This window comes from Cynocephalus volans, chromosome 1, assembly GCF_027409185.1.
Source record: "Cynocephalus volans isolate mCynVol1 chromosome 1, mCynVol1.pri, whole genome shotgun sequence".
Lineage (NCBI taxonomy): Eukaryota > Metazoa > Chordata > Mammalia > Dermoptera > Cynocephalidae > Cynocephalus > Cynocephalus volans.
The window spans coordinates 70,905,472-70,977,560 of record NC_084460.1 but is presented as its reverse complement, the minus strand read 5'-3'; the positions used below and the strand labels follow the sequence as shown (position 1 = coordinate 70,977,560).

General features: G+C 38.5%; 1 pseudogene; it reads right to left on the bottom strand.

Moving 5' to 3' along the window:
- Nucleotides 1–24,495: 24,495 nt before the first annotated feature.
- Nucleotides 24,496–50,107, bottom strand: LOC134380373 (ATP synthase subunit a-like; annotated as a pseudogene).
- Between the last annotated feature and the right edge of the window lie 21,982 nt (nt 50,108–72,089).

The following is a 72,089-nucleotide window of genomic DNA, read 5'->3' as shown; positions in this document are numbered from 1 at the left end:
ATTTTAACGATTACATGGATGCCACCATGAGAAGATGAAAGAAAACATATCTCCCTCATATCTTATCAGTTAGGACACCATTCTGACAACAAAGCACCATGGAGGACATTTGGCAGGAACCACATTTTGTTTATCGTTCCCTCCCCTGACCTCCTCATAGCATTCTTTCTCGTTTCTGTACCACGTTGGCCTCCCTCAGTCCCGTGTCTCTCCATAGATCCTTTCCACACACTGTTCCCTCTGTTGAGAGCCCCCTGTTCTATTTTCCTACCTAACTCTAATTCACCTTTCATATCTCAGCTCCAGTCCCTTCCTCAGAGAAGTCTTTGCTAACTTCCCTTCCTCAAATACCCCTATTACAATTTCTCATAGCCCATACAACTGTCCTTTAAAAGTTCCTAAAATAGATTCTATATTATATGAGTTGACATTTAGGAGAAGTGCACATGTGGAATTTGGCACAATTGTTAGTGCACTGAACTTTTCATTGGACGTATTTGTATGTGTCCGATTTTTGTTTCTCTAACTGTGGGTGCTTTACCAAAAGGTTGAGGCAAAGGCTGTCTCTGTCACAGTTATAGTGAAGGTCTTATTTCCAATGTGCAAACTTCAGATAAATAATCTCCTCCTGTCTCTTGAGCCTGAGATAACTGCCTAGAATTGTCATCTTTTCATTTTCTATTCCTAAGAGACTGAAGTTTCCCAGGTAGCAGAGAGGTTTCGCCCAGGACATCATATTTATGGGTATTCAAGTTCTCTGTACTGTCTTTGTTCACAATTGAGAATATCAGTGATACCTGTGAGCTTCTGGCCTTCACCCAATCAACCCATTTCTGAGATTTCCATGTGTCCCCCTTGCTTTCAGCCTGGTGTGCTGTTTTATTAACCTTAGCAGTCAGGATGCATCTTCAGAGACATGACTGAAGATGTTTATTTACGTCAAATATAAGGTCTGTAAAGGACAGAGACAACATCTTTTCAGTATCCCCAATGAGCCTAAACAGCTCATTGAGGGACCTAAATGAATATTTAATAAATAAATGAATCATAAAACAAAAAATAGCAGTTTTTCCTTGGAAAATCATTGTATGATGACATCATGACAGGGCCAGTGAGCACTGCTAGACATATAACATGATAATAATGCCAAAGTATACTGTATTAGCTTATTAGATTACAAAGCACTTTCCTCTATTGCTTTATTTGAATTTCTTGATAAACATGTGAGGTGACTCAGTAGCTATTACCAACTCTATTTTACAGAGGAGTGTACTGAACTCCAGGTCACACAAAGTTGGGACCCAAACTCAATTCCTATGGCAACATCCTATCCACTACTACAGGGTGGCTTTGGGGTATGGCCTAAGAGCCTACATGTTCTTAACCTACTTCAAATGTAAAAGCCCTGCTGCCTCATATAAAATATATCTTGCATACTAGTTTTCTAGGGCTGCCTTAACAAAGTACCACAAACTGGGTGGTTTAAAACAGCAGAAATCTATTGTCTCATGGTATGGAGAACAGAAGTCTAAGATCAAGGAGTTAGCAGGGCTGATTCCTTCTAAGAGCTGTGAGGAAAGATCTGTGCCAGCCCTCTCCCCTAGCATTTGGTAGTTGCTGACAATTTTTGGTGTTTCTTGTCCTGTAGAAGCATCAACCTGATCTCTGCCCTCTGCCTTCACTGTCACATAGTGTTCCCCATGGGTGTTTCTGTCTTCACATGGCCATCTTATAAAGACACCAGTCATTTGGATTAGGAACCCACCCTACCCCAGGATGGCCTTATTTTAACTATCTACATTTTCAATAGCCCTATTTCCAAAGAAGGTCACATTTTGAGGTACTGGGGGTTAGGGAATTTTTAGGGGGGATACAATTCAACTGATAATACATAGTTTAGTTGGATTTCAAGCTTGATTTCTGGAGGATAAGCATCAAAGTGTCAGGGAGCAGAAGTCAGCACACCTGCCCTCAGGAGCCAGCCCTGCCAGCTGCTTGTTCTTGTGAGCATCCCTCAACTTTTGAAACAAGGGATGAAAAGCATGCAGGACAGCCGGCAAGACCTCCCACCCAGTCAGGAACAAAAGAGTGACGTGAGTGTTACATGCTCTGATGCTGAAATGACATTGATTTTTTTTAGATATGATACCACTAGAAAAATACAGGTTAAAAAACAAAACAGAAAAACAACAAAAAATCGACCCACAGACACAAAAAGATCATCTATAATATGAATTTTCTTTCTCTTACTGTCCTCTGTGGATTTTTTAAGCTCCGTTCCTCTACTTTTCAAATGTACTCCTGAATGTCTGTGCCTATAGTTTTCTGGAATGATTGTGGATTTTGGACTGTAATGTTTCTGCAATGTACAGTTGTCCCTTGGTATACTTGGGGGATTGGTTCCAGGATCCCCTGCCTATGACATAATCTGCGTATGCTTAAGTCCCACAGTGAGCCAGGAATGGGAGTTATCCCCGAGATGCAAGGATAGTTCAACATACATAAGTCAATAAATGCAATACACCACATTAACAAAATCAAGGACAAAACCCACACATTATCTCAACTGGTGCAGAAAAAGCATTTGACAAAATTCAATATTGCTTCAAGATAAAGACTCTCAACAAATTAGGTATAGAAGGAAAGTACCTCAACACAACAAAAGCCATATATGACGAATCCATCGCCAATAACATCCTGAATGGGGAAAAGCTGAAAGCTTTTCCCTTAAGAACAGGAATAAGATAAGGATGCCCACTCTCACTGCTCCCATTCAATGTAGTGTTGGAAGCACTAGCCAGAGCAATCAGGCTAGAGAAAGAAATAAAGGGTATCCAAACTGGAAGAGATGAAGTGAAACTGCCCCTGTTTGCAGATGACATGATCGTGTGTATAGAAAAATCTAAAGACTCAACCAAAAAACTCTTAGAGCTGATGAATAATTTCAGTAATGTTGCAGGGTACAAAATCAACACCTCAAAATTAGTAGCATTTCATACTCCAATAATGAACTAGCAGAAAAGCAAATCAAGAAAGCAAGCACATTCACAATAGTCACTGAAAAAATAAAATACCTAGGAATCAATTTAACCAAGGAGGTGAAAGATCTAGAGATCACCTAGAACACGAACTACAAATGACTGCTGAAAGAAATTAAAGAGGATACAAAACATGGAAAGACATTCCATGCTCCTGGATTGGAAGAATTAACATTGTGAAAATGTTCATATTACCCAAAGTGATCTACAGATTCAATGCAATCTCCATCAAAATAGCAATGTCATTCCTCACAGAAATAGAAAAAAAAATAATCATAACATTTATATGGAACACCAAAAGACCCCAAATAGCCAAAGCAATCCGGGCTGTGTGTGTGTGTGTGTCTGTGTGTGTGTGTGTGGAAAAACAAAAAGCTGGAGACATAACACCACCTGACTTCAAACTAAACTATAAAGCTTTTGTACCAAAACAGCATGATACTGACATAAAAACAGACACTCAGACCAATGGAACAGAATAGAGAACCCAGAAATCAACCCATGTACTTATAGCCAATTGATCTTTGGCAAAGGCAACAAGAACATGCACTGGGGAAAAGACTGCCTCTTCAATAAATGGTTCTGGGAAAATTGGCCATCCATATGCAGAAGAATGAAACTGGACCTGTACCTCTCACCATATAAAAAATCAATTCAAAATTGATTAAAGACTTAAATATAAGGCCTGAAACCATAACATTACTAAAGGAAAACATAGGGGAAACACTCCAGAGAGTGGAACTGGGCACAGACTTTATGAATAAGGCCTGAAAAGCACAAGCAATAAAAGAAAAAAATAAACAAATGAGATTATATCAAACTAAAAAGCTTCTGCACAGCAAAGGAAACAATCAACAGAGTGGAAAGACACCTATGGAATGGAAGAAAATATTTGCAAACTGTACATCTGAGAAGGGATTAATATCCAGAATATACAAAGAGCTCAAACAACTATACAGTAAAAAAACAAATGATCCAATTAAAAAATGGGCAAAGGAGATGAATAGACATTTTTCAAAGGAAGACATACAAATGGCCAACAGGTACATGAAAAAACGCTCAACATCAGTAATCATCAGGGAAATGCAAATCAAAACCACATCGAGATGTCATATCACCCCAGATAGACTGGCCATTATCATAAAGACAGAGAATAGCAAATGCCAGCAAGGATGTGGAGAAAGGTGAACTCTCCTACACTGTTGGTGGGACTGTAAATTAGTGCAGCCATTATGGAAAACAGTATGGAGGTTCCTTAAACAACTACAGTTAGAACTTCCATATGATCCAGCAATCCTACTACTGAGTATATACCCATAGGAATGGAAATCGCCATGTCAAAGGGATACCTGCATTCCCATGTTCATTGCAGCTCTATTTACAATAGCCAAGATATGGGACCAACATAAATGTCCATTGACAGATGACTGGAGAAGGAAATTATGGTATTTGTACACAATGGAATACCACTCAGCCATAAAAAAGAATGAAATTCTGCCATTTACAGCAACACAGATGAGCTTGGAGAAAATTATGTTAAGTGAAGTAAGTTAGACACAGAAAGAGAAATACTTCATGTCCTCACTCATAAGTGGGTACTAAGATGGAAAGAAAGAAAGAAGGAAAGGAAATCCACTATAATACTTTGAGCTTTCAAAGGAGAACAAATTTATTGTTAGTAGAAGTGTGGAAGGAGGGGAGCGGTTAGGGAGAAATTGGATAAGGAGCACAAAGAATAATTATGATTTGTAATAATGAATATGCTAATAATATTGATTCAAATATTATATATTGTACACAAATAATGATAGCTGACACTGTGCCCCCAAAATATGTATAGTCAATTATGCATCAGTGAAAAAAAACCCCAAAATACCCAAACTGGGAACATGCAAAGTCAGCCCTCTGTAGATGTGGGTTCCACATCCTGGAAATAATGTCTTTTCTATCTGTAGTTGGTTGAAAAATATCCATATGTAAGTGGACCCAAGCAATTCAAACCTGTGTTGTTCAAGGGTCAACTGTATTTGTAACCTTGGATCATAAGTCATATTTGTTGGTTAACTGTCCATGAAATAAATACCCATTACCTGTTTTCTTTTTAAACCATGCTCAGTGGAGGAAATACTTTCTTTAGGGGAGAGAAGAATTAGACAGAAAGGCACAGAGAAAATACATTAAACAATACTGCTTTGATCTACTTGGTGGCAGGTGAAATGAGCAGCTTGTGTCAACCCCAGAAAATCACACCAGGAACCTGGCAGACATGCTTAAGCATTCTGCACACTCCGTCCTCCCTCCTTCCCTTCCGCCTGGGGCAGAGAAGATTATAGATTGGAGAATGTTCCGTGCTTACGATTAGGTGAATTACTTGCTGGCTCATCTCTAACTTTAATTACTTTCTCTTCCTCCACTTTGCAATTAGCTGATGTTGCTACAAATTTTTGTCACATACTTAATCTTTATATAGTATTTTTGGCCAGAGTGCAGTTCAAGCCTATGATCTACTCCAATATCTCTATCCAGAGGTGAGGCTGTCTGGGTGGTAGTCTCTAACAAGATAGTATGCACTTGCAATGGCTGGCTTATATTGGACGAGAGAGGGTGAGTCTTATTTTCGGTGCTTTGAGCCCCTCCCATGCCTAGCAGGTGCACAGTGCCCTTGTGACTGCACTTTACTCTTACCCTTCCCTACTGCTTCTAATTTATATAGGATTTGTTTCACACCAGGAACTTTGTAAACAGTAGGTCTCTTAATCCTCTGTAGACACACAGATAAGATTCTACCTGGTTAATAGAAAATGTAACTGAGTCTCTAAAAGTTTACACAATTTAGCAAATTAGAGGAAGAACCGTAATTTTAATCCTGGATTGTCTTGTTCCCAAACTTTGTTCTCCACTGCTTCTTGTGGCCTGTTAATGTTGCACCGCCTACAGCACTGCAGTGTTCAGTTTTGTGGGAGCATTTGACATTGAAAGGAAGGAGGAAATACATGCTTCATAAGGGAAATATGATAAACCAGGGCCATGAGCTGGGAATTCACAAGCTCCCCTTGGAGAAGTGTCAAAATGTTTTGTATACTGACTAGTGAAAGAGGAAGTAGTCTATTGGAACCCAAGTTTAAATTTAGGAAATTTGGAAGGGGTAGACGAGGTCCATTAAGTATATACCCATATTGAGTATTGTGAAATTTGAAAGATGTGCTCAGTTGAGGGATTTAAATATGTTGTTTCAGGTGTGAGAAAGACACCCAAGTGTCCTTCAGATGCTGGGATGTGCATATTTAGTGACGAATCAGAGCAAAATATGTAGAATTAAGAGTTACTCATACACAGGTGGTAATTAAAGTCAGAAGTGAACTACTTAAAAAAGTCTCTACCAAAATCCATATATCCATTTCCAGAGGTACGGACCACACACCACTGAAACTCAGAATGATTAAGGAACTTGCTCAAATTCCAGCTCTGTTTGATTCCACATTCCAAAGTCTTTCCATGAGCTTCTATCCCACAAGAACAGGTATGCGGCACAGCCGGGCTGGAGGCTCTCAGGGTGAAGGGTGGATGCTTACCTAGTATTGTCCAGTGTGAGCCCTGGATAAGTAGGACCCTCTGGTCCAAGTAGTAGTATGTAAAAATACACTGGGGGAGGGGATATTTTTAACCATGTTTCTTAGTATGGATGAACCTGCACTCTATGATGAACACTGTCTACTATTTCCATTACCTGATTACGTAGAGTAAATTATAAGGGCCACGTAGTAGATGCTGGCAACCCTCTCCAGTTATGAGTATTTTTGAAACTACAGAAAAGAATCAAGAACAGTACAATGAGTACCCATATATCCACCACCAGACTTTTCTGATTCTCAACATTTCGCCATATTTGTTTCATCTCTATAATTTTTACTAAATGGTAAATTCTAGGCATCATAGTACTTCATCTCTAAGTACTTTTAGCATGATTTCCAAAAAATAAGAACATCAGTTATCACAGAACCATTGTCATACTTACTAAATGATCGGTAATTCCCTTATACACTGATCTAAGCAGGTGCTAAACTGGACAGCCTTCACATTGCATCTGTCTGGACCCTTCCTGTGCCACTGTGTTTTGATCTGGTCTTTCTGAGATATCAGGTTCTTCCTTTTGTGTCCTTGTAACCAAATCTGTCTTCTCAGGACTGCAGGGTTGTTAAATGATGAGTCTTTGTAAATTCATTCCTCTGGAAATCAGTGTAGCTATATGTTGTTACAACTCTTTTCTAGGCAAATGGGGAGGTGACTAATCACTGCAAGCCTCAACTAGCGGAGTTCCATAAAGTATGAGACCAGCAACCCTTTGTGAAGAGATGAACAAATTCACATTTCTTATTAGGCCATTTTCAAGGGTTAAGCTGGCACTTTGATTTAATGCTCCATAGTCGCCCTCTTGAACTTCATCAGTTCCTTGACTTTGCATTTTGTCAGTGAACTATCATAGAGCAATAGAGAATGCACTGGGGGTTGGTGCCTTGAGGGGAGCAATGTCCTCTCTCTCTTTATCTCCCTGACTCCAGGTGGGTTCTCAGCCGTGCACTCTCCTGGGGCCCACCACCGCCCTCCAGCCTGGGGCCCTAGGCATCAGCAGGGAGAGGTCACTGTCAGGTGCACCATCCTCATGTGGAATCATGGGGTGGTGCTCCAGGTATGCCTGGACACCTGTGAGGGTCTGCACTCACCCCACAAAGATCCCTGTGCCCCCAGGAATGTGGCGTTACCCAGCAAATAAAAAACACAGGACAGGTAGAGAGAGAGACTGCAGAAAAACGAAAAAAAAATGTTTTTTTCCTGCTTTTTGAACAAGAGACCCTACCTTCCATTTTGCACTGGACTCTCTTCTGGATGTGAATATATACCCGTCTGAGTCGCTGGAGCTGCTATAACAAAATACCAGATGGGTAATTTATAAACAGTAGAAATTTATTTCTTGTGATTCTGGCGGCTGTGAAATCCAAGAGCAATGTGCCAGCAGATTCTGTGTCTGGTGAAGGCCTTCTTGCTACATTCTCACACTGCAGATATGGGAGAAAGAAGACCAAGGGCTGTGTCTTTACATGGCAGAAGAGAGGAAGGGCCAGGCAGCTCTCTGAAACCTCTTTAAGAGGGTGTTAATGCCATTTAGGAAGGCAGGGTCCTCACGACTTAATCATTTTCCTAAGGCCCCCAGCTATTAATACCTTAAGTTTTAAGTTCCAACTTATGAATTTTGGAGGGACACATACATTCAAACAATAGAAATACCTGAAATGCAGTAGAGGAAAGAAAGAAGGGTCCAACCAAGCCTGGGAGGTACAGGAGCATTGGATTAAGCCTGGTAATGAGATAACAGGACTTGGCTGAGATGAAGTTGAAATCAGAATATGTCCCTGGTGTCTCCAGAGTCAATTTGGGAGTCAACTTGACTGCAGAATCCGAGTCAGGGGCAGTAGGCAGCTGGCTCAGAAGCCTGTGTTCATGCATCTGGGGTGCAGAGTTCCAAATGGTAGAGGCAGAGAATAGGTGTAAAGAGCTCAGAGGTGATTTAGGAAGCAGAACAGAATGAGAATTCCAGTGCATTCACTGTTTTTGACAGAAAACGATTCTGTTATTCTTCCATAATTGTGTTATGGGTACATTCTCCATTGAGAAGGGCAGCTTTTTCTTTTCAGAACTTGCAGGAAACACAAGGAAGGGAAAAGCTGAGGTGAAAAGAGGCACCTCACACAGGAGGGAGCTTCTCCACTGTGTGCAGCATCCTTTATTTCAGCCCTGATGTGATGAAAGATTTTGAGGAATCAGGGAGGGAGAAGAGGTTTCTTTCTTAGAACTCTTCTTGCAAACCTTCCTCAGCAGGAGCATTTCCTTAAGAGGCATAAGAATATGGTGAAAAACTAATCAATGTTCCTATAAAAATTTAAATGTATTTATTTTTTTCAATGCTTTTATGACTTTTATTAAAATATTGTTGGTTCTTCACTTAAATGTTTTGTTATCTTGATTTAAGGAAACTTTTCCTCAATCTATTTATTCTCTATAGAAATTTGGTAAAATATACTTTTATCAACAATGGTAAAAATATTATTTCTTCATGTATGGAATAACAAAATAATACTATATTTAATCAGACAATATGTGATATACATGTTGAAAATACAAAATAATCTACAAATGAATTATAAAACTAATAGGAAATTTTGTTAGAATTGCCCAAAATAATCAATGTAAAATATGTTGTATTAGGGTCTAAAAACACACATTTTACAATAGACAGGAAAAACAGCATTAAAAACACCAAGCTCTCAGTGATTTATTTACTAAAATATGTGCAAGAACTTTACAGAAAAAAATATAAAACTTTTCTTATAAAACTTTTTGTAAATCTGTTTTTTATTGAATCATAATTGATTAAACATGTTTGTGGGGGACACAGTTGATTATCAATACTTGCGTACAATATGTGGTGATCAAATCAGGATAATTATCATATTCAAAACATACTCATTCTTTGTGTCCATTAACCAGTTTTTCGTTACCCCTACCCACCCTCCCTTTTTACCTCTAGTAACCACAGTTCTGTTCTGTCCTGAAAGTTCAACTTATTATTGTGATCGTTATTTCTTTCTTTCTTTCTTAGCTCCTACTTATGAATGAGGACATGCGGTATCTTGTTTTCTGTGCCTGACTTATTTCACTTAACATAATTTTCTCTAAGTTCATCCTTGTTGCTACAAATGACAGTATTTCATTGTATTTTATGGCAGAGTAGTATTCCATTCTGTATATATACCACATTTCCTTATCCAGTCATCCATGGATGGACATTCAGGTTTGTTCCAACTCTTGGCTACTGTAAATAGAGCTGTGATGTTGAACATTTTTTCATGTACCTAGTGGCCATTTGTATATATTCCTTTAAGAAATGTCCATTCAGCTCCTTCTCACATATTTTAATTGGATTGTTTGTTTTTTCCCTAAGTTGTTTGAGTTCCTTTTATATTCTGAATATTAACCCCTTTTCAAATGCGTAGTTTGCAAATATTTTCTCCTATTCAATAGGTTATCTTTTCACTCTGTTGACTGTTTCCTTTGTTGTGCAGATTTTTAGTTTGATATAATCCATTTGTTTATTTTTTCTATCCTTGCCTATGCTTTTGAGGTATATATCCATAAAGTCTTTGCCCAGTCCTACTTTCTGAAGTAGGACTTATGTTTTCTTGTAGGAATTTTATAGTTTCATATCTTATGTTTGTCTTTAATCTGTTTTGAGTTGGCTTTGGTATACAGCAAAAGGTACAATTTAGTATATAGCAAGAGGTCTAATTTCATTCTTCTGCATGTGGATATCCAGTTTTCACAGCACCATTTATTGAACAGATTTTTCATTCCCCAGTGTATTTTCTTGGTACCATTATTGAAGATTCATTCCCTGTAAGTAAGTGAATTGATTTCTGGCTTCTCTATTCTGTTCCATTGGTCTATGTGTTTATTTTTAAACCAATACCATGTTGTTTTGGTTACTATAGCTTTGTATTATATTTTGAAGTTAGGTAGTGTAATGCCTCCAACTTTATTTATTTATTTATTTTTGCTCAGGATTGCTTTGGCTATTTGGAGTCTTTTGTTGTTCCATTTGTGTATTAGTCTGTTTTGTGTTGTTATAACAGAAATACCTGAGACCGGGTAATTTATAAAGGAAAGAGGTTTACTTGGCTTACGATTCTGGGAGAGCTGCATCTGGCACAGGCCTCAGGTGGCTTCTACTCATGGCAGAAAGTGGCAGGCAGCCAGGGGGTACAAGCAGATCACATGGTGACAGGAAGCGAGAGAGAGAGAGAGAGAGAGAGAGAGAGGCAAGAGAGAGAGAGAGAGGAGGTGCCAGGGTCCTATAAACAATAAGCTCTCGCAGGAACTAATAGAGCGAGAACTCACTCATTACTCCCCCCTGCAGGGAGAGCATTAATCCATTCATAAGGGATCCACCCCCATGACTCAATCAGTTTCCAACACTGCCACATTGAGGATCAAATTTCCACGTGAGTTTTGGAGGGGACAACACATCCAAACTCCATCAATATGAATGTTGGGATTGTTCTTTCTATTTCTGTGAAGAATATCATTGGTATTTTGATGGGGATTTCATTGCATTCATAGATTGCTTTGGGTAGTGTGGACATTTTCACAATGTTAATTCTACCAATCCAAGAACATGGAATGATTTTCCATCTTCTTGTGTCCTCTTTAATTTCTTTCAGCAGTGATTAGTAGTTCTCATTATAGAGATATTTCACTTCTCTGGTTAGATTTATTCCTAGATATTTTATTTTTTGATAACTATTGTAAATGGGCTTGCTTTCTTGATTTCTGTTTCTGCTAGTTCATTGTTGGACTATACAAAAGCTACTGATTTTTGCATGTTGATTTTGTATCCTACAAATTTACTGAGTTTGTTTACCAGCTCTAAGAGTTTTTTGGTAGAGTCTTCAGGTTTTTCTCTATATAGGATTATGTCATCTACAAAGAGGGACAATTTTTCATCTTTTCCAATTTGGATACCCTTTCTTTCTTTTGCCTGATATCTCTGGCTAGTACTTCCAATACTATGTTAAGTAGGAGTGGTGAGAGTGGGCATTTTTATTTTGTTTCTATTCTTAAGGGGAAAGCTTTCAGCTTTCTTTTGTTCAGGATGATATGTATATATATATATATTTTTATTGGTTGTGAATATTCATGAGATACAAAGCTGATTGTCATCCCTTGTGCCTGTGATGTGGGGGACAGATTCATACTGGCTATAAACCCTTAACCACAAATTGCATTGGTACCCCATGTGCCCCACCCAATTATCCCCAACCTTACTCCCCCTCCCCTCTTCCCCCCCACTCCACTTTGTAGCCCATAGAATGTTCTCTCCTTCTGCAAATCAAATGCACTACTGTGGTCTTTCTTTCCTTCCTCCTTTCTCTTTTAACTCCCACGTATGAGTGAGTACACGCAGTACTTATCCCTCTGAGCTATGCTTATTTCACTCGACATAAGTTTCTCCAGGCTCATCCATGTGGTTGCAAATGGGAGTATTTCATTGTTTTTTTTTGGCAGTGGGTTTGTCATATAGGGCTTTTATTTTGTTGAGATACTTTCCTTCTATACCTAATTTGTTGAGAGTCTTTATCTTGAAGGGATGTTGAATTTTGTCACATGCTTTTTTTCTGCATCTATTGAGATTATCATATGATTTTTGTCCTTGATTTTGCTGATGTAGTGTATCATTTTTACTGACTTGCATATATTGAGCCATTCTGTATATGAATCCCACTTAATCATGGTGTATAATTCTTTGATGTGTTGCTGTATTCTGTTCACTAATATTTTGTTGAAGATTTTTGCATCTTTATTCATCAAGGATATTGGTCTGTAGTTTTCTTTTTTTTTTTTTTTTTGTATCTTTGGTTTTGGTATCAGGGTGATGATGATGGCCTCGTAGAATAGTTTGGGAGAATGGCCTGTTTCCTTTTTTTTTGGAATAGTTTGATGAGGATTGGTATTCATTCTTCTCTAAAGGTTTGATAGAACTCAGCAGTGAAGTCATCCAGTCCTGGGCTTTTCTTTGTTGGGAGACTGCTGATTAGTGCCTCAATCTGATTACTTGTTATTGGTCTGTTCAAGTTTTCTATGTTTTATTGGTTCATTCTTGGTTGTTTTTATGTGTCCAGAAATTTATCCATTCTCTCCAGATTTTCAAATTTATTTGCATTTACTTTTTTATAATAGCCTCTAATGAGTCTTTGCATTTCTGTGATATTAGTTGTAATATATCCTTTTACATTTCTGAATTTTAATATTTAGCTATACTCTCCTCTTATATTAGTCTAGCTAATGTTTGTCTTTTTTGTTAATCTTCTCAAAAACCAACTTTTTATTTTGTTGATCTTAGTATCATTTTTTTGGGTCTCTGTATCAGTCTGTTTCTGTTGCTTAAAACAAAATACACAGAATTGGTTATTTTATAAGAAAATGACGTTTATTGCTTACAGTTTTGGAAGCTAGGAAGTCCAAAGTCCAAGGAACAAATCTGGTGGTGGTGACAGTGACCCAGTGGTCTCATATGGCAGGAAATGGTGGAGCAGAGCAGAGAGCAGAGAGAGCCTAACCTCCTCATTCACTCTACTTTTAAAGCTCTCAGAATCTATGCCCATGACCACCATTTTTAATCCATTCACTAGGTATAGTCCTCAGAATCTAATTACCTCTTTAAGTTTTCACCTTACAATTACCATAATAGGATTTCGCACCCTCTTAACAGTCACGGGGGATTATGTTTTGGGGGGACATTCAACCCAATGTAGTCTCTATTTCATTTATTTCTGCTCTGATCTTAATTATTTCTTTCCATCTACTAATTTGGGGATTGGATTGTTCTTGTTTTTCTAGTTCTTTGAGGTATAACATTAGGTTATTTATTTGAAGACTTTTTATTCTTTCAATGTAACCATTTATTGCAGTAAATTTCCCTGTTAGTACTGCTTTTGCAGTATCCCATAGGTTTTAGTATGATGTGTCTTTGTTTTCATTAGTTTCAAGAAGTTTTTTGATTTCCTGTTTAATTTCTACTTGACCCACAGGTCATTTAGGAGCATGTTGTTTAATTTTCATGTATTTGTATAGTTTCAAAAATTTCACTTGTTATAGATTTCTGGTTTTAATTCACTGTGATCTGAAAAAAAATACTTGAAATGATTTCAGTTTTTTAAAATTTGTTGAGTCTTGATTTGTTACCTAACATGCAGTCTGTCCTGGAGAATGTTTCATGTGCTGATGAGAAGAATGCATATTCTGTAGTTGTTGGATGAATTTGGAGATCTTCCATGTCCAGTTGGTCTAAAGTGTAGTTTATATCCTATGTTTCTTTGTTAATGTGTTGTCTAGATGATCTTTCTAGTGTTGAGAGGGAGATGTTGAGATACCCAAGTATTACTGTATTGGGTTCTATCCCTCCCTTTAGGTCTAATAGTGTTTGCTTTATATTTCTGGATGTTCCAGTGTTGGGTGCCTATATATTTATGATCATTATATCCTCTTGCTGGATAGATCCCTTTGTCATCATATAATGACATTCTTTGTCTCTTTTTTATAGTTTTTGGTATAAAATCTATTTTATCCCTTATGAGAATTGCTGCTCTTGCTCATTTTTGTTTTGATTTGCATGGTATATCTTTTTCTATCCCTTTTCTATTAGTTTGTGTGTGTCTTTACAGGTGAGGTGAATTTCTTGTAGGTAGCAGAGAGTTTGGTCTTGTTTTTAATCCATTTCTTCCAGTCTATAATTTTTGAGGGGGGGATTCATTCCATTTACATTTAGGGTTGTTATTGAAAGTTATTGTCTTACTCCTGGCATTTTATTGATTTCTGTATGGTTGTTTTAAATATCTTTTGTTCCTTTCTTTCCCTTTTATTGTTTCCCTTAAGTGTTTGTTGGTTTTCTGAGGTTGTAAGATATTGTTTCTTTGTCTTTTTTGGTTGTGTATCTGCTCTACCAGTGGATTATGTTCTATATCATGTATTCATGGTGGTTATTATCATTTTCTGGATTCCAGATGTAGGACTGCCTTGAGAATTTCTTGTAGGGGTGGTGGAAAACTCCAACAGTTTGTGTTTGTTTTGGACAAACATTACATTTCCTTCATTTCTGAAGGATAACCTTGCTGGGTGTAGTTTTCTTGGCTGGAAGTATTTTTCTTTTATTACTTTGAATATATCATCTCATTCTCTTCTGGCCTCTAAGATTTCTGCTGAGAAATCTGCTATTAGTCTGATGGGAACTCCCTTGTAGGTTACTTGATTTTTTCATTTTTTCGTTGTTGTTTTTAGGATTCTCTCTTTGTCTTTGACTTTTGACAGTTTGATTATAATGTATCTCAGAGAGTACCTATTTGAATTGAGTACATTGGGGATCTCTGAGCTCCAGAACACTGCCACTGTTATCAGCTTTCTCCCTGCACAGCAGTCCATCCAGCTCCCTGCTGACACCCAGCCCAGGTGCCACCATCTCTACCTTACTTGGTTCCAGTTGTTTTTGCATTTTACCAGGCAGGAGGAAAGAGGAAATAAAGAGAAGCAAAGACCCAGGAGAAACCTCTACCTGCAGGAAAGAGGAAAGAGAAATCCCACCCAGGGTCATTCATTCAAGCTTAAGAATTTTAATACACCCCAGTGGGACACTAGTTGGGGTTCCAGCAAGTCATATCAGGTCTGTCACCCACTGCAGCCAAGGAGTGACAGGGCACCCAGGTACTCCTTCTAAGAACTCTAGTTTTCCCTGCATCCTTGACAAACCAAAACAGTGTCATTCACTTCAGCAAGGAACCACTGAGTCCCCCAGTGCCTAAGCCGTGGAGGCACTTACAGACATCTTTGATGTTGAATACGGTTGAAGTAACCACACAGAGACTACACTACTGCACCTACCAGGAACCAAAATTGAAATACCCTATCCAATTGTTAATATAGAACACATCTACAGGAGGAATTCTCTCTCCTTAAATGCCACAGCTGAGTAATGGAAGAAGCAACTGTTCCACCAGATGACCAGATATAACCTAGGTGGACAAAAAAGAAAAAAGAAAAAAGAAAGAAAAAAGAATTTAAAAAAATGAAGTAAATCTACAAGAGCTATCACACAACCTTAAACACACAAATATCCAAATTATGGGTGTTCTGGAAGGGAAGGAGAAAAAAAATAGTCATGGAAAACCTATTCAACAGGATAATAGTGGAAAACCTCCCAGCTGTTGGGAGAGGTATAGAAATTTAAATTTAAATTTGCCTAAATTTCCAAACATTGAGAAGTAGTCAGGTACTTATTCCCAGGGATTCTTTGGTTTTTCATGCTCCTTAAATAGGACTTTCAGATAGAGAAAGCATACAGTCTTTCAAGAAATACAGCAGAGGGAAAATAAATATATCATTGGAAAGATCTGCCTTTGCACTGCTTATATGTAGGAATGTGTAGATTGTGTAAGCCTGGTGCCAAACTAAATTATTAAATAGGGGTTTATGGCATCTGTAATTTCCTTTCTGCCCTTTGCTCTTCATCTTAAGTTTAGGATGTTACTGCTTGAAGCATGTATATTCTATGCTCCATTTTCTCAACACTGATCAATTAGGGCTAACTAATAAATTAAATGTACTGCTTTTTAATTTATACCTCCCTTTAAAAATGTTGGATTTGTTGAATATAAAAGGCTATGTAGTGTTCTTCTCGCCTAGATACAAATAAAAAGTTACAATACATATCAACCTGTGTAAACATACATTAGTGGTGGTATGAAGAGGTGTTGTCTGCTCTTCAGAATTTGAATCCAAGCTTAGCCAGAAAAAGTAGTTTATGCACTCTCTTTCATGATTAATAATTAATGATTATGTGCTCCCATTTATTGAAAAGTGCCATGTTTTAAATACGATATTGCTGTGGACTGGATACTCCCCCAACCTCATTGAGGCTTAATCCTCATCATAACTGTTGAGGGTGGGAAATCCTATTATGGTAATTGAAAGGTGGGGCCTTGAAGAGGTGATTGGATTGTAGGACTGTGCAGTAGTGAATAGATTAAAAACGGTGGTCATGGGTGTGGTTCTGATGGCTTCAAAAGGACAGTGGCAGGAGGAACTGTCTCTCTCTGCTCTCTCTGCTTCTACCATCTTGCAATGTGAGACCCCTGGGTCACTGTTGCCACCACCAGATGTGTTCCTTGGACTTTGAACTTCCAAGCCTCAGAAACTGTAAGCAATAAATTTTGTTTTCTTATAAATTATCCAGTTCCAAGTATTTTGATATAAGCAACAGAAATTGGCTAATACATATGTTAAGCACTCTAGAGACATTATCCCATCATTTATTTTCACAAATCCCCCCAACGAGGAAGCAATTTTATCACAATTTTACAAATGTGGAACTGAGATTTAAGAAGAGTTTACTAAGTTACCCAAGTGAGAAGTTTCCTGTTTTAGGTTAACTCAACAATAGAAAAAATCCAGTAGTTTTAGCAAGTACTCAGTAGTTTTTGTCCATATTACACATTCTGTCTTTGTAACATGAAAGGGGAAGTAGCATTTACTGAGCACCCCATATGTATCAGGCACTATGAGACTTTCTATAATGTCTCATCTTAATTGTCACAGCCATCTTTGGAGATAGTATTAATATGCCTGCTTTATAGATGGAGAAACTGAGGTTTAGAGTAGCAAAGTAATTTGTCTAACCTAAAGCAGCTAGTCAGGTGTGATGCCAGGAGTTGAACGAAGGTGGGGGAGGAAGGTGAGGCTGAAGTAGAAGAGAGAGGGATAAATCAATCATGGCAATCTCATAGGGGTTGAGGGGTGGTGAGTTCTTGATGGAGGTAACAGGGAGCATCTGTCCCCTTTTCTCCTTCTATTACAATTTCTTTCCAGTCTCACCTCCTAGAGAGATGAAGTACTCAATTTCAAACATATTAGAGGTTATGTTCTCCTGGTGAGGTATAAAAGCTTATTAATTCTCCCTTTCTCAATTCTTCCCCTGCTGGGACCCTACTCTGAAGACAAAGCTGACTCAACCACTGAACTCTTATAGATGCTTCCTAACCTCACATGGAGTGAGCATGAACACAGTGGTCAAAAGATGCTGTAGAACACACTGGGTCATCTACTAGTCTGTGCAGTATCTGTCTCAGATGGGCACACAGAAGTCCCCGACCTCTTACTTTCTGTTTCCTCCTTCCCTCATTCTCCAGCTCCTCTTTTCTCTCCAGGGTACTGGCTTCTTCTTGCCCCTTGTGGCCATGGATACAGAATTCTGTTTTCCTTGAATCTTCACATTCATTAGATCTTTAACCCCTCTCAAGTTTGTATTAATCCCCTGTGTCTTAGTCAGCTCAGGTTGCTATAACAAAATACCACAGACTGGGAGGCTTAACAACAAATATTTATTTTCTTACAGTTCTGAAGTACGAGATCAAGGCACAAGCAGGTTTGGTTCTTGGAAAGAACTCACTTCCTGGCTTGTAGACAGCTGCCTTCTCACTGTATCCTTACATGGTGACAGACTGTTTGAACTCTGGTTTCTCTTCTTCTTATAAGGAGAAAATTCCATAACAGGGCTCTTCATTCAGACCTCATTAAACCTAATTACCTCCCAAAGGCCCCATCTCCAAAAATGATCACATTGGAGTTTAGGCTTCAACGTTTGAATTTTGTCAGCACACAAATATTCAGTTTATAACACCCTCTCATTGTACCTGAGACATACAGTTACACCAAGTGGTCTTCTTCCTTATGGGGGTAAATGTAGACAAGGCCAAAGTAGGTGAAGGAGAGAGACCCTTGCCCTCAAAATCTCAGATATTAAAGGAGGACATGAAACAAACCTCAAAAATTTGGGTTAGAGTCTATCTACCAAGAATTGCTACCAAGAAACTCAAAAGTTACCTGAAAATTAGAAAACTGAATGTTAGAAAATGATTTGTTGTTGTAGTGAATTGAATTATGTACCCCCAAAACTCATTGAAGCTTGAATTGTGTCCCCCAAGTTTTACATATTAGAAACTTAGCCCCCACTGTGACTGTTAAGAGGGCGGGAAATTCTATAATGGTAATTGAAAAGTGGAGCCCTGAAGAGGTGATTGGGTTGTAGGACTGTGCAGTGGTGAATGGATTAAAAATGGTGGCCAGGGGCGTGGTTCTGAGGGCTTTAAAAGAAGAGTAGAGTCTGTCTCTTTCTCTCTGCTCTCTCTGCTTCCACCATCTTGCAGTGTGAGACCCCTGGGTCACTGTCACCACCACCAGATGGACTTTGGACTTCCTAGCCTCAGAAACTGTAAGCAATAAATTCCATTTTCTTTATAAATTACCCAGTTCCAAGTATTTTGTTATAGGCAACAAAAATGGACTAATACAGTTGTGAATTTTTACATGAAGTTTGCCTGAGCTGTGATATAACCAGTTAAATTCTTGTCTTTGGGCTGCTTGTCCCAGTGGATGGCTCTTGCACTGAATTTCTGTTTTATAATGTTTGATTATACGGCCATAAATATCTCTCTGTAAAACATTTTGAATGACCCCTTGCTAAGGAAATGTCTTTTTAAGCTAGTGAATCACATCTTTAGATGACATTTCCTTCTGTTGCCTCTCTTCATTTTCATGTAAAATATTCCAGATGACATTAAGTGTACCCTGCAGTTGTCATGGGAAAAACCGAGCAAAGTGCTTAACAATATCTGCATATTCAGGAAAAATCATTTGCCAAGTATTAACACACAAGAGTGAGTAAATCACAGGGGAAGAGGAAAAGGTTACATTCCACTTTTATGAAGCAACAGCTGCTGTGGCTGAAAAAGAAAAATCAATACCGTAAAACACTTTGATTTCTAAGGTGTAACAAAGCAGAAATTTTCCAATTAAAGTTTTCTGGCAGTGCCCCAGTAATCATTTTTACATAGATGTATTTGATTGCTTCTTTTTTTTGACATAAAATTTCCAGCATGGTTCATCCATGGTTGTGTAAGACTCAGTGTGAGGTTGTGGAAAGAGTGTGAAAGTGGAAATGTTAGATTTGTGGCCTGGCTCTCTGCACCAGGTTAGGATTTGTATTCCATTGATCAAAACTGCAGAGTCTTATACTAAGTAAAGGTTTATTTCTCTCTCACATAAAAATCCAGAGGCAGACAGTCTGGGAGAGTCTGTTGGCCTCACGGATGTTGGCTTTTTCTAGCCAAAGTATGTTATGCCCAGAACTTGTGGTCAGTGTCCCGTGGGGTAACCAGGGCACAGCTGTTCCCTATAACATTTGAGGCAGCAGGATGCAGGGAAATGAAGAAGGAAAAAGGGCATGGAGTAGGTGTCCTTTTTACAAAGCTATTTTATTTGACACATAATGCCTGTACAGAAAATGCACAATATGAAATGTACAGCTTAATAAATTATCATAGAGAACATGCTCAGAGAATAACCACAGCAGTCAAGAAGTAGAGACGGCAAGCCCCTCAGGTGCTTTTAAATTACCCCTTCTTTGCCACCTCTCCATCAGCACCCTTTCCTCCTCCTCAAAGGTAGCTACTGTTCTGGTTTCTTCACCTATTTTTGAATTTTATATAAATTGAGTCATACAGTATTTATTCTTGAATCTATCTTTTTTTTCTCTTAAAAACATATTTGTGAGATTTATCATGTCATATGGAGCTGTAATTAATGCAGTTTCATTGTGTATATAATTTATGCTTTTATTCTACTGTTGGTGATTTGGGTTGTTTCTAACTTGGGACTATTAGGACTAGTGCTGCTGTCCCTAGTGCACCCGAGTAAGTATTTCTGTTGAGTATGTGCGTGTTCAGAGTGGTTGTGCAAACTGACCATCGATAGTGCATGAGAGTTCCCAATGTCCCACATACCTGTCAGCACATGCTATTATCTTTTCATTTAGTCATTCTCATGAGTGTATAATGGGACCTTTTTGTGTCTCTTGTTTTCATTTCACTGATTACTAATGAAGTTGAACACTTTTTCATATATTTACAGCCCTTTGTATTATTCTCAGTTGTGAGGTGCCTGTTTATTAATTCTCTTGCCCATTTTTGTTGGGTATCTGTCTTTTTCCTCTTGATTTTTAGGAGTTCCTAATATATTCTGGATACTATTCTACTGTTAATTAAATGTGTTGCAAACAGTTTTCTTCACTCTATGGTTGCCTTTTCATTTTTATAATAGTTTTTAAAAATTTCATGAACAGAAATCTTAATTTTAACGGGGTCTAATTTAGAAATTTTCTATTTTGTGCTTTTGTGTCTTGTTTAATCTTTCTCTACCACAAGATCAGGCAGATGGTAATCTCTGTTATATTCTAGAATCTTTATTGTTTTGCATTTCACATTTAGATTTACAACCCACTGCTATGGTTTGAATATCCCCTCTAAAACTCATGTTAAAACTTAATCCCCAATGTGGCTCTACCCTCATGAATGTATTAATTTATTTATGGATTAATGAATTAGTAGGGTAATGGATTAATGGGTTATCATGGGAATGAACTGGTGGGTGACTTTATTAGAATAAGGGAGACCTGAGCTAGTGCTCCCAGTCTTCTTGCCATGCAATGCCCTGCACCACTGTGGGAATCTGCAGAGTCCCACCAGCAAGAAGGCCCTCACCAGCTGTGGTCTCTCAATCTGGGACTTCCCAGCCTCCAAAACTTTAATAAACAAATTTTGTGGTTTTTTTAAAGATAAATTACCCAGTTTCAGGTATACTGTTAGGGCAACAGAAAACAGACTAAGACACTTACATAAAGTAATTTTTTTGAATGGTGTGAGGTAGAGATGAAGTTTTGTTTTTCTACTTAGATATACATTTGACTGAGAACTATTTATTGAAAGATCTTTCTCCCTCCTGCTCTATGATAACACTCTCTTCTACCTCACGTCCTGATGTATGGATGGGTTTGTTTCTGAAATCTGTGTTCTACTCCCTTTGTTCATCTTCCTGCACCTGTGGCAGACCACACTACCTCAGTTCCTATAGCTTTATATCAGATCGTTATATATGGTAGAACCACCCTGATGTATTTTTCAAGAGTGTCTTGCTTAATCTTGGTCTTGTTCTTTTCTATATAAAACTTAGAATCAGCTTGTCAATTTCCATAGAAAAATCTATTGGGATTTTGATTGAAATAACATTAAATATATTAGATAATTTGGGTAGAACTTTCATCTTTATCATATTGTTTTATTTTTCAAGAATATCTATTTTTGTTTTAAAAACTCTCTCAATAATGTCTTAAAGTTTCCTGTGTAGTAGTCTTCTGGATTGTTGAGTGTATTTCTTCCTAGATGTTTGATATTTTTAAGCTATTATAAAAAGTGTCTTTTAAAAATTGTATTTTCCAAATTTTTGCTGCTAATGCATAAAAATGGAATTGATTTTGGCATATTAACCTTGTATCTAGCAACTTTGTTAATCTTGTCACTAATTTTTAATAATTTATATATAGATTTATTGTGATTTATTTCTTACACAATCATATTGCCTGCAAAAATGACAATTTTATTTATTCCTTTCTGATTTTATTATATTTTTATTTCTTTTTCTTGCTTTATGGTGCTGGCTAGAACTTCCAACACAATGTTGAATTGAATGGTGGTAGGAGGTAACTTTTCTCTTTTAGAAGCCCAGAGGGAAAGCTTTCATTATTTCACTACTGAGTATGAAGTTTGTCATAAGTTTTTTGTAGAAGTCCTTTATCAAACAAGAAAAATTTCTTCTATTCCTGTGGAAATAAAGAAAGACCAACCAAGTGAGAAAAGCAAAGACTATTTATTTAGAGCTTGCTATATAGCGAGGGAGTCAGCCACCATCACTTGAGTTTTGGCAGAGACTCACAGGAAGGCACAAGAATGGGAAAGCTTTATACTGGAACAGAGGGGCAGCTTTAGGAGTGCCTGATTGGAGGCAGTTGGCACGGGGAAGCTATAGACTGGGACTAGAAACAGGACATCCTATGTAATTGGTTAGGGGTACATATTTGACTTTCTTTGGTTGTTCCTAAGTTATATGTAGGGACAGATATTGGGGAAGCTGTCAGTTATTAACCAAGTCCTAGCCATTTTGGCCCAATTGTTACTGAGGTTACTGTTTGGCTTCCTGGATTGTTATTGTGGGTTTTGTGTATGGCCTGTCCATTGTCCACTTGTGGTTCAGTCTCTCACCTAGTTTTATGAGTTGTTGTTATTCAAAACTCATAAATGGGTATTTAATTTTATCATTTGTTTGCATATATTAAGCTCTGTATTAGTTTTTCTTTTATTATGTTAGTGAATTAAGTGATTGATTTTCAAATGTTGATTCAATCTATTAAGTTAAAAAAATTTTTTTTGTGTTATTGTAACATAGTTGATTGTACATATCTATGGGGTACTGAGTTGAATATCAATACTTGTGTGCAATATGTGATGTGTAAATCAGGATAATTAGTATATTCAACAATATACAATGTAATCATTCTTCGTGGCCCTTTACCACTTCCTCCCTTACCCCACCTCCCCCTTTCCTACCTCTGGTAACCCTAGTTCTGTTCTCTACTTTTTAAAGTTCAACATATTGTTGTGATTGTTGTATCGTTCTCTCTGAAAATAAACCCAATTTGGTCTTGACAAATTTTGCCTTTATGCATTGCTGGATTCAACATGCAAATACCTTGTTTAGGATTAGCTATACTCTTCAGTGAGACAGAATTGTAATTTTTCTGTCTGTAATATCTTTGTAATGCTGTGAAATTGCCAGGTTTGGGGTAGCAAGATTAAAATGTTTTTATATAATGAGTTGGACAATATTCCCAATTTTTCTATTCTCTGAAAAATTTATATAAGATATAGATTTATTTATTATTATTAAATGTCTGATAAAATTTGCTGGTGAACTCACCTGAGCCTGAGTTTTAATTCTTGATTAAGTTTGTTTAATAGATATGAAATAATCATATTTCCTATTTTTCTTGTGTCAGTTTTGATAAGTTTTTAAAAAACGTTTTATTTTGAAATAACAGATTTGCTATAAGTTTCAAAAAATGTACAAGGAGGCCCTGTATAACCTTCATCCTGCTTCCCCCAACAGTAACATCTTACATTACTATAGTACAATATAAAATACAGGAAATTGACAATTATAGAACATGCAAATATTGTATATCCGCAAGTATTATAAATATTATATTTCACCAATTTCACATGAGCTCGTGTGTGTGTTCCTCTGTGTGCATGTAGTTTGAAGCAATTTTATTGTATGTATTGATTTGTGTAACCATCACTGCAATCAAAATACATAACTGTTCCCTTACTACAATCTCCTTTATGCTACCCCTGTAGAGCCACCCCCATCCTCTTCCTACGTTCCTAGAGGAGTGTAAACTAAATGCCTAGAGAGCTTGTGATGAAGAGGGCTTGGAGTATATGTTTACGGTTTCCTTCTATGAGGCTGTGGTGAGCTCAGGTAAAGGATACCCCGGAGGCTAATAGGACTGATGTGTTGAGTAGTGGGACTTCAATAGGGTTGAAGAGGTTGATGCCTGCTGGTGGTCAGCATCTTCCTAGTTCGGGAGTTGGGGCTAGGCTTGAGTGGTAAAAGGCTCAGAAGAATCTGGTGAAGAAGATTTCAGATTCAATAAACAGGACTATTTTGTACTGCAGGCCCATTTGAACAATGGTCGTATGGTGGCCTTGAAAGTTGCTTTCTTCTACCATGTCTCGTCATCATTGATATATGGTTAACAGGTTGGTTAGTAGGCCTAGGACTAGTAGAGTGTTAGAGTTAAAGTGGAATCATATTGCTAGACCAGATGTTATGAGTAGGGCAGACAGGGCTCCTGTGAGTGGTCAGAGACTAGGGTTTACTATGTGGTAGGCATGGGCTTGGTGAGTCATCAGGTGTTGTCGTGTAGGTAGAGGCTCACTAGGAGGGTGAACACGTAGGCTTGAATTAGGGCTACGGCAAGTTCAAGGGCAGTGAGTAGAATGAGGATGATGAAGGTGGTTGAGGCTGCTGGTGGGTTTAAGGTTGTTAGTGCTAGTGTGGCACTTGTGATAAGGTGCATGAGCGGGTGGCTGGCTGTGATGATGGCTGTTAATCGTAGGGCCAGGGCTACAGGCTGGATGAAAAGGCTAATGGTCTCAATGATTATGAGTATGGGGATGAGAGGGGTGGGTGTTCCTTGTGGTAGGAAGTGGGCTAGGGATGCTTTTGTTTTGTGGCGAAGACCTGTAACTACCGTTCCGGCTCGTAAGGGGATTGTCATGCCTAGGTTAAGAGATAGTTGGGTGGTTGGTGTAAATGAGTGGGGTAGAAGGCCTAGTAGATTTGTTGAGCCAATAAACAGGATTAGAAAAATTAATATTAGAGATCATGTTCATCCTTTGGTGTTGTGGATTGCTATTAGTTGTTTTAGGATGAGTTGGGTCAATCATTTTTGTAGGGAGGTTAAGCGGTTGTTAATGAGGCAGGAGGGGGAGGGATATATTATGTTGGGTAGTAGGATAATGAGGATTTCAGCGGGCATTCCCATTGGGGTAGGGGTAATGAAAGAGGCAAATAGATTTTCGTTCTTTTTTTTTTCTCAGGGGTTTATGTGGTTTGATATTTTTATGGTTTTTTCTGCAGGGTCAGAGGGGTAGATAAATTTTGAGAATTTTAGTTGAAGTACGATGAAGAGTTAGGATTATGGAGGTAATAATGGTGAGTCATGTTGAAGTATCTAGTTGTGGTGTTCTTCATCCCTATAATTTTGTTATTTGAAGAATGTTACATAATGTATTTTAGACTTCTAGCCTCCAGAGCTATGAGAGAAAAAATTTGTTATTTTATGCCACCAGATTTGTAGTTCTTTGTTATGGCAGCCCTGGGAAACTAATACAGGGAAGACTAATGATGAAGAGAAATAGATGATAAGGACAGGGGTGATGTCCTTAAGAAGGTACTAGGGGAGGCGCTGGCCTTTAATAGAACCGGGACTACCTCCTTCCACTGAAATAAGTATGGTATCTTTCAGAGAGGGTCAAAACAATTAGTGTTTATCCAGAAGCTTTGGATGACAAACAATGCTTCAAACAGCCTCTGTAACAGACTCTCTTCCCTTTTAACTCACACACTGTATGCAGCCTACACATGAAAGTTACTAGTCTTCCTATAAGCATGCAAGAACCAACCCATGAAACTTAAATACAGTAATTCTCCACCTTCTGAAAAGGGTTTGAGAACAGAGACAACAGTGACAATCAGCCAATGGCCAAAAAGCTAAACACAAAAGCCAGGGAAAAGCATGGTAATCTAACTCTGGGAAGCATTCCTTGCACTGAGCTGCTGTTGGAGTCCACTGTTCAGCTGGGCCAGCACTGCGTTTGCCTATTTATTGTTGTGGATAGCAGTTTGAATGGCCTTTTCTGTTTGGAAGACTGCCTATAGAAAAGTACAACATTTCAGTGAAATAGGACTTAGAGGTCTGGACCTTTGTCATGAGACATGCTAACTTAACAAGGGCTTAACATCCCAAGGCTCCAAAAATACAATCTTGAATCCACAGGCAGGCAGGCAAACAGACAGACACACACCAAATGAAACAAATTTGTCAGGATGAATTATGTACACCTGAAGTAATTCCCATTTTATAACTTGAATAAAAGCTGCAAATTGAGCCTTTTCAAAAACAACAACAAAAATATACAGTATGCAGCCTTTTGAGATTGTCATTTCTCACTCAGCATAAATGAGATGCTTAAATTAAAAAAATACCAAAAGGGTGGGAGTGATTTTGGAACTAGTCAGTGGACTTAAGAGAGAGCGTTAGTGAAAGGCTGAAGTGCACTGAACAAAGTGTTAGCGGAAGCCTCACAATTATTGATAACGCTTTCCAGTGAAGTTTTACCAAATAGTGAGGAATATCTCACTGAAACTAGAGAAAGGGGATCTTTGTTATGAAGTGGCAGAAAGTGTACGGAAGGTAGAAAATTTTCTCTTTGAACTGAGTGATATAGCTAAATTTCCAAGAAAAGTTCTTCTGGCTGCTTATAGTAAAATGTGAAAAGAGAGAGATAAATTGAGGCATGGGCTGTCAAACAAAAACGAGCCAGAACTTGATGATTTTGAAAATTCTCAGCCTGTACATATCAAAAATAATGCTAAAATTAAGAAGTGGATTCTAAACAAACATCAGATCTAAGGCATTCTCAGGAAAGCATGATCTAAAGGTAAAGCTGAAGGCATGACTGAAAGATCAAAGGTGATTTCCTCAGAGTATTATTCAGTCAGATAAAAGGCCTTTTAAAATGTTTTAATGATACGACTCATAGATCCTCTTACTCAAACAATAAGTCTTCTAAGAAGCTTGAGTATTGTACCTTAACCCTAGATAGAGAAGGGTTTCTCTCAAGGAAATTTGGAGATGTAGCTTTTATAAAATGGAGTGAATATTAAGAAGATTGGCAGGAGACCCACAATGTTGTTATGAAATTATGTATGTAGAAGCATCAACAGCTTGGACTGAGGAGGACAGAAAAGTGCAGGATGAGGAGCAGCTTCTGGCAGAAAGCAGACTGGGCACTTCTCAGCTGCAAACACACGCCACTGCCACGAGAAAGGAGACGTGACTCAGCGGTGCAGCTGAGAACCAGGGAAAATTATTCAGCCCTCGATATGCAATCAAAGAACTTGCAACATTTTCTCACCTGGATTTCAGAATTGCCATGGACTAGTGGCTCTTTTGTGGCTCAGGTCTCCTCATCTTTGAACAGGAATACCTGTAGTGGTTATCCTATTCATGTTCCAGCAGTGTATGTTTGGTGTGTTGGGGGGTGATTACTTGCCTCTTTAGTTTTACAGGTTTTCAGATCATGAGGAACAACACTTGAGTTGCTCTATGTAAGGATTTACACCTGAGGAGTCTCATCCCACCTGAATTTGAATGACTTGCCTTGGGTGAAGCTAGTCGCCGTGTTGTGAGGCATCCCTGTCAATAGACCAACATGGTGAGGGACGGAGGCCTGCCACCAACCGTGTGAGTGAATGTGGAAGCAGCTTCCTTCTCCTTGTCCAGGTTCAACCTTTAGATAAAACCTCAATCCCAGCCAAGAGCTGAATGCAAAGTCAGAAGTGACCTTGAGGCACAGGCACCCTGTTAAGTTGTACATGAATTTCTTACCCACAAAAACTGAGAGGTAATAGATGTGTGTTGTTTTAAACCACCAAGTTTTGTGGTATCCTTTACTCAGCAATGGTTAATGCATACAATAAGATTCAACACTTTGAAGACATTCCTTCATCTTCTCTATCGTTTTGTTTATGTTGAGAATTTTTCTGTCAGTCTTACGGTGGCTTCTTTGAAGGTAAATTTTCTCTTTAGTTCTGTTTTCAGAACTTTATGTTCTTGGTATTTGTATTTGTTTGCTAGGGTGGTTGTAACAAAAACCACAACTTAAAACTTGAAAGGATAGCTTAAAAAACAACAGAAATTTGTTATAAATCTGGAGGCTAGAAGTCTTAAATCAGTATCATTGAGCCAAAATCAAGGTATCAGAAGAGGCAGACTCTCTCTAGAAACTTTAGGGAAAAATCTGTCTTTGCATCTTCCAGCTTCTTGTGGCCCTGGGCATTTCTTGGCTGTGGCAACATAACTCCAGTTTCTGCTATCATCTTCACCTGGTTTCTTCTCTGTCTGTGTCTTGCTCTCTTCTTATAAGGACCCTAGTCACTGGATTTAGGGTGGGCACTAAATATAGGATAATTTCATCTTGAGATTCTTATGAATTACATCTGCAATGATCCTAGTTCCAAATAAGGTCACATTCTGGGGTTCTGGATGGACATGGGTTTTTTGAAGGACACTATTCAACCCACTAATATTATTTTTGTTTTTTGTTTTTAAATTTATCATGCTTGGGATATGTTGGGATTCTTGAATCTGTACTTTGGTGCCTTTTCTTGGTATTGGAAAATTTTCAGAAATTTTCTCATCTCTTCAAATATTACCTCTGCCCCATTCTTTCTCTTTTGTCACTCTGAGCTTCAACTACTATATGTATATATCTTTCTCTTTGTATTTCTATCAAATTTATGCTCCATTTTTGTTCTTTTACATCCCATTGTTTATTTACACTTCATCCTGTATGTTTTCTTCTGAGCAATCTTCAAGTTCACTAATTTTTTCTTTAGCTGCATCCAATCTACTTTTAAGCACATCCTTTAAATTCTTAATTTCTCTTTCAGTTCTTCAAGTTTTTATTTTTTTGTTTCCATTAATCTGCCAACTTTCTTGAGTTTTAAATTTACCTCCTTGAAAATATTTAGCTTACTTATTTAAGATTGTTCATGTAACTGTTTTCTAGCTCTTCTGTGGGTCTGTTTGTATTTCTCATTTTCTCTCTCTTTTTTTTTTATCACATAGTAAGTACTGTTGTATCTGTGACTCACTTTTTTATTATGTATGAGACATTACATATGGAAAATTTTAGAAATAGTTTGAGAGTTAGGTTGATTTTTTTTTTTTCAGAGAGAATTTATATTTGTCATGGCTGGTTGCTAGGGACACTAGCCAACCTGGATCACCACAAACTAATTTTAATGACTGACATTATACAAAACTAAGCTTCATTCCAATTAAGGCCAGTGTGGTTCTGTTTCCCCTTTAATTAAAGACTGTAGTTTTTGGTTCCCAACTCAAAGTGTTTGTTTTACAAGGCTTCTTTTATTTGGTGGGTTCTGGAATCTAATATCTGTGCCATTATCTGTATGAGGCTATTAAAAAGCTCTGCTCAGCATTCTTAGACTCTCTGCTGCTTCTTCTGGTTTGTTACACAGACCCTAGGGAAAAGGCAACTCCAAGGGCTGGACTTGCATATCTGGGAGTACATTTTCTTCCATGTGATGAACTTGTAAATATTCACTAACTTTTTAATTCCACAATATCCTCAGGCAAACTTTTAAATGTTTGTCTTTTCTCATTTTTCTTATGAGGAATATTGGTTTGAATTACCTAATCCGTCATTATCCTATGCCAGCTGTGTTTTAAGGAGAGTTTCTGGAAGTTGACATACAACACTTCGTTTATATCACATTGGCCAGACCAAAGTCACACCTAGCTTTGTAAGAGGTTGGGAATGCTATGTGCCCAATTAAAAATAGAAGGTTCTCATGTGAAAGAGGTCCACCTTAAACCCTGCCTGTAATAAGTTTCATTTTTTTTTTTTGATGAAAAACAAACAACCACCTTGCTCCTCAGAGCCCTAACCATAGCTCTTACTGCGTGATTTAGGCTTTGTGATAAAAAGATAAAATTTGGAGAAGGTATGACACTGCATAAATGTTTATTGCTTTGGATTAAGAAGTTCAGTAATATAATTAAAAAAGAAAACAAGTATCTATATTTATTGTAAACCAGAAACCCAGTAAAACTTAAAAGAACAGAACTCTCATTTTCAGAGTAGATGGCAGGAAAAAACCAGTAGGTTGCATTATTACGGCTATAGGGACATATAGACGTCTCTGTCATAAAATCTTATTAGCACGGGGAACTTGGGCTATTATGATCCTCTCTAGTCCTTGTGTTCCCATATACAAAATGTAAATAATAATTCATATTTACAGGATTGTTGAGGGTTAAATGGGTGAACGTACTCTGAGTAATGAGTACACTGTTCCATTCTTCGTGAATAACACTGCATATATTGTAATATGTTGAAAAAAATTAGTGGTTGTGAGGTAAGAGGTGCTCAGTCCCCCTGGGGTTGAATTTTAGGCCACTCCCTGTGAGTCCTGAGCTGCTATTGCTTGTAGCACCTATTTTCAGTACCAGCACATGGAGACTGAGACCACAGGAGGCAGACTCATGTAACCTTGGTTGCTGAGCATACTCAGTAAAAAAGTTTATCCCTTGAATGACCTCCCACTGGAGGTGCTAGAGAGCACCAAGAATATTCTAAGTGTATTCTGTGCATATGTAGGAATTTGACCAATGAGCATACTCCAAAGAGACCAGCTAAGCATGTGCAAGGCTATGTTACATAACCAGTTACATAACTGAGACCCACCCCCTTGGTTGAATATTCATTGCATCACATGAATATGTGTAGATAGCCAAGCTATAAAAGTTGAATCCAGGAAGAAGGCAGGGCTTCTGTTCACTGTCTCTGGAGCCAGCCTGCACTTTGCCTGTGAGGTGTGTATATCTTACTTTTTGTGTTAAACTTGCCTTTTGCGGGCTGCTGTTCACTCTGGAACCAGTCTGCACTTTGTCTATAAAGTGTGTATTTCTCACTTGTGTATTAAATTTGCTGTGTTCACTGCTCAGTCTCTGGAACTAGGCCACACTTTTCCTGTGAAGTCTGTATTTCTTATCCCTTACGTTAAATCTGTTTTCATTCCTACTGTGACTCTGCTCTTGAATTCTTTCCTGTGGCGGAGTAAAGAACCTCGCACAGGATGGGATGGCTTGAGGTTGGCTACCTGGTCTCCCCAGACTTTCTCCTATGGTATTATCTTCTCATAAAACGATGAATTATCCATTACTGAAGTTTTAGGTCCTAAAAATGATAAACTTTTTTGAGAATACTGTACTTTCACATTCTATCATCCAATGAAACTATTCACATTTGTTTCAAGAAGTTCTGGGGAAGTTGTATCTTATTGACAAAATCCATTATCTATTACAGTAATAAAAATAAAAATTATACCATGTGTTAAATGTCTACTTATACAGGTTTAGAATTAAGCCTTTATTTTATGTTCTTTACTTTCACCATTAATTCTTCTGATAAGTGTAATGGTTAAAATTAAAAGAAATGCTTTTGTTCAGTATTTATTAAAAATCTACAGTTTATCATGCTCAAGCTATTGAATCAATTAGCATGCATAGCTTCTTTCTGATAATTCCACAGAGATAACTGTACACCTTCTCAAAGACATTTATATCCTCAAAGTTCATTTTAGTAAAATACTAGGTCTTACTCTTTTATGGGTAGAAGTAGTTGTCCCAAAGAGTTGCTGTAATTCTTTATATTTTATCAATATGGTAACAGTATTAAGTTATTAACCCCAAAAGTAGACTTTATTGTTTAAAAGAGGTTTTTATATATAACCATACAGCAATAGAGATAAGTTTTCTGTGAAAAGCCAACATATGTTTACAAGTAGGCCTGAAACAAATTCGTAATAAATCTGATGCTAAACAATGGTGGTATCAATATAGTTATATCAACAAAAACTAATACTTATAGATTGCCTACCATTTGGCATTAATTCTTAATTTTTAGGGCCTTTGGTAAGTTCCTTAGTATATATAGAACTCTAATTTCTTAGAGTGACTGAAGAGTTATAAAAGCAGTATGAACATATAATATTTCCTCTAGCAGCAAGTGTGGTATTTGGTTCATAACTAGGTATTCAATAACTATTTGATTCAGTGATTCACTGGTGAGAGAGAGAGAGAGACAGAGAGACAGAGAGACAGAGAGAGAATGCATATTTGCAGTCCAGGGTGAAAAGCCTTTCTCATTTGTCTTAATTTCTTTCTTCAACCACTTTTCCTAGAAGCTTTTTGTGCTATTCTTCTGTTTTTTTTTTCTCTTCCCATATCCACAACTCCCTCTCTAATATTAACTACTATATAACCTTAGTGTTCAATGGTGCAAGAAATAGAAAAGACAGATATCAAAATGTGTTTTAACCTGATCTCCTACATGACTGAATCCAGTCCTGGTATTTCACATTTCCCACCTCTATAAGCAGGTAAAAGTGACAATAGAGTGGTTAAAAAAAACAGAATTCGGATCCCTAAATTTAATACTGCTTTTATCATGTACCAAAATTTCATCCATGTACAATTTGCTTAACTTCTAGTCCTTATAACAAAGGGCTTAAATCTGACACTTGAAACTGGACTATTTCTATGTTCTGGTGTTTTGAGATAATTTTTGAGGTATTTCCCAAGCAACTTTTATTAGTGATGATTAAAATGCTGGTTCCAACGTTGTCCTACAATGACACTACTCTCACTTGAGTTCTAATGATCTTTTGCAGGACAGAAAGAAGTGTGGTTACAGCTAATACACTAGAAATTGTAAATAACTTACAGCTGATCTAATAATACATATATTACATGGTTATCCATTGCCCATGTCAAAGTGATCTGGTGTGTGTGTTGCAATAAGGAATAGGAATTGAGAACTTCTAGACTTGGTAATATCAACATGCCCATCCAGCTCTAAAATTTGTGATTGATTTTCAAAAATATTATTTTAAGGACACTACCATCATATATAGTCCTTGAAGACAGGAACCTGCCTTATTCATGTGTGAGGAATGGTTGAGGCAGAGTGAAAACAATTTGGGGTAGAGAGCCCTAGTATGTAACCTGGCGCTGATGTGTACTTTTTGTGAGAACTTCTAAAAAAATCACACAAGGACCTGGGCTTATTTTTCTTGTTTATTAATTGGGGATATGACACTAGCTTTGGATGGGAGGGAAAAATGGGGAGTTGCTATTCAATGGATGTAAAGTTTTAGTTATGCAATTTCTAGAATTCCACCGTACATGGTACCTGTAGTCAATAATACTGTATTATGCACTTAATTTGTTGAGTGTAGATCTCATGTTAAGTGTTCTTACCACAATAAAAGAAAACAGCATTATACTGAGGATGTTAACGTTTTTATAAATTACAAACACTTAAGTTGGTTATTAGAAATGGCACTTACTACATATTGTTGAAAATGGAAAAAAATAGGTTAATAATGTGATTATTTGGCTGAGAAATTCACTTTTTATTTTGGAGGCATTGTAAGTACACACAAATTACATTTTTCTCATTTATAAAACCAACTTACAAATTTTATATTATCTTGTTCCTGCTTCTTTAGCATTAAACTAATTAACGGGAGAAGTGGGTCAAATTTTAATATCTTAAGTATAAAATCTAATCACATTATTACCCTAATGGGGAAAAAGAGAGCTTTTACTTGAGCATTTTGCCATAAAATGAGACAACTACATTTCTTAGCATATTTAGTTTTACCTTGGAACACATAAGTGGCCATATATAATCTTTTAAAGTGGTATATAATAGTGGCCTGGAAAAATGAAGTAATTCATATTTGATTTCTAGAAGTATAGGCACAAATTGTAGTCATTTATCCTGTACTGTAGTATGTCTAAATATTTGCGTATTATCAGAAATAGTGTCTTAAGTTAATTGAACATAATGGTTCCCAAGAAACTGTGCCTCACTGAATTATATAAATATTTTTTATTTAGCCATTTATTGAACCTGTTGGCCATATAGAAAATATATTGAGTGAGTCGGCCTGCTGAGGCTGCTCGGAACTTCTTGTTTATGAACTCCTAAGGAAGTTTATTTTGTGCTAGGTCATGAATCTGTTTCTGGATGAAGAACCAGTAGTTTAGAATATTTTTCTTATAATGCATTATCTTCTGTTATGTCCTTGAAAGTCTTTAAAATTAGTTAGTATCGAGATGCTATTCATTACAGAAGTTTAAGTTCTTACATTAGCATTTTATTAACAAATATTTTATGGTTTTATACACTTTTTTGCTGTAATATTATATCTTACTCAAAATGAACTTTCATTAATCCTCAATTTCATATGCCATGAATTCATAAAAAAATAAAACTTGATTAAATGTTCTAGATAGATGAAGCTGAATTTTATTAAAAGACAATGAACTATTTTTGGAATGCCTTTTAATTACTTCAGAGTTACCTCACATATTTGTTATAAATGCATCTGTGCTATTTTATTAGACTGTTTTTTTCTCTCAGGATGAGCAGGCTTACACTTAATTTAATTTCAAATGTGGATTTAGTTTTAACCCTGGGGTATGAATACTTAGAATTAATTTACCAGGGTTCTTTTAGTGCTGCAAAAAGAAGTTAGGTAACAAGTTAAGTATGTACATAAAGCTTGTTTCCAACGCTCTACAATGTAATTAACAACAGAAATTTGTGCTCCCACAGTATTAAAACCACGAGATATAATTTATCCTATGCAGTCATAAGTGGCTTATAACCTATAAATCTTAATGGTCATATTTACATTTAAAAACAGTGCTATTATAATCCAATACATATATAACTATTACATATGTAGTCATATGTATTCCAGGTGATTCTGCATCCTATAGTTAAAAGAGGAAAATTGACAATTTTCAGAATGTTTAAGTGGAAATGACCAAAATGGTTAAAACATATTTCTAAGAAAGATTAAATATGATCTTTGCTGGGCCCTGAATTCTAGCTCTGTTAAGAGCTTGCTTTGATTGATGACCTTGAGCAAGTGGCTTATCTTCTCTTGGCCTCAGTTTCCCCATCTGTGACATTGAACACTATCAGGGCCTTTTCTCTATCTGACGCTGATGTGATACTTATTTTCAATTTTTCTCATTTCCTAATATGTACATTTGGATGCCAACCCCCCCCCCCCCCCGGATATATGTATATACACACACACACACACATACATATGTATATCTGTACTTACAAAGTATTTCAGACATACAGAAAAAATGAAAAAAATATTTAAATTTAACAGCAATATCTTACACATTCAAGTTATATATGTTAATATTTTGCCATAATTGCTTCCATCCTTTTCTTTTTACAAACTGTTCCAGACTCGTTAATGTCTGCCTGCTTCCTACCCTACCCTGCCTTTTGCTTGCTCTGGTCCAACCACACTGTGCTCCTTGCTGAAGAACATGCTCTGCTCCTGCCTCTTTGCTGCATAGTTGCCTCTGGCTGCAATAGTCTTCTGCCACCCCACCTCCTTCCCGTCCACGTGGACCACAAGGTCATCCTCTCACCTGTTCACTTGCTCTCAGAGTGACCTTCCCAAGCACCCTCTTTAGTAGACAATCTCCCTCCTCCACAGCCTCTCCTTACCCATTTCAGCTTTCCTCAAACACTTATCAGTAGCTCACCTTCTATCTGATTTTCTTATCTATTATTTATCTCCCTTTAACCAAAAATGGAAGCTCCACGTGGTCCGGGATTTCTAATTAGAATTTGCAGTGTTTGGCAAGAAGGAGGTACTCAACAAATTATTTGTTGAATAAATGATTGAAGTTATGTCTCCTTGTGTAATTTTGTGATAGTTTCCAGGTAGATTCTCTGTTTTGTGGGGCCTAAAGATCATTATACTTCGGAGAAATTTAAAAAACAAATGACACAAAAATTCAAATAAAAAAGGTGAAATTGAATATTTAAATAAATAAGATAAAAAAAGGAGTAACAAATTTCAGATTTTAAAAAGCCACAAACATCACACAATCCATAAAAATAACAATATTTTTATTAATTGTCTAATATAGCTCTATAGTACTTTTTCCTACAATTTATGGCTCATATTCTGATTGGCCTTTTATATGATGATTTTATAATATTGTTTTTTTTATAGGAGAAATAGAAAGATATTTTTCTCTACCATGCCTGATCAAAAGTTGTATATTATTATTGATAGTTTAGATAAGTTTTTCCTAGCTTTGCAATTTGTAATTGAGTGTGTCATGAAAAGTTTTAGGATTTTTATTAAATTCGAAAAAACCTGTACCAAGTTCTTTTCTGTGTGCGTTTTTTTATTTTTATTTTCAACAAATTTACTTATCTCTGTGTGAGTTTTAATGTGTCAGGACATTTCAAATTTTGTAAACAATGACCAATCTTTAGCACTTTTTTGAATTGAAGATACTCATTTCTTGGTATACATGACCAAGAATTTGAAAAATTATATAAAATTGATTTTCTAAAATATAAAATATAAAAGTCATCTAAATTGATTAAAGCATAATGAAGAGCTTTCCAAATATGTCTAAGAGTATCACTGGAACACATAACTGTAGGCTCTTTCACCACTATGGGTACCAAATGTGTAATGCATTTTCATCTGGAACCACCAGACTTCACATAGACAAGATGCCTTTGATGACACTAAAATGTCAACTCTGATAAATTGCAGTATCTGAAATATGAAACTTTACCTACAGACATACTTATATAGTACTGCTTCAGATTTGTGTCTTATAAACACAGAATTTGAACAAATTTTATTTTTTGTAAATCTCATTGAAAACAAACAAAAATATATTGTGCATTTGTAATTGTATATGCTGCATTAACAAGTCTATTCTGACGAAAGAGAACTTCCATTGTTACTAGACATCTATAAGAATCAAATTTTCTATTTATAATTTTACATATCTGATGATTCAAAGCATTTTTCACAGATTATCTTGGCTCTGTACATTTCAAGCTTCGTTTAGTTATCATTACTCGCTTACTCCAATGCCAGGTGCAAAGGAAGTATAACTCATACAAGTGTATCTCATAAAAGTATATCCCATACAGATACATCTCATACAAGTGTATCTCATATAAATGTTTCCCATATGAACCTTAGACCTGACTTTTGTGTTTCATTACCGGGAGAAGTGGCGCAGAGGGTAACAGTAGCATTCCTAGAACTAATTCCTACACCAGGAGAACTAGTAATAACCTAATTACTTGAAATGACTACTAAATACCTAAATATATTCTACTAAATGCAAACTAAATGTAAACCCAACTCAACTGTCCCTTAACTGGGTGCCAACAATGTCCACAGGGAATCCAGCACTTCAGGAACTGATGGAAAGTGTGACAGAAGAGAAGATGGAGACAAAAGTGACAGTGATTCATGATCTTTTTTGTAACCTTTACAAAAACACATGATTATATTGACATTGGAAGGGCTGTTTTTACAAGTGGGTGCTCACACCCAAAAGAGTGTTCTATTTCAGCACAGGCTAATCAGTTCAATTAATATTCTCTCCTACCATAAACTCCCAGGTCAACTGGTTTCAGTACAGGTAAGGAAATTGATTCAGTAGTTCAATTAATTTCAAGCATTCACTGAAACAGCCTGATGACTAAAGTTATGGCCATCATCGAGTGACATATATTTCACAGCCTTATTCTCTCACTTTGGTTGGTGTCAGCTGCATTGGGGGTGTGTTACTCTTAACCTTAACTGAATAGTTTTCCCCTTGAGGTATTTTCAATTTACCAGATACATATTGAGCACCTACAATGTGCCAGATATTGTTCTAGGAGCTGGAAAGGTAAAGATGCCAAATTCTTGTATTACAAAGATAAAGAAGACATGGAGGAAACAAAAAAAAGCATGTGATTCAAAGAAGAAAGATGCTCCATTGAGTAGGAAGTCATCCAAATGCCTGAGGGGCCATTTGACATCATCCTTGAAAAGTGGAAAAGACTTCAATTCCAGACACTGGGCAAAGAAATGGAGATGGGAAGACAGGAAAATGTTCAGGAAATAGTCTTGTTTGAGCTGGGCTTTGGGTATGTGACTGTGTGTGTAATTAATGTGATATAATAATATATGATATAATGATTACATGTTATATGATTTGTACAGTCATGTAGCACATAATGACATTTTGATCAGCAATGGACATATATCATAGAGTTCAATCAGATTATAATGCCATATTTTTACGGTATCTTTTCTATGTTTAGATAGTTTTAGATACATAAATACTTACCATTGTGTTACAATTACCTACAGTATTCAGTACAGTAACATGCTGTACAGATTTGTAGCCTAGAAGCCATAGGATATAACATGTAGCCTAGGTGTGCAGTAGGCTGTACCATGCAGGTTTGTGTAGGTACACTCTAAAATGTCTACATGATGATAAAACCACCTAATCACACATTGCTCAGAACGTGCACCCATCATTAAGCAACCCATGACTGTATGTGCTATAAAACTGGGATCATATTGAGGAGGGAAGAGATTTGCTTAGCTTGATAGGCAGCCAGCAATAATTGAAATTTCTAATTGAGGGAAAGGTGGAATAGAAGCAGTACTTCAGGAAGATGCCGTTGGTGTGGGTGGACAGCAGCGAGGTGGACTGGATCACAGGAGAGGAGACCGGTCAGAGACTGACTGAATCACACAGAGGCAGTGCTGAGATCCTGAGCATGGACTGCGGCAGTGGAGACGGGAATGAGCTATTGCAGGACTGAATGTCGATAGTGTGCAGGGAGAGAACGGCTGTGTGTGTCCAGCTCCCAAGCTGGGAGTCCTGAGAAGGTGCTTCTCTTAACAAAAGAAGCGAGAGGCACGGTTTTCCTTCTTCTTACAGGAAAGGCGAGGTTTTGGATATTTGAATGTAAGGTGAGGTGAAAATGTTTATCTGGAAGGTGGAGACATGGTTCCGGAGCTCAAAATTAGACCAGAATTTGTGAGAAAGATTTTAGAGTTACCATTTCTGTGAATCCCCAGAAAACACACCGATGTTGGCAGACATTCTCCTTCTTCTCTTTCTTCATCTCCTTGGCAGGAGGATCACTGCTCTAGAACACTTGCATATTCTGTCCATAAGAGCAGAATGCAGAGTTATTATCCTCAGAGTGCATGAAGGTAGCACCTCTCAATTGGGGTTGGGAAAGAAGGACATTTCCCTCTGGGGTGGGGTATGCATAGTTTAAAAGAACTAAAATTCTTCTTTTACGTGAGAATCACTGCTCTATGGTGAGAAGGGGCTGGACATTGAGCACTTGTGCCCTTGGGAAGGGCAATGGGGCATTGGGACTGTCCATGACAATTTCCTAATACAGGGACAGATGCACATACCCAGTGCAGGAGAGTGAGATGCCGCAGGGCTCTGATACAGCACACGTCTCTGTCACCTGGCTTAATGAGCAGGTTTAACTGCTCCTCAACTCTGACTGTCTGACTCCTGACCAGTTAATGTTAGTCAATGAATGGATAACTGAGTAAAGAAAGTTTTCAACATGTATTGTATGCCTATTCTGCACCAAGCACAGCTTGTAGGTGAGGCACTGTTCAACCATTCGGCCCTGTGTGGCCACTGCATGTATCACTGGAGACCCAGTGACCAGTTGTAAGATACCCTGCCATTCAAGAGATTCAACAAGACTCGTGTAGACCCCTCCAGAGAACGATGCATAAGGAGATAGGTGAGGTATCTATGTTCATTCTCCAGCTGGGTCAAAATGAATGGGTGATCTGGGAGGTTTTTTTTTTTTTGGCTTTTCTTTTCTTTTTTTTTTGTCTTTCTAAAGGGCACACCAATTTTGTTAAAAATTTCCTTTACTAGAATAATAAATTTTCCTTGGCACTCTTCAAATTAATCAATGTAACTTTGTAAAGATAACTAGAGAAATCACAATGACCTTTTATAAAATCACTGAGCACATAAACCTACAGTAGGCAGATAAGATCAGGAGAGAAGGTGGACTCTTTAGCAGTCCCACTATTTCCCATATGTTGTGAGTTTCTGAGAGTGATATATAAATTGTTTGTATTCCTTATAGCTTTCAAAGATGACAGACTAATCTGAGCAATTAGATTCTTGAGAAAGATCAAGATGCTCATTAAATCTTATCTTAGTCACTCCTAATTACAACCATCCATTTATCTCTGTGGCATAAATTACTAATGCAAAGCTGTAGTTCAATCACAACATAACTAGTCTTTATTTTAAAAGATGAAAAAACCCCACCATTATTACCACATACCCATAAAAGGGATCTGTAATTAATTAATGAAGCTATACCCTGCAGACTGTAATCTCATGAAAATGCAAAGAGTATCTTCCGATTTGCTTCACAAAGTTACACCTATTACAAAGTATAGGAAACAACCACATTTAAAAGCAACAGTTATTTATTGGGTGCTAAGTACGTGCCAGGTGTTGTTCTAAATGCTGTGGGTATTGCCATGAGCAAAATGAAGGAAAATCTGTTCTTATGGAGTTGGAGTCACATAGGCACAGAGAGACAAATATATAAGACATGTAATGTGTCAGATGGTGCTAAGAGCTTTGGAGACAAATAAAACAGAGAAAGAGAAAAAAAAAAAAAAAAGCCAGCAGGCAAGGTGGAGGTGGGGTGGCGTTGCTTTACGTGGAGTGGTCGGGGAGGCCTCCTGATAAGTTGTCATCGAAGCAGAGACCGAGAGGAGGCGGGGAGGAGCCACATGGTCACCGGGGAGCGAGTGTCAGAGCAGCTGAGGACCTATTACAGCAGCCTGGCGGGGAGGCCTGCCCGCCTGTGTGTTCCAGGAGCAGCCTCCAGGACGAGAGCAAAAGAGAGGTGGGGGCCAGGATTCTGGATTTCATTCTGATGGCACGCAAAGCTGGTGTCGAGGCTTGAGCACAGCAGCAAGGTGAAGTGACAGGAGCACCCTGTTGTCGGGAGCAAGGTGGCCGCCGGTTCCCAGTGGTAGAGGAGGGATGGGAGCCCTCGGACAGTGGTACAAGAGGAGAGGGCGCTGCTTCGTCTCTGCCCCACTCTGCCCTCACTGAATCACAACTCGGACCTTTGGAGTTAGGTCCTCGCATTCAGGCCTCTGCCTTTTTCACAGTTGTCACTACTATCGACTTGGCCTTTCTCCCCCATGACAACAGTTCCAGGCAGCTGGGTATTTCAACCCCATGTAAGAGGTGACTCTGTCACAGGACCTACACAAAATCCCAAAGACCTGCAAAATGTGGCTTATTGGGCACAAAGGACACCAGATAGAAGAAAAGCAGGACTCAGAAATTCTTGGTGGTGGTGGTGGTGGTGATGAGGTGTCCTGGTTTCGGAGCTCCCCTGCTCCCTTCCTAGCAGTATGTTAACTTCCCAATGTGGTCCAAACAGAGTTCTGTGGAGGAGGGAAACACACTTGGAAGGCCTGTGTGGGAGCTAGTATCTACTAATGTTATCTTCTATTATATTAAAAGTCATATTATTGTCTACTAATAATTTATGTGATATTTGTTTGGACATTTGCTAGACAGTGACTCAGCAATGAGCATGTACTCTACGTTCCTCCTAAGTGATACTTTTGTTGCTGTGCATCTGCACTGTTAGGTACCTTTGTGTCCTCAGGTAACTGGTGACAAGCAGCCTTCACTATGTCACACACACCATGGAAATGTGTTTTTGCAGCAACAGCAGATCAATAAATTTTACGAATAATGTGTGTTTAAGTGGTTTGAGGAAATTATTTGGATGTACCACACTCTTCATCCACAATCTTTCATCCAAACTGGTGATTTCTGGTCGACATGGTTATCCTGCACCTCTCTCAAGAGTGTGCAAATGTAGAAGCCTTGATTATTCTCCTCTTCAAAGTGCATTGCAGGATGCTGCCTGCTCTTTAGAGACTCAACGGTAAAAATACTGAATTCTGCAAACACGAAGTAAGTATTGGTCAATCACAATAGATTCTGTCAATACAGCAACTTAGCTCTTAAACTTCGTGACCCCCACACTTAGTGTTCTCTTACTGTGGAGTGGGCAGTACCAAGTGTCATGCTGCAGCCTTGACACCCATACAGTGGAAGGGAAGCCGAGTGCTGGCCCTCCCCAGAGTTCCTTTATTGCTTATTACAGAACCGCATAAACTTTGTCAGAAAGGGAAATAGGAGCTGGTCATCAGTGCCAGAATATTCCTTTAGGTATTTTTTCTTTTCTTTCATTTTTTTTTTTTTTTTTTTTAAGTGGCAAAAGTTCTCCTAGTTTCTAATGTCATTCCCTAGACTTGATGATTTTCACTCTGGTCATTTCTGTTGACTTATCTATCATGGGAGGGATTTGAGCTCCTCTTTTTCTGCCATCTTTTCAAAATGTCTCACACTGCATTTTATTTTGCATAAGTAACTTACATATGAATAACCTTGAAACCCATCCTATGCTTAACAATTGTAGTCAATCCTTGTAGCTTTTTTTATAGCCATGTAGAAAGGGCAGTTAAGTTCTCCCTTTCCCATGTGTGCTGGTTAATATTGTGCATTAACAAACTGGTCTGTGGGATGCCTAGATATCTGGTTAAACATTATTTCTGGGTGTGTCTGTGAGGGTGCTTCCAAAAAAGATTAGCATTTCAATCAATAGACTGAGTAAAGCAGATGCCCTCCCCAACATGGGGGTGGCCTCATCCAATCCATCGAGGGCCTGAATGAAACAAAAGGGAGGCTGAATTCACCTTCCCTCAGCCGACTGTTGGGACATTGACCTTATCCTACTCTTGGACTGGGACTTACACCATCACTGCTCCTGGTTCTCAGGCCTTTGGACTTGGACTGAAATTTACACCACTGGCTTTCCCGAGTCTCCAGCTTAAAAATAGCAGATCGTGGGACATCTCAGCTTCTATAATCATGTGAGCGAATTCCATATAATAAATCTCATATGTATACATCTATATATGTATGAGAGTACCTCAAAAAGTTTGTGGAAAAATAGAGTTAAAGAGAATATGAATCTTTTCATGAACTTTTTGAAGTACCCTCGTATATCTTCTGTTGGTTCTGTTTCTCTGGAGAATCCTCACTAATGCACTATATTACGAAAGAGAATTTTTGAGAAGGACAGCGCCCATATAAATGGTTCTTAGCTAATATATAACAGATTCAGGAAGGAGGCAAATGCTTTTTAGCGTATTTGAATTTATCGTTTTGCTAGGTACAGGGACAATATTATGTCAGTACAGCCGATATGCAAGCTTTGGGAAAGACTTGATTGTGGGTTTATTTTTAGGGAAAAGAAAAGAAATTAATATGCTGGTAGCCTTTTTTTTTTTAAGTGTAGGTATTTCAGAAAGGAAAATTAATTATAACTTTTCTGGTGGAGAAAAACAGAGTGAAGGAACCTACTACTAACCTCCACTGTTAAAATCAAAGCTTCCCTCTCCCTGTTTAGGAGCTAGAACCTTTGGCAGAAGAAAACCTTTAGAGTGTGGGTGAAGCCAGAGAAGGCAGAGTTGGGGAGAAAGAGAAAGCATCCAGAGGAGCGAGCATGAGGTGTATGGCGTGTTGGTGCTGCATTCTGTGGGGCTTTCAGAATGGGGAAACTTCTATCGGATTCTGTGCATGTTTGGTGCAGGAAAGATGAAAGGTCAGAGCAGCAGGACTTGGAAAGAGTCAGTGCCTCCCTTAATTACCTGCCCTTTCTGCATGGGTCAGTAGGCACAGAGGATCAAGGCCATGATAGGACACCTGAAATTTGAAAAGCAAAATGAAGGGGCTCTCTCAGAGGAATTCTTCCATAAATCCGGTTGTTTGGGCTGGATTTGGACAACCTCTAAACTAATTGAATCCAGCCACATAATAGCAAAAATTACAAACATTCTTTTGAAATTTTAAAGAGTAGTTTTAACTTTTTATTTCAAAATAATTTTGGCTACAATTCAGAACAATCGCAAGAATAATGTGAGAACTTCCTACACTGTTCACCCAGAGAAAGCTACAGATATGATGCCCTCTCACCCCTGCACACTATAGAATTCATTTCCAAGTAAAAAGAGTAGTCTCCTACATAACCAGAGTATACTCGTTAAAATCAGGAAATTAGTATTGCTAGAATGCTAGCAACTAATATAAAGATCTAATTCAAATTTTATAACCATGCCTCCAATTCCAATCTGAATCCACAGGTTTTATTTTAACTTTCCATACTTTCTAAACAGCTTTATTGAGGTAAAACTAACATATGATAAACTGCACCTATTTTAAATATACTACTTGATAATTTTTTAAACACCATCTTCATCACTGTTAAGTGTACAGTGCAGTCCAGTAGTGTTACATATATTTACATTGTTGTGTAACAAACCTTCCGTATCTGAACCTGCCTCACCAGCACTGAGAAATTTGGTTCCCATTGTTACCAATATGTTTATGTATTTGCTCAAGTCTCCTGTAGGTAGCCAATTCCCAGAGTAGTTGGGCTTAGCACTGGTGCTGTTTCTCACACGGTGGCCATGCTGGTTAAGCTCTATGGTCCCGCATCTGTCCCAGGCCCTTGGCCCTGTTTCCCCAACCCTGCCATGCACCACAGATGGTCACCTTAGTTAAATTCACTCATTCTCTATCTCAGCCAAACATTAATGGCTCCCACACCATCAGCTGTTTCACTTAGTGCTGTGTGACTAAGTGATACATATGTGTCAATGAGGGAGACAGTGTAGGGCAAGTCTGCCTCTTCTAGAGCCATGCTGTATGGGATTAGCAGCTGGGAGACCTTGAGTAAGACACTCATCCTCTCCAGGCTTCATTTTCTAATGCAGAAAAGAACAGTGCTTCCCTCAGCAGACCTTTGTTGGAATCCAAGGAGGTCTTAGAAAAGTGCCTGGCACAGTATAAGTGCTATTTAAGTGTTAGCTATTTTTATTAAAATATTGTATGATTCAGTTTCTTGTGTGTTAATTTCGGCTTTCAACACAGGATAGGAGGCAGGGACCCTGTCTCATGCTTTTTATCTCCCCCAAAGCAAAAGTAGTATTTGTCCGTTAGTAGGGTCTCAGAGTTGATTTGCTGTTTTACAGGATCCTAATGCAGTGTTACCTAAAATGTGGATTGCAGACCAGCAGCATTAGCATTATCTAGGAGCTTGCTAGAAATGTGAATTCTCAGGCCCCATGCCCCACCCCAGACCTACTGGATCAGAATCTCTGGGATTCTTGGGACCCATGAATCTGTTTTAACAGTTCCCCAGGTGATCATGTGTTTCAGAGTTTTAGATTTGGTGCCACAGCGTGCACCCTATTGGGTATGGCCTCCCTTGATAGTGTTTCATGATAACTGTAATTTTTTCCTTTGCCGAAGCTTTTTCAACCTTGTTATCATTTTTCCCCATAGTCCTATAAATACTTATATTTATATAATATAAATATATTTATATAGTATTTACCCATAGTCCTATACTCCTCCCACTTAGCATATTTGTGTCTTACTACAGATAGTAGACACTGTGTTTAGAAAAGCTTTAATCAAAGTGTGTTCAATAGAATTATTTACTGATCTAAGAAACTTAGAAAAATTTCCAAAGTTTATTAGATACATTTCCAAGTTTAACAAACATACTAGGTCAGTAAACAGAGCCCTTAATATGTTCATACAGATGACACATTTTTAAGAAGGGGAATGTTGTGTGCAGGTTTCCCAAACGTATTTTACCACAAAATCTTAGTTTTGGGGGGAAGAACCTTAGAGTTCTTGGAACATATTCTCAGAACTGCTGTCTTTCAGGAATAACTCTCCTGGTCGAAAATTCAGAGTGCAGGACAAGAATGAGTTATGTTTGAACAGGTCCTTAAATTGCACTTTCAAGACACTTGGTTCTCAGGAGAGGGCATTATGGTATGAGCAAATGCAGAATCTACTCAACAGTGCCTATAAAATTGAAAATAAAGACATTCACCAAAATGCTATTGCCTTTTTCTTCTATTTTACCCAAGATAAATTTTAGTAGAATATAATAGTTTTGATCAATGTAGATTGCATTTTATATCCCCTTTCAAAAATCTTTTAATAATATCACAAACCTCAATGAAGATATCATATAAAGATAGATGTGAATTTGAGTTCTCTCAAAGAAAGTTGCTAAGCCCACAAGAGAGGAAAAGCAAGAGAGTCAGACCTAGGTTTGAGAACTGCTTCTGCTACTTCGCAGTGTATGATGGATCAAGGACTTAACTGTTTGGTGTGATGCTTTCTGGGTAAGCATCAAAGAGCCTTTCAATGGGATTCTTCTTTGATTTTTCTTTTTGCAAAAAAAAAAAAAAAAAAAAATCCACCAAAGTATAGTTATTACAAATACTTTCAACTAGATTATGATTTAGAGATATTTTGAATTGTTCTTGTTTGGAATAGGGTATGCTCATCTCTTGTTGATAAAAACATTTTGCATAGGCAATTTTCTTTGTGATGGTGTTCAATCACATACAGTGATCACTATTGCAATTCAGAATGTTACCTTTGATTATTTCCCCCAATATGCTCATGCTGAGATTTTCATCTTCCAAAACTATTCATCTGAGAATAGAGAATATGGTTCCATTTTTTAACTTTTAAAAAGAACACTAAATGAATACAAGGATTTCATGTGAATTTTATAAGATAGATGTCTTTATTATATATATGCTGATTCTGAGGAATTCTTTTTCAAAACATATCATGGCCATTGTAGCTGTATACAATCTCAAATGGTGCCTCTGTGGACTTGAAATAGCAAACTTGGAGGACAGCTGCTGTTCCTTAGCTTTTGTCCTATTCAAGATAAATTTTCAATTACATTTTATTCTGAGAAGGTAGCATGTTCCAGTAGAGAAAGTCAAAGTAGATTGAGATATTAAAGAAAATCACTTTAAGAGGATATTCCTCTAGGCTTATGAAACTGTAGCCAGCCATGTATAAAAGGGGCACAGCTATTAAGTCTTTGAGAGGCTCCTGGAACAGCCCTACTCTAACACCACTGCTATTTTGTCTCAGTCTGTTTCATGGCTTCTCTTTCTCATTGTTTTCAGTCCCAACTGCAGTTTTATCACCTTAACCTATCTGCTTCTGCAGGCTATAGCTTCATTTCCTACTATCTGACACCTCTGAGCTAAGCATTGCTTAGAATCCTTGCTTTGTACAGATACTCCTCCAACTTCCTTCATTCATTCAACAAACATTTGTTGAGCTCCTCCTGTATGTCAGATACTCTTTGCATCAATGAATAAAACAGATAAAGATCCCTGCTCTTTTGGAGCTTACAGTCTATAGGGAAGGCAGATGTTAAAACAATGAACATAATAAAAAGTGGATTTTATAGAATGTTAGCAGTGGGTAAGCACTGTGGGGGGAAAGTACAGCAGGCTAAAGGAGATTGCGAGAGCTTGGGTTGGGGTAGGAAGGGTTGTGGCCGTACTCAATAGAGTGGTCAGGACACACCTCTGAGAATATGGCTTTGATTAAAGATTTCAAGGAGGTAAGGTTTTCTGAGGCATATCTAGAGGAAGAGCATTCTTGGCCATGGTGATGGCTACTGCGAGCAGAAGAGCCATAATGTGGTTCATAGTTGTGACTGTGGTGAGAATAGATGGCAGCTGTTCAGGAGCAGGGAGACCTGTTAGAAGGCAAGGACAGTAATCTAAGTGAGAGATGATGGTGACTCAGACAAGGGTGGGAGGAATGGAGGTGGTGAGAAGAGGTAAAGTTCTGGATAGTTTTTAAAAAAGAGAGCCAACAGGATTAACTGATAGACTAGATGTGGAATTTAGGGAGATTAGAGAAGTCTAGATGATTCCAAGGAGAAGTAAAAATGCAGTTGCTATCACCTTAGGTGGTGAGGATGTTCACAACAGATTTTGGGAGAGGATAAGGAGTTCAGTTTTGAGTGAGAAATCCATTAGACAATCTTGAGTACACAGTTGGATGTTTGAGTCTGGAGTTTTGGGGACATGTCTAGGCTGGAGAGGTAGACTTGGATATGGTCCATACATCGATGATACTTAAAGGCACAAGAGTGGATGATCTCACCCATGGATGTTCAGTGTAGAGAAAGAAGAGGACCAAGACTGAGCCCAGGGCTGTGCCAGCACTAGGTGATGGAGGGGAGTGGGGGAGTCAGCAATGTGGATTGAAGAGGAGCGGCCCTGAGTGACAGGGAAGTCAAGGGTGCGTGAAAGTCAAGTGAAGAGAGTGTGTCCAGGTGGAGGAAGCGATCACAAGTATCAAACGAGTTGTGAAGTGAGAATTGACCCATGGGCCTGGCAATGTGGAAGTCATAGGATCTCGACAAAGAACAGTTTTGGCTTAATTGGGTGGGTTTACATAAGAAGGAGAGGACGCAGCTGCAGACATACTTTAACATTTTCCGTCTGTTATACATCTCATGGACAATTACGTGTTACAATTTCTGTAGTCCAGGATATGTATATAAATATGTGAGAAGAAACTTATTAGGGGAATTATTGAAATTATACAATTAACGGAATATGAAGGCTGAGGAGTCCCACGATAGGCTGTCTGCAAACCGTATGCTAGTAGTGTGGCTCAGTCCAAGCCTGAAAGCCTCAGAACCAGCGAAAGCTGCTGATGTAACTCTCAGTCTGAGGCTGAAGGCCTGAGAACCTGGGAAGCCACCGGTCAGAGTCCTGGAGTCCAAAGGCTGGAGAACCTGGGTTCTGATGTTCAAAAGCAGGAGAAGAGGGTTGTCCCAGCTCCAGGAGAGAATTTGCCTTTCCTCTGCCTTTCTGTTTTATCCGGCTCCTCAACCTATTGGATGGAGGCCACACACATTGGTGAGAGCAGATCCTCATTACTCAGTTCACTGATTCAAATGCCGGTCTCTTCCAGAAACGCCCTCACAGACACAGCCAGAAATAATGCTTTACTAGTTCTCTGGGGACCCCTTAATCCGGTCAAATTGACACCTAAAATTAACCATCATAATTGCCATTTAAAGTACCTTCCATGTTGTCTGAAAATCTTTTACTAGACACATTCTAGTAAAATCTAAAAAATGTGAGCATCAAATCTTACAGAACAGGTGTCAGTAGCTTGGAAAAAATTCCTGGAGACAAGTATTGTGACTCTTGTATAAAGAGAGTTTTTGATGGGACTGAAGTCTGTGTTCTATAGAAAAGTTCTAAATCATAATTAGGTCAGTTTCATTAGTACCACTTTTTTTTAGTGGTCATAAAATAATAATGTTGCCCACAATGTGTGGAGTCTTAGATAATATGAGATAGGGTAAATGAAGTACACTTTTTGCATGTAATGTGTTACAATTTTGCAGTATGTGGATTCTTTATATCACCATCTATACACAAAAATCTTTGCTCAGTTGCATATGCAAATATCTGCTTACCTGGTACCCAATAATTTATATTCTCTAAGGAGAGCCATTATCCTAGTAATGTTATTGAAGATTAGCTGATTTAGCTGAAGGATTTACAAAAATCATATGTATAAATTATTCCACTTATGATAACCATAATTTATCCTAGACAAATTGGATCCATGGCCATCTGTTTTAGCTGTTAGTATAAGAAAAGGCTGTTTTTTTCCATCTCACAATCTTATGTTCGAATCACAAATGCAAATTAGGTAAAATATGTTTTTTGGAAGTATCAGCAGAGCAGCAGTTCAGCCTCAAAGTTTCTACCTGCCTCTCCTTCCAGGGATGGAGCAATTCTAACTCAAAGCCAAACTCTGAGAGTTTTTATCATAATTGAGGATCGCAAAATAGCCAAGGATCAAAGAAATACAGGACTACTTCTTTGGGCTTGGCTCCATTCTGTCATTTCTCTCTCAGTCCTGTCTTTTTTCCCTCATGTTTCTTCCCCTCTGTACCATGAAATCTTTAATATGACAGAAATGAAGGCCACTTGAGGCACCAATACCACCGTCTTTGTCTTGAAATCTCATTATGAACTCTCTTTAAGACATGATGGATTAAAGCCAAATGTCATCCAGGTTTGAGCTCCATGGGAAACTCCTGTTGTTACTCCTGGCCCAGTGTCAGGGAAGATCCCAAACTTACAGGCCATGGCAAAATGAAAAGTGGGTGACTGAGCGAGCAGGTCAGTGTGAGACAGTTCCATCAGTGCTGAGAGTTGATTGACCACAGCAAGACCGACTGACCACAGCCACACAGTTTATACTCATGGCGCAGCAAGACGAGGAGCATCGGCATGGTAGCCCCATTCTCTGTCTTTAAGTCCCATGAATGATGTGGAGGGCCCAGGTGGTGACTCTGCACACAGTGGGCTGTGCCACAGTTGAGACAGATACTCAGGGGCAAGACTCACAATCTTTTATAAATCACTGAACAAGACAGTCCCCTCCTATCCCCATCAGGGTGTAAGTAGTTGTCTTGGCCTATCTATGCCTCTGTGACTAGCTGCTGAACTGGCTTGGGGTCTGAGGACAGTTAGCCTTGTGGTTGGCACACTAAGCAAGGATGTGCAGGGTGTGCCTCCCAACAATTCACTCTTTGGTCCTTACAAGTTCTTGGCTCACACAAGTATGACACCCTTTCTGCTACTTAGATTAGACACCTAGACGGGGGCTGGTACAAAATGTATTTAATTTGTCTCATTCAACACATGTTTGAGATATCATCAGCAGAATCCTGCTTGTAGGATGAGGCCAATTGGCAATATTGGTCTTAGCCATGGCCCCTAGATCCTAGATGTATCCAACTAAATAAGTCCCAGAGCAAACTCTGAGATCTTACTCTGTACACGAACTGTCCCACCTGAGTGGTGGTCTTACCCTAAACACAACAGGAAGTGTTGGTGATCATATATATACCTCCTTCTTCAGGCAGGATGTAGTCTAAGGCCAGTCTATTATCCATTGCAACCCACCACTCATTAAACATTTAGAATGACCTTCTAGGGCTTGTCTCGTGGGGGTGGGGGTAGATGAATTTAAGGATGGGTTCCTTACCATTGTCTCTAGGATGCAGACTCTGACAAGAAGGAACTCTCTCAGTGCTGTATGGAACCAGGCATTGTTATATCCCCGGGTAGGGCAGCTCTCCTTACTCTCTGCCTGGAGGCCAACAAGGGGGACGTGGTGTCACTGCAAATAATTATACGTGGCCAAAAAGTACCCCTATCCCCAATGAAAGACTTGCCATTACTCATTCTCCCCAACATACAACCATATCTAAAGGGGCAAAGGTCATCTCAGGTTGGGATTTGTTGTTGAACTTATCTGGATTACTGCTACATTACTTTTATTAAACCATGGGGGCAGTGTCATATAGTAATTGCAGATTCAACAGCTACACACAGCATAACCCAAGACCACTTGTGCATCAGAGGAAGCATGTAAACTTGTATTGGTCAGGATAAAATGATGGTGCACTGTTGTGGGTATTTATACATGTGTGAACAGAGGTCAGAATAATCCAGTACTGGCTGTGCCCCCATGAGTTTTTCCATTTCCACAGCAAGTAGTGACGAGTCCAGCAGAGGGTCAGATTATCAGCCATTGCTGCTTCACCTGAGCAGACTGTGTCTGCTGGTGAGGTGGAAGTGCTGGGTCTAGGGATAAGGAAAATATTCATTATTCTCTCCTCCCTGCACCTCCCAGGGCCTCAGGAGAACCTCTGCAAGTGCTGGGGTGTTGCTCTCCCTCCACAGCCAGTCAGTCTGTAAGTCCAGTCCTACTGGACACGATTGCTCCCTTTGCCCAGTCATCCTCAACCTGCACACAGCATTTCTGTCCTCGGGGTCAAAAATCATGGAGGTTGAGGCATGATGACAGAACTTGCAGGGGTCTGTGACATCCCATATTGATACCTGAGTAAGCCACTCTAGCTGTATTCTAGAGTTCAGGATTGATTACAGTTCTTGTGGACTATGACCCATTCTTCCTAAGACTGAAACCAGGTGGTAGTAGGAGCAACCAGTTGAAGTCATCCTCCATGTTATTAACTGCCATCCTAAGATGACACCTTACAGTCTTCCCTGGTGCTAGGATCAGTGGACAGTAAGCAAGGAGTGGTTGGGATTGTCACGGTGGAACCACAGAGACAGAGAGCCGGTTTCCCCATTCCCCACTCTCTCTGTCCATCCATGACAGAGGGGCATTTCCTGGCAGGGAAGAGCTGCATTTCATGCCCACTCTGTTTGACTAAGGTGTGCTGACCACGCTACTGATGAAGTCTGTCCAGAAATTTTTATCACTTGAGTCACTGAAAGTCTATTCAGCCTCAGGATGATGACAGGAGGATGTCTGTCAAAGGCCATGACCATCAGCTTGCTGTTGGGCCCTTTTTGCCATGAATGCTGTGCCACCATTTGATTGTAGCTGGTCTGAATAACCACAAACACAGGCCAGCTCAGTCTCAAGTGCTACAATTGTGTGGCCAGAACCTGCCACTCTTATGAGAATAGCAACTCCATGATCGGATACCAGTGGTGGCCATGAGGTGGTGGCAGATGACCAATGTAGTCTATTTGACAAGAATGGTCAGGGACCTCTTTGTGTTACATATCCTTGCTCACCTGTAGAAAATCAGTTCAACTGCCAATAGGTCGAATGGTCCTGGTTGGCCTCCTGGGCTGTCTTTTGAACCCACTGGGTTATGGTGGCAGGAGTGAAGGGCCCAGTCTAATGAAGAATCAAGAATGGAGCTGGAATCCTGGGCTCTGCAGGTCTGATCAGCTTCATTGTTCCATTCAGTATCACCTGGGTATTGATCCTTCCTATGGTGGGATGGAGGGTGTCTCCATAGATTACATAAATGTCTCATTGGTTGGTGGCAATGACTCTGAGATCCCACAGAGAAACCTCTTTAATATTCCAGTCTGTCATCACCCAGGTATCCAACTAGACAGCTAGGCCATTAACCACAGCTCAAGAATCTGTGAAAATATAGTGTTTGAACCTTAAAAATATTGTCCAGGGTAAGAGTTATGGCTTTAAGTTGGTCCTATTGTGCTGATTGGCTCTTTCCAGCCATTCATCCAGAGCTGTCATCAGGGCTGGATGCCTGCTGCCGCCCATTGGACACTGTCCTCATTTAGTTTGAACAAGCCAACATTAGACTAAGACTGAGCATGCTCAGGGGCTTCCTGGAAGTGAGACCCTCGGGCAGCCTTGGCCACCCTGGTGAGGCATCAGGAGGAGGTGTGATGGCCTTGCCAGGTATGGAAAGAAAATTTTAGGTAAGGAGGACCCACCTGTTGAACTGGACTTGCTTTTTGCTTGAATATGTTGTTTCCATTTGACAAATGAAGATTATTTTCCTTTTTAACTTGGTTGTTAGCATCTAAGTGGACTGAAATCAAGAATGGAATATCTGGGTGCAGTATTTCCTAGTGGACCTGTTCAGGGAACTGTTTAAGTGCTCACTAGCAGACCAGTAGCTGAAAACAGTTAGTGGTAGTTATGGTGCAGAGGCTGTGAGTGCAGGGCGCCAAGGTGTGCTTTCAGGTGGGGGCCGTCTCCCTTTGCCAGGGACTCCAGGCAGCACAGTTTCCAGTAGTAGACACCTGTAGTTCAGAGAGGTCTTTGGGGCTGTTGAGACTCCATTGCACTGCCTCCACTGCAGCCTGCTCCTAAGGTTCCCAGCTAAATTTGGCAGACTTTCTGGTTAGTTTGTACATTGGGCTCAACAAAAGTTTTAGATGAGGCACATATTTTCTCTAATACTCATATTTTTCAATTAAGTGCTGGGCTTCTGTTTTGGTAGCAGGAATTTTTTCCTCATTTTCTTAGGGACCAGTCTTTGTATGATTGCTCCCAAGGATTTGACTTAGGTGTCCGCATCTCATCAGGGTTACTGAGCCACCATTGGGTCCATGTGTGCATTTGTTTCTGATCCAAAGCTGTTGCCATTTTTTTCCTTATTGGGACCTATCAACGCGATACCTTCAGTAGAGCGGGACTAAATCTCTAATCTAATTTGTTATGCATTAGTCCTACAAATTTCTCTACAAGTGGCATTTGCCAACCAGAAAACTCACCTTTAGACTTTATGAGTGTCACAGTGCAAACATACAGAATGTCAACACCAATTGCATATCCTGGAGTGTGAGAACAGGGCTTCACAATTGGGCTCTGGACTTCCCCATTTAATACCATTTCCAAATCTGGTCAATTGAATGCACGGACCTTGTCCATCAAGTGAACCTGTTAAGATAGTCATTTAGGCCCGAATGGTTTTTGTGGGAAATAATTTAGGGAAAAGCATAGAGGAAGTAGAGAGAGAAGACTTGTAACTGAGACCTGGCATAACCAACTGTTAGCTGACTGGTATTAGAAAGTCCCTAAATCATTCTGGACTCAGTTTGTTCATCTGAGAGGTGGGTTGGGGGGCGGGCTAAAATAACGATATATTTTATAAGTTTATGTGCATGAGGAGATGTGTATAATATTTTATAAATTATAATGATAATTTTGTGAATACAGTCAATTCTGTATAGCACTTGCTTTGAAAACAAGTATATTCGAATGCAATTCTTATATTAGGAAGCAAAGTGAACATATGTAAATTTTGAGTATAACTTCACCTGTGAGAGATTATACTCTGTGAAAACTGCACCCAACTTAACCACAGTGTATAGGAATACAGAAAACACATACCTCAGACATACAACAGCAACCTCAGTTTAACATGCATGTTATGAGCCCCATATATCCATGTCTGGGTTACAACTTTCTGTCCGATTTCAGATAACCTTTCTTCCACCCTTCACAAAATCTCATACCGTAACCCTTTTGCAACTTACTAAAAGCAAATTCAGGTATTTTTCAAAGAAAGCGTCACATTTATTGTATTATTTTTGTATTTTTAACCATTTAAGATGTGTGCTACTGTTTTTGCTAAGTTCCTTTTTAAAAATTTATGTGTGGATAAAGCTTTTGAATGTTATCCCCTTAACCTATTTTTTTTCCCATAAGCTTCATGGTTTTATTGCACAATTTTGCATAATGTAGTGATGTTTTGGAACACATATATCATGTCATAGCAGAACTGACTGTATCTTATAAATGATACATTGCTATACAAATAAAATTGCTGTTTTCCTTAGAAGTCAGAGTTAGCTCTGGCAAATAGACCAAATAATTTATGAATAGTGAAATATACCAGTGATTATATAATTGGTAAATAGTAAACTGTTTTAAATTGGCAAGTCACAACCCAAGTGTTAAAAAAAGGATGAAATACAAGTTTGCTTGTTATAATGTTAAATGTCTTCTCACTATGGTTAGCAAAGCAAAAAATTTGGAAGGTTATGAGCTAGGAAATGAACTGAAGTTAAGTAGAAGTGTTCCAGCTAAAATGAAAAGACCCAGAAATCAAGCAAGACTTAGGGCTTTCTTTGCCACCAAAACATGCTACCTTAATGGTAACCATTTATGGCATGTACTATGTCACTCCTGGCTTTACTTTATTTTACATAGTTTGATTTTTCTTTCACCATGACTTTTTCACTTTATTTTATTTTTGTAGTGTATGTATTTTTGAAGGCTGTTTTTAGTTCTTTGGAACAGAGTTCTTTGGGATCGGACAGACTTGAGATTCTGATCCTAGAATGACTCACTAGCCATATAAGGTCAGCAAGTGACTTGACCTAAGACTGTTTCTTCTGTTAAATGGCTGTAAGAACAATGCCCTATGTTTAGGGCTGTCTTAGACTGTCTGGCATGTAGCTCAACACATACCATAATGAACAATAAAATACTCTGTATGTCATCGAGCCCACGATCTTAACACCAGGTGAGGTCACAGCAGTATTCCTGCTGTCTCCTATGGTGGCATCCTCCTTCACGCTCTCAATTCTCACGCCTCATGTTAGTGTTTACCTCCTTCTCACCTGCAGTCAGTCATGAGATTGTCAGTTGTTACTTGTACACCTGCCATGCTGAAACTTGGAGCTGTCACATTTATTCAACCTCATTTACTAAGTTTCATGATATGCAGATGTATCAGGTGCTCTGGACATGAGAAGAATAAAACTTGGTTTCTGCTCTCTTAAGTTTATTTAGAGAGACAATCAAGAAAACCTGTGATTAAAGTGTAGTGTGAAAATGACCTAATAAAAACGTGTGTGTGTGTGTGTGTGTGGAGAGAGAGAATTAATAGGCACAGGGAAGAAGAGAGACATCTAAATTACAGTGGCAAGGATGGGTCAGTAAATCTTCCCAGAAGAGATAATTCTGGGACTTAATTTATAGGTATAAGGAAGGTTTTGCCAGACCTAAAAATAGGTAAACCAATTTTTTTTCAAGTCCGAGAAGTTTACTTCATAGGACAGATGATTCTACTTTTGAAATGCCCAAATCAGTAGAAATTTCTTCCTATAATGAGCCCCAAATCCACCTTTTGCAACCTGTATCTGTGGGTCATACATGGTCCTTCATTTTGTAGCGACACTAGTAAGTGTCCCAATGGGCTTATCTGTGGTGTTTCCACCTTTCTTCATACACATAGCTCTGCTTTCTCCTGAGTGTTGTCATCGTGCTTCTTGACTGGCCCAACTTGGTCAAAGTCCTACTTAAATCATGATACCCAGGACTGGAAACAATCCATGTGCTTGACTGGCCAGAAACACCTGGCTGCCAATGATTAGTCCTTGTTCTGGCTCCCATATCTCTGTTTATCTAACCTGAAATTATGTGGATTTTTTTATAGGGAAGTTTATCATCATTGTATATTCTTATGTCATTTTCACTTAGACTGTGTGGTGCGTTAACTGCTATAATAAATAATAAGATATTCTGTAAATTATCTGTCCCAAGATCCTAGATTACTAAATCAGATGAGACATAGCAGTTTCCTGATTGCTAGGTTTTCATTTGCCTCTACTGGAGTTTTTGTGTGTGTGTAACTTTTCCCCTTGCGAGGGGCTTTGTGAGGACTGACTGAGCCAACTGATGTGTGTACTGTTCTTCCTGGCATGTACCTTCTGCAGCAAGATATGTGTCTTCTATGTCTTCAGAAAAATGAAGGATTAAAATTGTGGACATGATTGGGAAGGAAAACATCATTGGGTGGTATGCCTCCTGGGACTATCCTTCAGAGTTTCACTCCCTTTTTTGACATTTTCAGGGGAGTTAGGGCTACTTAACCAAATTCAGTCTCCCCTAATTCCTCTCCCATTTGGCTCAATACTTTCTGTCTTATACAAAATGATACATAGAGACTTCGTCAAATACTTTATTGAACCTCAACTGTATTATGCTGATGAAATCCTCTTGATCTTTTCTATCACAAAAAGGAGATAAGTGATTCTGGTTTTACCTGCTTTTAGTAAAGCCATGCTGGTTTCTAGTGATCATTATAAACTAAGTGTGCTGAGTTGTAACCAATCATCCATTTAACAATTCAATAATCAGTCATTTTAATCTGTAGTACAATATTTTCAGGACTGATACTTATCTCATTTGATGTAGTTGCCAGAATCATTCTTTTCCATTTTAGACAATTGAGATATTGCTAATTTCCAGTCTTATTGCATCTGTAAATAAATTAAACTCAATTGAGATTTTTTTAAAGAAAAAAAACCTCAAAGTAGTTTCTATGTTTTGAAACTCTTCATAATCTTAACAAAACACCCTTCATACTACTGACCGGTAAAGGAACAGGGTATCAGAAGCAATCCTCGTCCCTGGCCTCATATTCTTGAGCAGCATCTCATGTCCTTGCTCTGTTCTCCTGGCGTCTCCACGCTCTGCTCCGCGGTTTGTTTCATTGTCGCGCCCCTGTGTTGAGCCTGCGCTCTGCCAGGCGGTCTCCTAGGGGTGGTGGAAGCTCTCTGCCTAACACGCTCCATGCCATGGAGACCTCATATTTATGTTCTGCCACGGGAAGTAACCTCCTGCACTACCTACTTTGACATAATCCCAATTTTATGGATATGTATTTAAAAACATTTGACTATACGTTAAGGACTAGAATAAATATTAGAAGTAATTTGTGAAGTAAAGTCTTGTAAAGATGGGAAAACATTTGTTTTAGTATTAAAGTTAAGTAATAACGAAGGTGCTAGCCAATTTAAGGTAAACCATTTTTGGTAGGTGATAGCTATATAATCTCATCGATTATTGAATCCCTAATATACCCTTACTATGAGTTTAGTTAATACATATGTGTTTGTTGGATTGTTGAATGAAGGGTCGGGGTTTTATTTATGTGATACACACACACACACACACACACACACATGCATACACACAAATAGTTCATGTGTGTATGTGTATACATGTGTGCATATACAGATCACATATTCTTAAAATCCTTTTAGGGAGAATGCCTAAAATAATTCTCTTTTCTTCTTCCAAAGCTTACTGGAATGTTCAATCACACTAGAGGGATTTTGTTATAGAATTTAAAGAGAATTATGTAAATAGGACCACTATACATCCAGCTGTTCAATTGATTTCATGTTCATCTCAGAATGTAATTGAATTTGAAGCTCCAAAAGAAGTAAATTGAAACCAACAAAAACTGAGCGCATGACTTTTGTTCCTAATATCAGGATTGAAATGAGCTCTGTATCAAGATAGGAACCTGGTAATACTACCTATTTACACGGCACCTTTCTCTAAAGACCTCAATTCATCTGACACACAGTGCGCTCGATCCTACCACTAAGGAGAACGTACTTGCTTCACTGGAAGCGATGTCATGTCAGATGTGAAGTCCTCTGGAGGACTTGAATGCCTCGGGGAAAAGCTTGCACTATTTCAGGAGACGTATGTCTCAGTTACACACAGACACTTTTCACTGTCCTTTCTCAGCTGTACAATCAGAGTAGAAGAGCGTGCTACTGTTGCAGGTGAGTCCTTGAGATCTCACAGAGAGCATTTTGCTCCTGTTCCAGATCTAGTATTTCTTCCTACATGAAAACTAGAAAGGTGAGCACAGGTTTATGTGCAAATTTCTCTGAACTTGCATGCTGCCTTCTGATGATAGGAAGCTTTACTCATTTTCTGTGTTGTGAGCAAGAATAGAACAGGAGACTTGGCTTGCTCCCTTTATATGTTTTTGTTTAGGGACCCTCAAAGATCCCTTCCTCTTCCTTTATCACACCCTAATCCCTTTGCATCTTTACAAGTGAAGTAATATATCCCTCTCATTTCAATGAGAAAGATTCCTTCGAAGAAGGGATCTCATGGTGAATTTATATAATAAATACAAAACTATATAACAATATGTGTTAGCTTATATTCCTATAAACACACATTTCATTTATAATATTATATATAATACTGTTGTATATATAATATTATATGCTATTGCAAATTGTATTATATATTACACATAACATACATATATATAAAATATATATTATCCTTAGCTTTTGTTCAGGTGATAAGTCTTCCATTTAAATGATTAAAACAAAGCAGCAATAGATAGACTTCACACTCTTAGTTCATTTTAGTATAGTTCAGCACAATAGATGCTATTGAGCACCTCTAATGCCAAGGCCCTGGACTACCTGCGGGAAAAACATGAATGAATAAGCCATATTTCGGCCCTCAAGAAACTTCTGGTATCTTTTGAAAGAGAGAGATAAACAGAGACTTGTTACAAGATGCATTAGATTATTACTAGATCCAATATTTAACCGAAGAAGAAAAATGGACTGGAAAGCTAATTGGTCAAGAATAGAGCCTGTGATTTCTGCTTCTGTGAATTCAGTCAACAGGCACACAGACAGCACTGTGTGGCAGCACTGTGCCTGATGATAGGGATGAATTTGTGCATGAACGGCTCGATCAGGAAACTCACAGGGAAGATAAACACACTCCTGTTCAGCCTCATTATGATCCTGTTGTTTTGATACCTCCAGACCCCTTTGTGCTGTGGCTTCTTGGGACGATAGCTGACCCTGGATTGGGTGCCTGTCTCCTGTGTCCCCAGGATCCTCTTTACCACACTTACATTTACTTAGAGCATTGGTTCAGCATCTGTGCCTGTCACTGTAAGGTATAACTCCTGTAAGTATACTGCTCTGGATCTACAGCTCCTATCACAGTGCCTGAAAATACTTGGTGCTCAATAAACGTGTGCTGACTTGAACAAAAATGTGGCCCTTTCTTTTTGAAGAAGACCAACTTAGCTTAGTTATTAGAGACATTTGTCCATGAAGTCCTCCTGTTTGCAATCTTGTCTGCCTTGTTGCTTTAAGAAGGAGATTTTTTACCTTTGTGGCTAATGGTGGCTTATTCACAGCTGTTCCCAAATGGGAGGCCTAGCTATTTGGTATTGGGCAAGTAGAATCTACATGGCATTATTTGTCCTTATGAGAAGGCCTTTTGGAACTCATGCAGAAGTAAAAGCAATGGAAGTTGTAAATTGTTTTTTTCTTCCTCCACTGTTTGCCCTCCACTTCCCACCTTGGTGGTGCAGCTCCTCCAGAGTCCAGGAAGAAGGAAAGCATTACTCTGTGCATGTGGCACTGTGTGAAAAGGAGCACAACATGTATTTATTCATCGGAAATGCTGCTGAGCTGTGGTTGAGAGCTAAACAACTGGACTTTTATGTGAATAAGAAGAAATGCACTCTTAACTACCAGATCAGGGTGACCTCTAAATTAGCCATATTACAGATTATTATCTTCCTCCTGTTTTAGAGCTTGAGAGTGTAATTAGCTCATGCGTTTCGCACAACCTGGGAGAGGGCTGAGCTGTGCCTTTGAGCTCCAGGAAGCCACTTCGTTTTCTTACTTCTGAGAGACTGAAACTTCAGTCCTGATGAGGGCTTAAGGCCTTGAATGGGGAAAAACAATACCACTTTTTATTTATTTTCCCCATTCATTGTTCAGATGGAACAGGACACGCTGAAGTTTGCCTCACCACTTTCTAAGAGAGAGAGAATGTGTGGGAGTGTGTGCGTGTTTAAAAAAACCCCTCAAGCCTGGTCCGAAATGTGTTTTTGAAATGTGTTGAGTTGATTGTACATTCCGAGGATTCAATTTCCTGTGTAAGGCATGTTACTGGCAATCACACATGGTGGTTTGATGTCTTGGTGAGCACTGGTGGGATGGCGGAGTGAGGGGTGAATTGCCTGAGTGTGTTGCTCCCCACAAGCATGTGATGACCCGTCCCCTCCCCACGCGCAGCATCTCCGTCTGCCGGCCTCTCCTTCCCGCAGCCCTCGCTTCCTTTCCTTCAAATGCTCTCATCCACCCAGATGCTGTCATCCATACAGTGTTGTTCTACATGGAAAACACTCAACATTTCATCTTCGTGTGAGTACTTCACAGCCAGGGCATCTTCAGGCCCCCACTTGTATCTCATCTATTTTTGGTTACCTTTCTTTGGCTTTAGCAATTTTAACAAGGTCTGAGAGAACACTCAAATCAAGTGACTCTGCCACCATAAATGCCATTAATTAACTCAATTATTAAATGTTTACTCTATGCCAGCAAGGTGCTGGGCATACTGGGAGATATGGGGTTGAATCACCATGTAGAAGGTCCCAAGGTTTGGCAGTGAGGGACAGATTGCAAGCAGTGTAGTAGTGTGGGGGTCTGTTCAGAGCACCACCAGGCAGGATGAGCGGAGTGGCTGCTCCTCCCTGGGGTGGAGGGGTGGAGGTGGGCCAGAAGGCTACAGAGCTTGCTTGTGTGTGGAGACTGGAGCAATAACAAAGACTGATGGAGTAGGAAGCGAAGGAAGCTTTCTAGGCAGTTAAAAAAAGATGTTAATAAGAGATCTGGTCAGGGGAGACTGCTGAATTCAACAGACTGTGGTTTGAGGATTACCTTCAGATTGAGAATTTATGGGCTAATTATACAGAATAATTGGCTGCAATAACAAGGGACCCTCTCCTGGGGCTGCAGCACATAGTAGGCATCAAATAGATGTGTGTGAATGAATGAATGGGTGAATAAAAATGCTGAATTTTTTTCAAGTTTCTTTAATTCTGGCTTTAAAAGAAATTCCTTTGGCAGTTTTGAAGGTTGAATGTCTACTCCTTAGTGCTGACAGAGATCAATAATTTATTTCATAAAGGCTTCTACCAAGTGAGTCTTTTAATTACTGGCAATCCAACCTGGCTCTGAGTTGGAAATGTAGCTGGAGAAAGGATTTATTATTAACTCCTCAGGGCATCTGGTTGTTAACCTTCCTGCACATTTTAGCAGGTCTGGTGCTGTGGATTAGAGGGAACCACCTTCTAATTATAATCAGGCTCAGGGATTTTCTGTGTGGCTCAGCTGGATTGCCTCTTTGGGTTTCTATTGCTGTGCCCCAGGAGGATGTGTGATAGCACCCCAGAGCACTGCCAGGAGGTTTGATCTTCCTCTGGCCTTTTTGCTCAGTTTGTCACCACTGCAGTATAATGTCCCATTCTAGACTGATGGCACTTAGCTCGGCTTCCTCAGTTCTGCCGGGCAGCTTCTGTAGCCTGTGTCTTGTCTGGAATCTGGCCGAGTTTCAGGGTGAATTGCTCAAATTTGAAAAAAATGTGCAGGAGACTAAAGAGAAGATGATTAAATCATCGTGAATACATTGAGTATTTTTCTGCTGCTTTATTTATTCATGGATGAGATTTGAATGGCAGTTTTTACTTAAATGACCAAACATGGCCTAGTTTTAATAGAAACATGAATTAAATAAAAATTCACATAGTCTCTATTATTGATGTTTTTGTCTAGAGCCTGTTATCTCACTTAGAGAAAGCTGGAGGGAGGAGGAAGAAAGGGGTGTGTCTGTGTCTGTGTGTGTGTATACCTGTACACGTAGACACACAGAAAATAATGCTGATTTAATCCCCAGAAGATAGGATGGATGAAATTATTTTTCCTGGTGTTATTAAATATTAAAAAGATTGAAATGCTTTAACTATTTACTTGTTTACCTTGGGTGATTATACTATATCACTCACTTTGCTACTCTGGCATTGGTTTTCTATCAAATTTCAGAACTCATTGGTGGCTGCTAAAGCATGGGAGGTTCAAGACTGTGTAAATGTCCCAATTTGTTTGGTCAGTAGCAAATAGGGTTGATCAAGTTATTTATATAAGTTTGTTTGAAATTTTCTCTTTTTTTATATTTTTAAAACTTTTATTTAATTATTTCTCTATGGGATTGTTCTTTTTATGTGGTTTGTGTCATATTCCTTAACACATATGTGTAAGTTTTGTAAGCAGCACCTTTAAAATAAGAAGGTTTCAAGGGATTTGTAGATAATTTAATTCTTTAAAAAAATCAGTTTGATTACTAATTTCTGGGTTTGACACCTCTCTTTATTTAAAGACTGGAAGGAGGAAATGTGAGAATGTGGATTAATTTTACATTTACATAGTGTTTCTTAAGTGGATTCAAGATAAGATCCTGCATACAGCTACTTATTAAATCTTTCTATGACAGTGCTTATTGGGTCCCAGGAAAGCAAAACTATTTGGGAGAGTTTTTTTTGTTTTGTTTTGTTTTTTTTTATTACCAGCTAAGTATTAAGAGAATTTTGGAAATTACTAATACAGTATTTTCCTTTCTAAACCAACTTTAAAAAAAATTACATAAATTAAATTAAGTTGAATTAAATTAAATTTAATTTTAACTTCTCCATATACATTGTAGTTGAGTTTCATGTCTCTTTACCTATTCCTCTTCTTCCCCCACTCCCCCCCTCCCACTCTCCCCCTCAACTACATCATATCTGTTCTCTTGTCTTAACAAGTTCAAGGAATTGTTGTGATTGTTGTATCTTCTTCCCCCCACCATTTATTTGATTGTATATTTACTTATTTATTTATTTTTAGCTCCCCCGTATAAGCGAGAACATGTGGTATTTTTCTTTCCATACCTGACTTATATCACTTAATATAATTTTCTCTAAGTCCATCCATGTTGTTGTGAATGGTAGTTTTCATTCTTTTTTATAGCCATGTAGTATTATATTGTGTAGATATACCACAGTTTCCTTATCCACTCATCTAATGATGGACATTTGGGTTAGTTCCAACTCTTGGCTATTGTAAATAGTGCTGCAATAAACATGGGAGTACAGGTATCCCTTTGGCATGATGATTTCCATTCCTCTGGGTATATTCCCAGCAGTGGGATAGCTGGGTCATATGGTAGATCTATCTGTAATTATTTGAGGAACCTCCATACCATTTTCCATAAAGGCTGCACTGTTTTGCAGTCCCACCAACAGTATATGAAAGTTCCTTTTTCTCCACAACCTCGCCAGCATTTATCACTCTCAGTTTTTTGGATATTAGCCATCCTGACTGGAGTGAGATGGTGTCTCAGAGTGGTTTTGATTTTCCTTTCCCGAATGCTGAGTGATGTTGAGCATTTTTTCATGTGTCTGTTGGCCATTCATATATCTTCCTTTGAGAAATGCCTATTCAGCTTCTTTGCCCATTTTTAAATTGGGTTACTTGTTTTTTTGCTGTAAAGTTGTTTGAGTTCCTCGTATATTCTGGATATTAATCTTTTGTCAGATGTATATTTTGCAAATATTTTCTCCCATTATGTTGGTTGTCTTTTCACTAATCGTTATGTTGATTGTTTCTTTTGCTGTTCAGAAGCTTTTTAGTTTGATATAATCCCATTTGTTTTTTTTTTTTCCTTTGGTTGCCTGTGCTTTTGGGGTCATATTCATGAAGTCTGTACCCACTCCTACTTCCTGGAGTGTTTCCCCTATGTTTTCTTTAAGGAGTTTTATTGTTTCAGACATGTATTTAATTCTTTAATCCATTTTGAGTTGACTTTGGTATATGGAGAGAAGAATGGGTCTAGTTTCATTCTCCTGCATATGAATATCCAGTTCTCCCAGCACCATTTGCTGAAGAGGCAGTCTCTTCCCCAGTGTGTAGACATGGTGCCTTTGTCAAAGATCAGATGGCTATAGGTGTATGGGTTGATTTCTGGGTTCTCTATCCTATTCCATTAATCTGTGTGTCTGTTTTTATGCCAGTGCCATGCTGTTTTGGTTATTATAGCTTTGTAGTATAGTTTAAAGTCAGGTAGTGTTATGCCTCCCACTTTATTTTTATTTTTTTGGCTCAGAATTGCTTTGGCTATTCATGGTCTTTTGTTTTTCCATACAAATTTCTGTGTAGTTTTTTCCATTTCTGAGAAAAATGTCATTGGAATTTTGATGGTGATTGCATTAAATCTGTAGATCACTTTGGGTAGTATGGACATTTTCACAATGTTAATTCTTCTGATCCAAGAGCATGGGATATCTTTCTATCTTCCTGTGTCCTCTTTAATTTCTCTCAACAGTGGTTTGTAGTTTTCTTCATAGAGATTTTTCACATCCCTGGTTAACTTTATTCTTAAGTATTTTGTTATTTTGGTTGCTATTGTAAATGAGCTAGTTTTCTCTAGATACTGTTATTACCCTTAACTATAGAAAACAGAGCACAGAGAGTTAAGTGAGGTATACATGGTCACTCAGCAGTGAGTCAGAGGCAGACAGTCCAGGTCCAGTCTGTGCCCTCAACTACAGCAATGCTGCATATGTGTATGTAGTGTGGATTAAAAAAGACAGAAAAAAACTTGTTATATCAACTGCAGATTTACTGACATCAGATTAGTTAAAATACTCAAGGATGGTGCTGGCTGGGACAGAGGGCTTATGACTTAATGAATGTAGCATTTTGGAAATTGACATGGGACAAAGGGGAAAAGTTGAAAGAAGCAAGAGAAAAGTTGTGAAAATTTATTTTAATACATGTTTTCCTGTCACTGTTATTTTTGTGGATTAACTTCCCTTCTAGTAAAGTGATTGGTACTTTTAAATATTCAGTAGATGACCAGAGAGATATGATGTTTTATAAATGAACTTCTCTTTGAAGTGATTGAGCTCATAATAATATCAGAAGTTGCTTTGGCACTGCACCATTTCAAATTTCACAAAATACAAATATTACCAGAGGATTTTTTTTTCCTTCTTCTTTTTCTCCTGGCTTCAAAAGAAACATCTTTGGGTAGAATCTAGTTATGAAGAATTAAAATTTAAATGAGAAAAAAATAGGCAAACATCATAAACTATTAAAAAGAGCTCTTTAAAAGGAAGATTCATTTTAATTTCTTTTTTCCCTCCTGTCATTCGTGTCAGAATAGGTTGACATTTTCATTCATAATCAACAAGTATTTATTGAGTGCCTATTGCATACCAGGCACTGTGTAATTCACTGGGTGTAAAGTGGCTCACTAAACAGACAGATTAAAAATGTGTGTGTGTGTGTGTATGTGTATGTATGTGATTTGAAATAACCCCACAAACACATGTGTGTATATACGTTGTGGTAAGTACTGTGAAGAAAAAGCATACAATAGGGTACTTCAAAAAATTCATGAAAAAATAGAATTGAAAGATAATACAAGTCTTTTTGAAGTACCTTCATAATATGAAGAACAAAAAGATGAGATGTAAAGGAAGGCATCTCTGAGGAAAGGACATCTGGGAATGAATGAAACTCAGGTGATGAGAAGATGAAGCTTGTCCAGGCAAGATGGTGGCCCTGACATGTGGCTGGAACCTCGCACCTGAAGCAGGTGAGGAGAGGGGAGGGAGCTTGCAATGGGGCAGGTGGGGCAGGCAGGACTCAGTCCATGTGGGGCTTTGGGGGCTATTCAGGGATTTCAGAATTTATCATGTTAAAGGGAAAACTTTAGACAGATTAAATTTAGCAGAGTTTATGTGAGCAAAGACCAATTCATGAATTGGGCAGCACTCAGAACCAGAAGTTCAGAGTATTCTACCTAGCCATGTGCATAGGGAGTGGTTATGGACCACACAGAGAGGCAACATAGAGAAATCACCTGATTGTCTACTGCTCTGCATCTGCCTTATTTGGGCTTGGTGTGGTGAGTTGGCTGCCTGCGATTTGCTGAAGCGCAACTGTTTCTGATTGGCTAGAACTAAGTTGTTTGTTACAAAAGTAAACTCCTAAGTTAGGTTGTGGTTTGTTATGTGGAAACTCCAAGTACAGAAACAGCCTCAGACCAATGGTCTCCTGCTTATGTAATTTATCAATCCTAAGGGCTGTGGAAAGTGGCAGTATAAAATCACCTTGTGATAGGCTTGTAATTCATAGACTAGGAGTTGGGCCACCTGGGTTCTGTCCTAGGCTCTGCCCAGACTGTCTATGTCAGTGGCTCTAGGGCATTAGTATTTTGGAAAGGACTTTTCCCCTTTACACTTTTATAAACTCGTTTTTAAACTGGGGACAATAACAACTGCCTGGTATTAATAAGAGTACAAGAAGTAATTAGAGAATAATGAGATTTTTGACATATGAAACCAAGCTGTGCTTTATGCTTTTCTCTTTGGTACCATGGTACAAGAAGGTTAATGCAACTATAGAATAACACTACAATGAAAATATTGGTAGGGCCTACACAATGATTCTGATGAAATGCCACACTTGTGAGAACAAATAATATCATTTTGCTCAACAGGCAGTTGATTGCAATGTTTTCTCACATGTTCTAAAGGGAAATAGTTGGGTTCACAGAATTTTATTTATGGGTGGTATTCCATGAAGGAAAAAGGCAAAATCTAATTTAATTTATTTTTTATTTCTAATGTCAGTTCACTTAACTTATCTGTGCTGAGAGCGAATAAGCTCTGAGTACAGAGAAATGCTCCTATTTGTATAGTTTTTGGCTGAAAATTGCTTGCTGTTTCAAAATTCCTGTCTCAGACATGTGAGGTGCTCTGGGATACTGCTGTTGAGATAAAGCTCACGTCCTTTGAGAAGGACAGGAAGCAAGCTGTGCTTCTCCTGTTGTTATAGCTTCAGGCAACCTTTCAAAAGTTACCACTTACCAAGGCCCACATCAAGATACCTTCAAAAACTGCATTTGAGTCTTGTTTGAAAACCTAACTGTTGCATGTAGATCGATACTTCTGAAGAACTAATGGACGACTGGTGAGTGGATGGCAGTGTCCAAGGGTGACACATTGATTCATGGTGAGGTCATTGGGGAGGAAAAAGAGCTGCTGTTGCAGTGCCCAGGGCCTGTTCCTACAGGTGGACACTGTTTCCCCTTATGCCCGCACTGCAAGAAAGCAAAGAAACTTTTGTGACTCTCTGTAATGGGTATTGACCACAATGATTGAAGGCATTAATACTGATTGGTGCTGGCTGAAGTCAATGGCTTTATTATGTGCATATAGTAGTCCCTCTCCCCCTCCCTGGTTTTGATTTTCATGGTTTCAGTTACCCACGGTAACCAATGGTGGTTTGAAAACAGGTGAGTTCAGTAAAATGAGGTATTTTGAGACAGAGAGACCACAATCACATAACTTTTATTACAGTATATTGTTATAGTTCTTTGTTTTATTGTTATTAATTTCTACTGTGCCTAATTTATAAATTAAAACATCATAGGGTATGTATGTATAGGTAAAAACATGGCATATATAGGGTTTGGAACTATCCACAGTTTCAGGCCTCTACTTGGGGTTTTGGAACGTATCCCCCTCAAATAAGCAGGGACTACTGTACTCCCCAGGGGAAATTTCATTAAAGAGTTTGTTTCTTAAGCATTTAAAAGTTGAGACAATCTCCTTGTCGTATGTAATTAATGAAAATGTCTCCTTGTAAATATTGCATTAGTGAACAATCCATTGAGAGATTCTACACAGAAATTTTATTGAGAATTACTTGTTACAAAGTCTAATTAATTAAACTCAGTTAGGTAACAGTTTGAGTTGTCGCTTTCTCCCTGGGTATTGTGGCACAGTGGCTGGTTGGGGAAAGTACTAATCGGGTGTTAGAAAGTCTCAGTTTTAGTCCATGCTTGGTCATAAATTTGAAATTTGACTAAAGAAAAGCAACATCACAGCTCTAGGCAACCTTTTCCCAGTCATAGAATAAAGGGATTGAACTAGATGCTCTCAAGGCCCCTTGAGCTCTGAAAGTCTCTAATTTTCACTCCTGTTTAATTCGACTGACCCCTGCTCTCTCCTTTGTTTGTATTCAGTCTAGCACTCTCTCCTACCACATTTTCTCTCTTCAAAGTACTCTTTCCATTTTTCCATTTTAATTTTATTTATAAAAGTCGTAACAATCTGAGAACTCATGATGCAAGGCCTAATTCAATACAATTAATCAATTAATTTAAATTATTTTAATTTCACTGGTCTTGTTATGCAAATGTTTGTCATTGAGCTCTGTATGTGCGGATAATGGCCAGCTGAGGTACTCTTTTGTCCTCCCTTGCTTCATTCTTCCTCAGGTTTTTTTCATTTGTTGCTTTTTTCCCTCTGATCTGTCTTCTATTTTATCTTGGTATTCACGCCTACTCTTAATTCTACTTCTTGATTACCAGTTTTATAAGTTAGAGTAATCTAGCCTAGGCTATGAGGCCATAAAAATAAACCTTGAAATTTAAGTGCTTTGGCACAATGCCAGCTTTTCTAGCTCATGTTGAAGTCCAGTACAGATTGCACAGCTCTCCTGGGAGGCTGTCCTTCATGCTGTGACTCAGGGGTCCAAGTTTCTCCATCTTGTGATGTCACCCTTTTTGACATGGGCCTCAAGCACACAGAGGACTGCCCAGGGGGTCTTAGGCCAGGCCTGGGGAAGGTATACCTTGTTTCCATCTATTTTCTGTTAGCTTGAACCAGGTCTATGACCCAATCTAACTACAGGGGAGACCTGCAAGGTCTTTTTCCTGAATGGTCAGGTCTAGCCAATTTCAAACACATCATGTTGAAGTCTAAGTATTCACAGAAGAGAGCATTCTAGAATTGGGGCAACTGAGAAATTGATGAAGGGAGGGAGGGGAAGAAGTAAATGAGATTTAGTACTCATAGTAAGTTAAAAAGTGAAAAATAACTTCTGTTAATTTGAGAATATAAGATTAATAATTATGGCAATAATTGCAATGATGATAATATGAGCTATTGCACATTGAATGCTTTCTTTATTGAAGGCACTATGCTAATGTACTTTACATGCATTGGTTTTATGATCTTTGTAAGAACCTTATAAAGACTATTGTTTCTCCATTTACTAATGCAGAAGCTGAGGCTTCGAGATGAAGTGTAAGGTCTTTTAGAGAGTAAATGACAGATTGAAGTTTCACAGCTGGACGCAAAGCCCATTCCCTTAACTCTCACTCTCAGCTGCCCCCATGAAGTAATAATGGCGCTTCCCTTTGTCTGCTTCAGTCCTTACCACACACTTATGACATAGGGGCTTTTACGACTTTACGGAAGGAAGAACTGAAAGTTGAAGAGGTTCAGTTTCTTGCACAGAAATCACCGTTCTTAAAAAAAAAAGCAAGGGTAAACATTATAAGGCAAAGAAATCTAACCTTCAAACCTAGAGCTTCCTCCACACTCTTAGTGTTTCCAGCCAGATCATCTCCAAGTCTCTCTTACCATCATCTTTTCAGGCATAGTGTCTGTTGTTGCTATTTAGCACTGGCAAGTAAACAAATGATATTAAAAAATAATGACTAGGGGCCGGCCCTGTGGCTCACTTGGGAGAGTGCGGCGCTGGTAGCACCTGAGGCCGGGGGTTCGGATCCTATATCGGGATGGCTGGTGCGCTCGCTGGCTGAGCTTGGTGTAGACCACACCGTGCCAAGGATTACGATCCCCTTACTGGTCAAAATAAATAAATAAAATAATGACTAGTTCTAGTTTGATTCTAACTTGACTATTTTGATGACTGCTGCTGCTTTAAGATAACACTATACTCTGTTTCTACCTTGTTCTGATGTTTTTATGCAAAGAATTCTCGAGTTTTCAATTTCATTGAAGTGTACCACATGTTATCTCTTATAATATTCTCTATCTTTAGATACATCACATAACTGGGTAAAGATTTCTTAAAAGACCAGAACATAAAACATTACATTGCTTATTTGAGAACAATTGATTTTGAAGGCCTTGCTGTATTCACAGGAGAAAAAAGCAAATATGATAAAACCATAAAGCAAAATATTCTGAAAGGTTACACGACATTGAGATACTCAAGTTGTTTTCATATATTGCCTAAGAAACTGGATAACTTCAAACATCCAACTCAAAGACATAACCTCTAAATTGCATTCCTAACATTTAGTATATTTTACCTTTAGTGACAATAAATTAATTTGATATCAATAAATCTGCAGTTTATACAACAGGTTTTTTTTTTAACCCACACTACATACACATATGCAAAATTGCTGTAGTTGAGGGCACAGACTGGACCCAGACCGTCTGCCTCTGACTCACTGTTGAATGACCTTGTATATCTTACTTTACCCTCTGTGCTCTGGTTTCTGTAAATTGGGGTAATAATAGCATCTACCCAAAGAGTGGTTATGAAATTAAATGGGCAATATTTGTAAAATACTTAGAGCCATTCCTGGCACAATGAAATAGCTATATAAGTATTTGATTTTTTTAAAAAACTGAATTTTATGTCATTAATTTGCAGTGCAACCTTGCACAGAGCCAATATCATTTACATTTCACTTGGAAGTTGTTTTTCTTTTCAAAGAGGTTGACCCTATAAGACTATAGGTAGAATGGCCACTGGTGACCAGTACCTACCCGGTTATGGGAAGTGGGATGCACCATTTATTCTTTTTTCTGCTGAGAAAAGACCCTGAAAAAATAGACTAAATTACGGCAAATAGAATATGATAACATATAACTTATCTTGACTCTTCTTGTATAGCAAGCTCACATTCGAGAAGAGAGGACAAAAACGTATGTAAACGGCCGTGTTAGAACGGGATATGAGTCATATGAGAGAACTGTGGAAATGTTCGATGTGATTCATTTTGCATGGAGAATGTCCACCTGAGGTGAAATAAGACCTCAGGAGACCTCACAAAGGAGCGCCCAAAAAACAGTTTATTGAGATGCATTCCACATTTTTCCTTCTTTCTTTGGTTTTTCTTGTAAGAATCTGTTTTCTCTTTTCCGTCATACTTATCAAGACCTCATCTCAGACCCTCATCAATTACTATGGCCAACCAATTACTATGATTTCTTTCCTGGTTTTCTGATATATTATTTCATGTCTTTCTACTTTATTCTCTTTTATTTGCTCTATTGGGAAAAGAGACCTGCTGCCTTAAAAGACTCTGCTCTCCCAAACAGCTACTGTTGGAGCCATTGTGAGGCCAGAAATATAGCTTGTGCAATAAGGGTTGTATTGAAGACATGTAGTGTAAAAGGAACACTGCTTGGGAAAGACAGCAGCAAATGAACATGCATTGGATGG